Source organism: Mirounga leonina, unplaced genomic scaffold, assembly GCF_011800145.1.
Source record: "Mirounga leonina isolate KUSES-001 unplaced genomic scaffold, KU_Mleo_1.0 Mir_383, whole genome shotgun sequence".
Lineage (NCBI taxonomy): Eukaryota > Metazoa > Chordata > Mammalia > Carnivora > Phocidae > Mirounga > Mirounga leonina.
The window spans coordinates 8499-71380 of NW_023270723.1; the positions used below are offsets into that span (position 1 = coordinate 8499).

The 62882-nt window shown below is 45.3% G+C and overlaps 3 protein-coding genes across 3 annotated transcripts; 2 read left to right on the top strand and 1 right to left on the bottom strand.

Moving 5' to 3' along the window:
• The first annotated feature begins 6132 nt into the window (after positions 1 to 6132).
• Positions 6133 to 7216, top strand: OTOS (otospiralin). The gene is made up of 3 exons (XM_034987161.1): positions 6133 to 6190; positions 6320 to 6352; positions 7032 to 7216. The coding sequence occupies exons 1-3, from the start codon at positions 6133 to 6135 to the stop codon at positions 7214 to 7216; spliced, it is 276 nt and encodes a 91-aa protein (XP_034843052.1).
• Positions 7217 to 12123: 4907 nt separating this feature from the next.
• COPS9 (COP9 signalosome subunit 9) lies at positions 12124 to 16918 on the top strand. The gene is made up of 3 exons (XM_034987163.1): positions 12124 to 12233; positions 14002 to 14074; positions 16537 to 16918. Exons 1-3 carry the CDS (start codon positions 12171 to 12173, stop codon positions 16572 to 16574), a joined length of 174 nt encoding a protein of 57 aa, XP_034843054.1. The 5' UTR covers positions 12124 to 12170; the 3' UTR covers positions 16575 to 16918.
• A 19024-nt stretch (positions 16919 to 35942) lies between these two features.
• LOC117998413 (olfactory receptor 12-like) lies at positions 35943 to 37359 on the bottom strand. Its single transcript, XM_034987162.1, has one exon. It carries the CDS (start codon positions 36914 to 36916, stop codon positions 35966 to 35968), a length of 951 nt encoding a protein of 316 aa, XP_034843053.1. The 5' UTR covers positions 36917 to 37359; the 3' UTR covers positions 35943 to 35965.
• Positions 37360 to 62882: the final 25523 nt, after the last annotated feature.

Below are 62882 nucleotides of genomic sequence, written 5' to 3' on the forward strand. Positions count from 1 at the left end.
GGAGACTCGGGTGTGCTGAGCCAGGAGCCCCGCGGACCGGGGGAGTTCAGGGCTGCAGCCCACTGCCCGTCCGTGTCAGGCTAGAACCTACAGCTCCAGGAGGAAGCATCTCAGAAAACCCAGAGCCAGGCAGGGACGCACAGGATGGCCAGACTTAGCAAATAAAAATACAGGCCACCCCGTTAGATGAAAGGTCAAACAGTCAATGAATACTTTTTTAGTACGGGGTCGTCCACCCTAGAATCGGGTCCCCTGCTGCTCAGCCTCACACCAGCCCCGGGCCAGGGTCTCCTGGGCTCAGGAGAAGCCCTCTCACAGACCAAACTAGGACCTGGGGTTCTCACAGATCAGCTAAAGGAAAAGATGAGTTTTCAAAAGACTCGAATGGGCCTTACACGTGTTAGCTTTCAATTTTACACTGTACCTTCTTTGACCCTCTATCCATCTTTGGGCCAACCCGCCTTCCCGCGGGCCGCACGGATTCCAGCGGGGATGGCGCCCCCTGGAGCTGACTGCCGGACGCACCGGCCGTGATCCCTGGTTTGTGTTTCGAAGGCAGGGCCCCACTGGGGGTTGTTAGGACGTTGGTCCCAATCTCAGCATCATCCGGCCACATCTTACTTACACTAGTCTCTGACAATGTTCATCTGGAGTGGACCTTTCCAAGGCAACTTCGTTTTCATCCACAAAACTCTCTTCACGTGAGTTCATTAGATTTTGTGATGTTTGAATCTTTTTCTTTAAAATGACAAGAACAGTCAGGAACTGTGGATTTGGAAACAAAATTCGTGAGCGTGAGAGGCGTCCCCTCACCTTGCAGGTGCTTCTTGAGGGGACGGGGATCGGGCAGTGGCTTGGAGAACAGCGCACGCAGCTCTGAGCTGGCCCAGACGCCCAGGGACAGATGAGTGAGCGGCTTGATGCTAACTGGGTGACCCAGGCGGGGCACCGACCTGCCGTGTGTTCAGCCCATCAGCCCTGTCACCAAACCCTACCCACGGGACACCGAGAGTGCTCCAGGCCCCAGACACCCGGGCACGCTCCAGGAGTCACCAGCTGGAATGCATAGCTAAGCAGGAGGGCAGTGTCACTGACTAGGGCCGGGGACATGGGACAGAGAAACTGACCGTGCACTGGGAACGGCAGAGGTTCCAGAGGGGGGCAAAGTTCCTAGGCTCAGGGAGGGGCAGAGAGGGAGGCCCCAGAGCTGAAGCTGTGCACACACTCCAGGGGCCCAAATGTGGACTGGCCAGAAGGGACCCTGGGGGCAAGCCTGCGGCCAGGGCTGAGGGTCCCAGGACGGACCAGCTGAGCTGTGGGGAAACTTCCAGAAGCAAATTGAGGCCGCGGATGGGAGCTGAGTTGATGGTGGCTGTGGGAAGGGTCAGGGAAGAGGAACATCCGCAAGGCACGGGCAGGGGGACCCAAGTGTGCGAGGACCTCTGGCTTTAGGACTTCATAATGAACAAGGCTCTGGTTTGTGTTGGGACAGCTGGAAGAGCTGTGACCCAAGGCATCCTGCCCGCCCTTCCAGGACATCTGAGGTGGGCTGGGGACTCGCCCTCAGGGGCCCACGCCTGGGGGTTGGCCGCTCTCAGTGACCTCGGAGAGAGGCCACGCTGGTGTTCCTGAGTCAGACGGCAGAGGGCGCCCCAAGGCCTCCTAACAGGAGCCTCTGCGGCCCTGGCTGGGCAGGATGCACCCTAGGCTCCACCTGGTTCAGGTGAGGACAGAGGACAGGCAGAAGGCTCCCAAGCCAGCCACCTGGCTTGCTCCCCACCAACACTGCTGGCAGAGGCCACAGCGCCCCTTAGCCGAGTTAGCCTGGAGGTAGATCTTGTCCACTGTGTCCACCAAGGCCCATCTTGTGCAAGCAGAGCTTCTCACTACAGGCAGGTGGGACCTTTGGAGGCCTCTGATGCATCCACAGGGAGAATCCTGTGCAGGGCAAGGGCAGGGGCTGGGTGAGCAGGGGGCCCGGGCTGCACCTGGCCCTGGTATAATAGCATCCTGCCTTTGGAGACTAGGGGCTGAAATCCCAGCTACTGAGCAGCTCTGCAGGTGGTTCTGATGTGCAGTCAGCATTAAGAACCTCTGCTTTAAACAGTGGCTCCCACAGCCTGGCCCTGAACCTGCTTAGCACCCTTGGTAACATGGCAGATGTGCAGAGTCCCAGGCCTGGCCCCGAGCTGTGAGGCAGGACTCTGAGAGGTGGGGCCCAGCCAGCTGCTAACGTGTGCCCTACAGGCGATTCTGACAGTCCCAGGTCGAGAACCTGCTCATGCCTCGAGACCCTAAATGTGCTCTGGGGGCCAGCAGCATGGGCATCTCTCGGGAGCTTGTTAGGAATGCAGATTCCCGGGCTCTCCCCCAACCTGCTGAATCAGCACCTGCATTTAACAGGATCCCTGGGCGATGTGTATGTCATGTGAGGACCGTTGCTCTAGGGATCCCACCGAGCAACAGCAATATGCCAATACGAGGCTGGCTGTGCAGAGCCCCAGTGAGCGGCACCACTGGGGGAGGGCTGCCGGGGGGGGGAGGGGCCCTTGTCCACGGGCAGAGGAGTTGGCCTCCAAGGTGGGGCCCTCCAGGTGGGGTTCTCCAGGTGGGGCCCTCCAGGTGGGGTTCTCCAGGTGGGGTTCTCCAGGTGGGGTCCTCCAGGTGGGGCCCTCCAGGTGGGGTTCTCCAGGTGGAGTCCTCCAGGTGGAGTCCTCCAGGTGGGGCCCTCCAAGTGGGGCCCTCCAGGTGGGGCCCTCCAGATGGGATCCTCCAGGTGGGGCCTTCCAGGTGGGGTTCTCCAGGTGGAGTCCTCCAGGTGGGGCCCTCCAGGTGGGATCCTCCAGGTGGGGCCCTCCAGGTGGGGTTCTCCAGGTGGGTCCAGGGAAGGTCTGTGTATAGGCCAGCAAGGGAGAGTGGCTTGAAGTACTCGGGAAGAGAGAAAAGGTGTGGGGGTGGACATGGGGGTGGCAATGTGGTTGTGGAGGACCTGAGTGGTTGACCCAGGACAGTGGATCAGGATGCTAAGTAACACAGAGTTTTGGTGGTGGTTTTCAAAGTTTCCCCCCTTCATAAAAGTAATAAATTAAGGAAAATATGTATATCCAGTAAGAAGAAAGAAAACACACCCATAGCTCTGCCACCTAACACCATCCCTGCTCATTACTTGTAGATTTTTTCTAGGTAGTTTTTTTTTTTTTTCTGGATGTTATTTATTTATTTGAGAGAGAGAGCACAGAGGGAGAGGAAGAGAGCACAGAGGGAGAGGGAGAAGCAGGCTCCCTGCTGAGCAGAGAGCCCTACACGGGACTCAGTCCCAGGACCCTTAGGATCATGACCTCAGCCGAAGGCAGATGTTTAGTCTACGTAGGTATTTTTTTATTATTAAGAAAATCGTTATTAAGATACAGTACATGTGATTTTATTTCCTTTTTTCTAACATTATAGGAATGATTAATTGCACATCATCTTCGGACACGGAGCTGTAGGTGATGGACAATGAGCCATTGCCCTCTGGTGTGGAGATGGTCCGTCCAGCAGGTCCTCAGTGCCGTCCATGCGCTGTCCAGTTCTGCAAGGCTGCCGCCGAACACGGTGGTCTCAGCCGCCACAGACACGCGGGCCACGTGGAGGGGAGGGTGTTTCCCACTGGACGTTCATGTCCTCAGCCCCCCACGCTGTATCAGGTCCAGCTCTACAATAGCCCCGGGTCCCCCAGCACTCCCAGCGGCTGTGTTGGGCAGAATGCTGGAGCCAGAAGTGGGCCCAGGGGGTGCGGTTTAGGATGGACTCAGGAATTGGGTCTCCGGCCTGCCGTGCAGTCCATGGAGCCAAGGGGCTGCAGAAGGCCAGGCTCCAGGTGACCAGGCGGCTGATGCCACAGACCACTCAGTGGAAATAAACAGTAAGGGCTGTGGGATTTGTTGGTAGTTTCTAAGTGTGCCGGAAAATGAAGAAAATTATGAGTGCAGAGCTTAAAATTCCCAGCTCAGGGAGCAGATAAAGAACCAGAAATCTGTGTTGTGCAGAAGAGGATCAACGAGGAGGCCCCACTGCCCTCCTGGGTGGCCCTCAGCGGGAGTTCCCGGGACAGTTCCCGGCACCCTCATGGATGAGAGGACCTCGCTGCCCCCACACCTCTGTGCAGCGTGTTTCATGCTGAGCACCCACTTCCTCCTGGGGGCCCCGAATCGACAGCAGGCAGGGGTGCCCCGGGCCCAGCCCCCGATAAAAACCCTGGACGCTGCGTCTCTCCCGGGCTCCCCTGAAGACAGCACCTCACATGTCGTCACGCCTGGTGGTGGCCTGTGTAACTCCAGGGGGAGGGGCCCCAGAAGCTCAGCCCTGGTCCCCCGACTTCTCCCTTCCTGTGCGTTGCACCATTTCTCTGTTGTGAATCCCAGCTGGGGGCACGGCCTCTGCTGAGTCTGGGGGGGCCCTAGTGAGTCACCGGGCCGGGTGGTCCCGGGGACCCTGATACAACTGCCCTAAAAGAATTCGTTATCTATTGCAGGCACGGAGTCCAGATTTCTGAAAATAAAACCCAAGGTCTAATCTGGTGGGTGGTTGCATCACAAGGCAATTTGAGTTTCTGGGTTCTTTAGCCATTTTTTATGAAGGGTAGGGTATTGTTGGGCAAGAAGGGGTCTCGTCACTTTGATGGGGACATGTGGGGAGATTCTGAAGAAGGTGGGGACCTGAGCCCCTAAATTCTCCAGGAAGCGCCCTTCCTCCCCCTCTGGTGGGATAGTCTCCCTTCCTGGAGAACCTGTAGTCCCCCCAGAGTAGTTGTCTGTGGGGGGCTGCTGATTCTCCTCGGGACCCGGCCCCCACCCGTGACTCTGTTTCCAGGTCTGTGACCAGACCTTGAGGCGCAGCTGTGACTGAGAAGGTGAGGCATGCAGTGTGCCCTGGGAGGCCCCACATATGACCACTGGTGTCACCCGAAACCCAGGGAACATATTGGGGTGGCTCAGGTGGAGATGGTACTAAGTGCTGGCCTGGGCCCACTTGGCAGAGACTCTGGATTCGCAGAGTAACGAGGAGTGGCTCTAACCATTTGTGTTTGTGCAAAACTTGCCCATGCACGAGGCTGAGACGCCAGCCTTTTTGGTCCCTGGTCCAGGCAGGTGCCCAAAGGCTTGGGGAGATCAGGTATGTGTTGTTTGACCTGCTCTCCGCCACTCGGCACAGCACCGCAGCTGGGTTCAGTGGGTAGGGCCACGAGGCGTGGCTGCCATCTTCAGCTGCAGCCCTGAGGTTTAATCAGAGCTGACCCACAGAGCCCCTAAGGTGTCGTCCATGGCGTCCCTGCGGCTGGGACGGCTGCCTTCCCGACGACACACTTAATCACTGCACACAAGCAGGGAAGCTCTGGTCTGCAGGTGTGCGGTGGGGCTGGGTACCCACACTTGCTGCATGGCCTCTGCCCAACGGTGTCCTGTCCCCAGGGGTGCTGATCCGTGGCTGCTTGTGGCTCCCCGAGGGCCCCCCAGAGGCAGCTCTGCAATTACCTTGTTCCTGGAAGGGGGCATCTCCGCCCCAATGTCAGACTTAGAATGTCTTTCTCTCCCGGTGCAGAGGAATTTGTGTTTATTTTGAGCACTGGGGTTGAATTCAGTCCTAAAAATCCCAGTCGTGGCCTGTGCAGAGGTGTTTTCCTCCCAGTTTGCTCCTTGGATCAGATTCCCACAAGTGGACGTTCAAGGTCCTGCTGCCGGCAAGAAGCCCTCAGTCCTCAGGCTGGGGATAAAATATTCAGTTTGACGGCTGGGAAGGTGACGTCCGCCTCCTTGCTCCCAGCCTTTTATAAAGAGGAGCCTGCAGGCTGGCAGCAGAGGCCCATCCCGGCTGCACGGGCTGAGCACCCGGAGTGGGAGGCAACCTCCAGAGGGGCAGACGCAGGGTCGCCGCCTCCAATTAGGAACGGCCAGCTGACAGGTGAAACGGAAACTGCTATGAAAACCCTGGGAGCTTGTCTGGTTACCAGAGCTGTTTTCCAGGGAGTTGCCGGGGGTGGGGGTGGTGGGAAGAGGCTGGGGCCCTGATGGGGGGCTCGTCCCACCCCCTGGGTCCCTCCTGCTGCAGGTGGACCGGAGCTTCGTCAGCTGGTGGAGGGCCTGCCTGGGGGAGATGAAGGCCTGCTTGGTGCGAGGGCTGGCCCTCTGCGTCCTGCTGGGACCTCTGGTGGGTGAGTGGCGCTCTGTCCCTCCTGCTGTCTCCCTGGCCGCTTAGGCAGCTGGTGTGCGGGGCTGTGTGTGTGTGGGGGGGCCTGCCCTGAGGGGCTCTCCGGAGTGACTGCCCTCCTCTTCCTCTGCAGGAGCCAAGCCAGTGCAGGAGGAGGAGGAGGGAGGTACTGTATTGCCCTCTTGTTCTTTTCTTGTGTGTGTTTGGGTGGCATGGGGTCGGAAGAGGGAGCCGGGTGGGAGCTGGCTTCTTATCCTGAGCAAATGAAGCAGGAACCCTGGGTCAGCTCAAGGACAAGCTATGCAAGCAGAGGGACACGACCCTCTTCCCTGGGCCCTGACCTCCAGCCACCTGGGGACACACAGGGCAAGAGGGACTCTCTGAGCCCCTGAGGCTTGGCATTCTCACCCTCAGCCTGGACTCACCCCACGGCCCTCCTACCCGAGTCCTACCTCAGTGTAGTGGCGTCTGGACTCGGGGCTGGGGGCTGTGGTCTCCTCTGAAATCCCACCAGGATGCCCCCACACCCTCCCTGCCCAGCGTCTCCATGACAGGGGCCAGATTTCCCCGTCCCTGGCCTCTCCCTCTCCCCGCCTCCTCTCCCTGAGCTGTTCCCCCAGACAGGAGTCCCGAGAGGGACATCACCCAGATGACAAGGCTCCGGGACACCTCCACGGAGGACCAGGGGTGTCCCAGGTCCCGGCTCCCAGCTGGGAGGGCCCCTTCACTGCCCGCAGCCGCTGTACTGCTAGGCACCATCCACCTGCCCGGCGGCATCACGGAGGGGCAGCTTCAGGGCAGGACTGGTGGGGACAGCGCCTGAGGCCGGCGGCTGTGTCTTTCAGACCCCTATGCAGAGCTGCCTGCCATGCCCTACTGGCCTTTCTCCACCTCTGACTTCTGGAACTACGTGCAGTACTTCCAGACCCTGGGGGCCTACCCCCAACTTGAGGATATGGCCCGCACCTTCTTCGCTCACTTCCCCCTGGGGACCACGCTGGGCTTCCATGTCCCCTACCAGCAGGACTGAGCACCAGCCTGGATCCCTAGCCTCATGCTCAATAAATTCCTGACTTAAGACACACAAATGCTTCTGGTTTTCTTTCAAGAAAGCCCCAGTCAGGCCACGTTTCCTTTCTTATTTGACAAATGAACCACAACTCTCACTCAGGACCTGCCGTACGTGTCACCCTCTTACCTAAGCTCACAGCCCCTCGGGGAGGGGGCTGCTGTAGGTGCCCCGGAGTGCAGGGGGGAAACTGAAGCAAACAGACACCAGGACACTGCCTGGCTTATTGACGGGACCCAGATCCAGGCAGCCACACCCCAAAGCCCCTGCCCTCAGCCACGGAGGCCAGCAGCAGCCGGACCCCCAGCGGCCACCCCTGGGCTGGGGGCGCTGCCCGTCCCTGCTCCCTGCAGTGTACTCCTGAGGGCCGTTCACACCAGCGCAGCAGGAACCTAGCCTGTGAGGAAGGGCCAGGGCCTGGGTGCTCTCTGTCTGTAAGGGGAGGGCCCCTGAAACCTGGGTGCCAGCACGGCAGGCTCAGGGCCTGTGGGGGGAATGGGGCTACCTCCCCTGGGTGCTCTGGAGGGAGGAAAGGCCCTGCAGGTCATGTGCACGGTGTCTCTGGGACCATCCTGTGGCACTGGGCCGGCTACTGCGCAGGCGGTGAGCCCCCCCCACAGGCAAGCGTACAAGCTTACAAGCCCCAGACCCTGCTGGTCACCTTCCACCAGATGAGAGGAAATTGCTCTAATGGGCTATAGCCAGCTTCTCTTTTGAAATAAAATAATGGGAAACACTGAGTATTTAAATATAGGTGGGGAGGAAACTCTCCTAGGCCAGGGCACAGCCACCCAGCCGGGTGCGGAGGGTGCTGGAGGGTGGGAGGTGCCCAGGACAGCAGGACGGCCTCCCGTGGTTGTCCCTCCCACTCCAGCCACGCTTCCTGCCACCACTGCTGGTGCCCCAGGGGACATTCTGCAGAGGAGGCCTGGCCAGTGGCTCTAGGAAAAGCCACTACCTTCTTCATCTCTTTCTTTCCCCACCTTGAGCTCGTGTGAATTTGGCTTCTCTAAACTAACCTCAACAGCACAAAAGTCTGGATTCACAGGATAGCCAGGCGAGAGGATGGGTCTTCAAGTTCCCACTGGGGACAGCTGGACTCGGCCAAACATACCAGACAACAGACACGCTTTACAGTGGGATTTCCATGTTGTTCACTAGCACGTCAATTCGAGTGTGTGCACGGTCACGTTCCCCTCGGACTGTCACGCTGCCCGTTAGGGCGCACATTAAAGAACCATGGCTATACCCCCCTCTCTGCAGGCTGCTGGGGAGGAGCAAGATCCAGGCTCGTTCTGGGGAGGAGCACGTGGTGCCCCGGCCAGACCCCTTCCTCGGGCTCGGGCATCAGCAGCCCACAGCTGCCCGGGGACACCCAGCTGCATTTACGTTCTTAAAAGGCCTCACTTCTGTCCTTCTCTTCTCAGAGGAAGAACCCCCCCCACCCCGGGGCCACCCTCAGCCAACCCCCTACCTGCTGAGCTCGCAGCCCCTGGGGCATTCCACTCCTGGTCAGGACTCAGACCTGGCTGCGGCCCTCCCTGCTCACCTCAGCACCCAACAGGCTCAGTTCTCCTCTGTGCACCCCCTCCTGACTCCCCCCGCCGCAGGCAGACCTCGTGGGGGGCCCTCCACTTCCTGCCCCGTGCCCTCAGCCCCTCACCCCCAGCGCTGCACCTCTGAGCTCCTCACGAGGAGCAAGCGCCGCCTATGGCCACTGCCTTCTCATTCCTGCCACGTGGCAGGGAATGGGGCTCCCGTGACTTGAGACCACTCAGAAGAGAAGCCTGTTGGTGGCCACAGAGTCGTGGCTTCTCTGGTCTGACTTTCGCTCGGGTACTTCAGGGTGATTCATGTCACCGTGACACCCCAGCCTCTCCTCCCCTCTCCCTAAGCCCTGCACTGCCCCCGTGGGTCACTGTCCCCCTCAGTCTGGGCTCATGCCCTGTCTTCCTGCCCTGACCCCCCACCTCTACTTTGCTCACAGCCCAGCCCCCAAGCCTACCTACTTCCACAAGTCTAGCTCAAGTATCTCATGCTCTCCCTCCCTCCCGCCTTTCCTTCCTTCTCCCTCCCTCCTATACCCTTCTGTCATTCACATTCTTGTAAAAAATTATGATAAAATACATATAACATAAATTTTATTTATTTATTTGACAGAGAGAGAGATAGCGAGAGCAGGAACACAAGCAGGGGGAATGGGAGAGCGAGAAGCAGGCTCCCTGCTGAGCAGGGAGCCCGATGTGGGGCTCGATCCCAGGATCCTGGGATCATGACCTGAGCTGAGGGCAGACGCTTAACGACTGAGCCACCCAGGCGCCCTACTGCTGTAACTATTTCTTTTTTCTTTTTTTTTTTTTAAGATTTTATTTATTTATTTGACAGAGACACAGCGAGAAAGGGAACACAAGCAGGGGGAGTGGGAGAAGGAGAAGCGGGCTCCCCGCTGAGCAGGGAGCCCGATGTGGGGCTCGATCCCAGGACCCTGGGATGATGACCCGAGCCCAAGGCAGCTGCTTAACCGACTGAGCCACCCAGGCGCCCCTGCTGTAACTATTTCTAAGTGGCACCAAGCACATTCACACTGTTGTGCAGCCGTCACCCCTAGAACTTTCTCATCTTCCCCAACTGAATCTCCTTCCCCATGAAACACAGACTCCCCATCGGTCCCCAGCCCCTGGCGCCCGCCCTTCTGCTGTCTCTGTGAATCTGACCACTGTAGGGACCCCGTGTCAGCGGGATTATACAGGATGTGTGTGACGGCTCATTTCACTCAGCATAAAGTCCTCACGCTTCATCCATGTTGTAGCATCTGTCAGAATTACCCTCCTTTTGCGGCTGGATAGTGTTCCCTTTTATGTACCTATAGAACACATCTCGCTCATCCATTCAGCTGTCCATTCACATGGCTGCTTCTACACTTTAGCTCTTGGGGATAACAGTGCTCTGAACACGGGGGTGCAAATATCTCACGAAGACCCCGCTTCCACTCCCTCTGGGTTTTTATATAGCACCTGTTCTAAGGGGTGTGAGGTGGTTTTGATTTGCATTTCCCCAATGCTTAGTGGTGTTGAGCATGTTTTCATGTGCCTCTTGGCCATTCGTATATCTACTCCAGAGAAAGGTGTATTCAAGTCACTGCGTTTGGATTGGGATTTGTTGTTGTTGAGTTTTAGGCGTTCTCTCTAAATTCTGGCTATTAACCCTTTAGGGAGTGTGTATATGTGTGTATATATAGATATGCATATATGCGTGTAATTTGCAAATACCTCCTCCCATTCTGTGGGTTGCCTTTTTACTCCGTGGACCGTTCACATTCTTTTTTGTAAAGTACAGTTGACCTACGCTACCCTATTAGTTTCCGGAGTACAACACAGTGATTTAACAATTGCACACAATCTGTCCCGGTACAAAGTTATTGCAGTGTCATCGGCTACAGTCCGCAGGCTGTACTCTTCATCCTCCAGACGATTTCATTATCTTTTTTTTTTTTTTAAGATTTTATTTATTTATTTGACAGAGAGAGACACAGCGAGAGAGGGAACACAAGCAGGGGGAGTGGGAGAGGGAGAAGCAGGCTTCCCGCCGAACAGGGAGCCCGATGCAGGGCTCGATCCCAGGACCCTGGGATCATGACCCGAGCCGAAGGCAGACGCTTAACAACTGAGCCACCCAGGCACCCCAACTGGGTTGTTTTCTAACTGTTGAGTTTGGAAAGCTCTTTATATATTCACTATATATATATAAATATAGTTGGAAGTGTGATTTGCAGTTTTTTTCTCCCAGTCTTGCAGCATGTCTTTTCATTGTCTTAGCAATGTCTCTGTGAAAGCAAAATTTAGAAACTTGTTGAGGTCCACTTTATCACTGCTTTTCTTTATTTGTGGTAAAATACACATTACAGGGACGCCTGGGTGCCTCAGCCAGGTAAGCATATGCCTTTGGCTCAGGTCATGATCCTTCTCTTTTTCCCTCTGCCCCTCCCCTGCTTGTGCTCTCTCTCTCTCAAGTAAATAAATAAAATCTTAAAAAAATACACATAACATAAAATATGCAATATACAGTTCAGGGACATTAGGTAAATTCACGATGTTGTGTGACCATCACTATTATCTATTTCTAGGATTTTTTTTTTTATCACCCCAAACAGAAACTCTGTCCCTATTAAGTAATACATCCCCCTCCCCAGCCCCCGGAAACCTCTCTTCTTTCTGTGTTTTGAATTGGCCTATTCTTGATGCCTCATATGTGTGCAATCATATAGTATTTGCCTCTTTGTGAATCGCTTATGGCCCCTGGCATAATTTTTTAAAAAGATTTATTCTCTCTTTTTTTTTTTAAGATTTTATTTATTTATTTGAGAGAGAGAATGAGAGACAGAGAGCACAAGAGGGAAGAGGGTCCGAGGGAGAAGCAGACCCCCCGCTGAGCAGGGAGCCCGATGCGGGACTCGATCCCAGGACCCTGGGATCATGACCTGAGCCGAAGGCAGACGCCCAACGACTGAGCCACCCAGGCGCCCCTATTTCATTATCTTTTTTCCGGAGACATTCACTTCAGAGCTGGAAGTCTGCGCCGCCTCGTCCCGCTCCCCTATATGGCCCGCGCCCCACCCCGCCGCTGCGGCTACCCCCAGGCTCTTGCTGCCCACGCACATTCCGTAACGGGCATCTCTTGGGCCCCCCTGCGTGCCAGGCCTTTCGGGCCGAAGTGTCTGTGGCCGCCGGGCACCCCCGAGTCCCTGCGCAGCTTCCCCGCAGCGCCGGCGGGCTGGCAGGCTGGCGGGAGACCGGGCCAGGGGAACCATAGAGTCGGAGGTCCTCCGGCGTCTAGACTCGCCACGGCCGAGCGCGCACCGGAAGAGGCGTCCGGCGGGCCGGAAGTGGGCCGGGAGGCGGGCGGCCCCGCAGGCGAGATGAAGCCGGCGGTCGACGAGATGTTCCCGGAGGGCGCCGGGCCGTACGTGGACCTGGACGAGGTGAGGCGGCGGCCGGGCGGGTCCGTGGCGCCCTCCAGCCGCGCGCCGGGGCCACCTCGGGGCCGGGACGTCGCCGCCGGGGAGCGCGACGGCCGCCGGGCTGGCTTGAGCCTGTGCCGGCGACGTGCGGAGCGGGGCGGGCTTTGCGCGGCCTGCGTGCTGCCAGGGGCCTGGAGTCCGTCTTCCGCGGGGGCGGCGCGGCTGAGCGAGGCCGGGGGCGGCCGCGGGCCCGGGGCTGGGCGGGGCGGAGGGCTCGGCCTCCGCGGCGACGTGCGGGGCCAGCGGGTGGCGTCGCGGCGTCGTCCCCCCGCGTCGTGGCCGCCGGGCGGTCTCGGCCCACGTCGGCGTTCCGAGCTGGCGGCTCCCAGCCCAGCCCCGGTGCCGGGCCTCCCGCCCTCTCCCGAAGCCTGGGGGCCAGACCTTGTGTCCGTGCTCCCGGGGGTCGGGGAGCGGCCGGGAGAGGCGGCCTGCAGAGGCCGCGTGCGCGAAGTTGGAGGCGCCCGACGGAAGCGCCGCCCCGGCTGTGCGCGGGCCCCGCGCAGGCTTCGGAGGGAGGGCCGCCGACGGCGCCGAGGGGACCGGCCGGGGAGGAGCGGAGTGTGAAGGGCGGGCGGGTCCTGCAGGTGCCCGAGCCCGGGGCGAGAGCAGCCGGCGGGGGGCGAAGCGTCAAGGGCCGGAGCCGTGCTGGGGCAGGCGGCCTCTGCACCCCGCCTCCGCGTTCTTCGGCGGTCCTCTGCCCGAGGGGCGCGGAGGGGGCGAAAGGCTTCCTGGCCGGCCCCTCTGGGGCTGGGCACTGGGTTTGGGGTGAGAGTGGGCTGCTGCTCGCAGGAGCCTTGGCGAGGGTCCGGGAGGAGGGAGCGCCTGCGACGGAAGTGGGGGCAGACCGGGCGCAGTCGCGAGCGCTGGCCTCTGCACGGCTTGCCGCGGTCGCGGGGAGGGGGGCGGCTTGAGAAGAGAGGGGCCCGGGCGGCCGCAGGGACCTGTGGGCGGAGGGCTCTGCTCCGACCACGCTGTGGGACTCTCACAGACACCCCAAATCTTTTTCTTTTTTTTAAAGATTGTGTTTGTTTATTTGAGAGAGAGAATGAGAGACAGCACGAGAGGGAAGCGGGTCAGAGGGAGAAGCAGAGCCCCCGCCGAGCAGGGAGCCCGGCGCGGGACTCGATCCCGGGACTCCGGGATCATGACCTGGAAGGCAGTCGCTCAACCGACTGAGCCACCCAGGCGCCCCCAGACGCCCCGAGTCTTGAACGCGTCGGACTGCCCGGCTTCGGGTGTCGCATAGTTTCACCGCCACCGAAAGCTGTGGCAGTGGGAGGTGCTGTGATGACACCCCCACAGAGCCCCGGGTCAGTCGGGCACTTTCGAGGAAAACGGCGTAATTCCCAGAAGAAGCAGGGGGCAGTCCAGAGTAGAGAAATCGTTGGCACAGTTTTGCACACGTTTGGGGCCCCTGTGGCAGCGTCTTACAGGGAATTGGAACCTCGCTCGGGGCTTACAGAGAAGTGGTGTTCAGGGCAGCAGCAGGATTCTGTTCAAAAAGCAGGAGGAATCAAGGCAGGTAAGACCCAAGGAGACCTTAGGAATAATTCCTTGGAACGCCGCCTCTCCCATCCGCTTCCTTTGCCTAAAACTAAATTTTGACCCCAACCTGGGCGCCTTTCCATCCCTCGCCTTCCTCTGCCGAGGAGTGGTGTGGGCCCTGTAAGGCGCTGTCCCCGTTCTCCCGGAAAGCAGCACTGACACCACGTCACCGTTCCCTTCCCAGGCCGGAGGCAGCACGGGGCTCCTGATGGACTTGGCAGCCAACGAGAAGGCAGTTCACGCAGACTTTTTTAATGGTAAGGATGCTGGGACCGGGATTCCAGTTTTAGTCTGAGTGTTTCTTTTGTGTGCTACACGGTGGAAGACTGTGGCGTGACTGACTGGGGCCATAGAACAGGAAAGCCAGATGCGTGCCATTCGCGTGCCATCCGCAGCGCGCAGGGCAGTTCGTACAAAACAACAGCACGGGCTGTTAACGCTGGCGGTCAGCCCTGTTTCACGAGACAGAATGGTGTAAAATGGCTCCCAGTCTTGCATTCCAGCAGTTGAGCTTGAGCTGTGGCCGTGCTTTTGTCCCACTGAACCTGTCGCAGGGGCTGGTCTGTTGCTCGTGGCCCGAGACAGGGGTGTGGAACCCCGCCGGGCTTTCTCATCTCTTCTGTCAGGAGGCGGCTGGTTTTCCTGCCTTTGCTGTGTGCTGCCGGGTTCTGGTCTCTTGGCTCCCTTCGCAGTGACAACCAGCTTTCCCCGCCCTTTTCTCTGAAAGCAGGACTCGTACTGGAGAGCTTTCGTGCTGCTTCCCAAGAACATGGATGGTAAGCAGGGAAAAACCAAGTTGTGCGACATCTTCCCACAGGCTACAGGGCTATTTCTCTTGCTGTCTTCTGATTTCCTGAGGCCTTGTTCCTATGGATTATATTCTTACTAAGCGTTCAAATCATGAGCGGGAATGCAAGACAGGTCTTGTTAGGAGACTCTGTCATCCTTCTCTCGTCCACAGTGCCTGCCACTACAAAGAATTGTCGCTAGTTGGTGGCAGCTGGGATGCTACAAGGCCACACTACCGGGTTTGATGTACCAGATCCCCCCTGGAGCCCGAGTCCATGTTATCTTATCTGGCATCTTTTCGGCAAGTTGTTGCCTAAAAAGAGAAGCCAGGCTGCTTAATTAGGTGCCTTCTTCCCAGGGAGGCTGGCCCCTCTACTGAGGCGACATCTGGGCTGCCACCGGCCTTGAGGATGGGGACAGCCTTTCCCTAAGGTCTCCAGAGCCGCCATGTGAAAGCCCTCACTCATGTGGGGTGACCTTGGGGGGCCCTCACCCCAGCAGGGCAGGGTGATATCTAACACCACCTAACCCGCTCCCACATGCGATGATCTTCAACGTCCCATGCATCCTCTGGATTTACAGACTGTTGGCCGTGTTCTAGTGTTTGAGTTCATGTGGTTTCTGAAAATAGGGCATCTGGGAGGGACCTGGGCTGCCCTGCCGAGGGAGTGTGAGCAACATGAGCAGTGGGGGGCCTTCCTCCCTCTGGGTCGGGGCTGGAAAGGGAAAGAACACAGAAGAGCGTGCTGCACTGGTCTGCCCACCGACAGAGTTCATGAGGGGCGTGCCGCCCCATCAGGTTGTGGCAGCCCCGCGGGTTCAGAAAGCCACTTGCTGTGAGAAAGCCCTGAGTGCTTTGGACAGAGTTTCTCCTGAGTCCTACTTGCTCACGGAGCAGAGCTTCTGATCTCTGGTCCCCTGGGCACTGGGGTTCAGACCATGAACAAGGCTTGCTCTCTTCACTCACTGTGTTTGATAAAGTAGGGGAGCGTTAGACAAGGCAGCACGCAGGGACAGCCATGGCGAGAGCCCTGGCAGAGGTGGGTGGCCTTGTTTCTAGGAGCACATCAGAGGGCAGTGTCTTGGGGGAGGGGGTGATACCTCAGGGGTTGGGGGGGTGTGAGGAGTTAGCTGGGGCTGGGGGCTGGGGGAGAAAGTGCACAGAGCTGTAGGACCACAGGCCAGCCCCAGCCCCGCTGCGGTGGGACCACCCACGTCAGTGCTGAGCAGAGGTGGTTGGGACACCGCCCTCCCTGACGGCCTGTGACAGCATGTGGAGACGCCCCCGGGGCCTTCCACTCACCTCCTTCCAGCTCACTGTTTATCCTGCACAGTTTGAACTCATGGGACTATGAATAGACCCTCAGTTTTCCTTTCCCCATCATGAGAGCAGGGCATGCCTGTGGTAGACGGTTTAGGAAAGCCATAGACAAATAAATAGAAGGGCACAGTGACCCTGACTGCCACCCATCCCAGTAAATAGCATGCTGTGAGTGTGTGGCCCTTCTTCCAGTGGGAAGGGCTCGGACTGTCTCAAGCATGACCACCGGTTGGACTCCCTTAAAGACAGCCATTCTTGCATGGCCCAGTTCTTCTAGCACCTTCCTCCCACCTGCCCTCTGCATTCTCGTGCTTGCATGGGGTCTTGTGCCTGCCAGCCTTCTGGCTGTGTCACCTCCACCTCCATGCATTTTCTTAAGATTGTCACCTAAATAGAAGATTAAAGTTGCCTTCTACACCACTCTGTCCCTTTGGACGATATGACCTCTGTTGGATAAAATCGAGTCTGTCGTGGGAAAAAGTCCTTTATTTAGATTGTTTACTGCTTTTTCTCTATTTTGAATGACTGTGTAATTCATATTTTGAAGTTATTTTCTCAGTTGTTTACCTTGTGTGCCCCATTAATATGTGGTTTTGTTCGTTTACGTAGATTTTGAAGATCTGTTTGATGATGATGATATCCAGTGAGACGCCGTCCAACGGTGCGTGTGGTCATGTGTGTTACGAGGTGGTGTGGCGGAGTTCCTCAGAGGACAATTTCAGATGGTCCTAAAGAACTCGTGGATGTTACTTGAAATTAGGAGATGGTTAACCAAGAAAGAGAAGGATGGTTTTAACTATCTGCATGAGGCCCGCTTATCTCTGAATGTGAACAATTTTTGTCCTTCAATTAAAAAGCAATGCCATCATTTGCAGGGTAATTTTAATTCTTGGATTTTCGAGCAAATATTACAATGCCTAAAAGCCTCTGTGCATACGTGTGGGTGCATGTGTGTGTTGACATAGTGAGTGAAACACGTTTGTCAGCTTACAAGTACACTGCTTTTTTTCCTGAACTCAGTATTGAGTAATCATGAGGCTCACAGCCTGCGAAGTGGTGTTCGTATTAGATCACTAAGCAGTGCTGCGTGTATAGGGGGCCCTCCTCGTGGCACTCTGTTAAGACCTTACTGTAGTGGGCAGGTGCTCATGGCACGTTTCCCCCACCACGTCGGGCCTGGCGTCACCTGTGTAAGCCCCAGAGCAGCTGCTGTCCCGAGACCTGAGGCTTGAAGACTCAGGACAGCTAGACAATGACCCTGACAGGTGCCCTCCTCTTGAGAAATGTGTATGTTGTGCCGTTCCAAAGGGAATGTAACATGGAAGGGAAAAAAGGTGTTTTTGTCTTTCTCCTTGGCCCAGCTCAGCAATAGGTAATGGCTGTAAAAATTAAGATTCCTATTTCGCGTCGATCTCAAAGCGCAGAGTGTTTCTTCAACCAGGAAACGCCCATGCCACAGGACTGCCGCAGTCCCCGTATTTTAGAGTTAAGCAGGGCACATGCCGACCTCCCCCGGGAGAACGCGCTGAACAGCATCACCCCTGATGGCCTGAAGACAGATGAAGTCCGAAACTGGAGGAGACCTCACCTCTGCTGTGTTCTTGGGAGTGGTGTGCGGGTTTCCAGGCCGTCATTCGGACAGTGCTCCTGCCCTGAGAGCATGACAGCCGAGGCCCTGGGAGGACTAGTGTGGCAAGCTTCCCTGGCCCGGAGTGAGAGCAGGGTCACAGCCTACCGTCCCTGCCAAGATGGGACAGACGTGCTCTGTGATGTCGGAAGCCCCTTCCTCTGAGGCTCGGCCCCAGGGCTGGGGCTTGGGGCTGCCTCTGTGTCAAAGACTCAGAGGGACAGGCTTCCCCGCAGGTGAGCTGCGTGCTGTCTGCGTTCTGAGAGCGACTTTCTCAGGTTTAGTTTAATTCACGTTTTTACGTGGGTTAAAGTGGGTTTAACCCACGTAAAAGTGTCCTAGTGGGTTCCCCAGAACAGGCCCCAGGTGTCTGTGGGGATCACCAGTATTGGGGTGAATTCTTTGGTGGTTACCCTACAGTCCTCGTCCATTGAGGTTTACAACAGAGTCCCGCGAGGCTTGTGCTGCACTGTGTTGGGGCCGGCCTTGGCTCAGCCCTGCAGTGACCCCGCAGCGACCCATGTGTCATGGGTCACCGAGGAGCTGTGGGCCCTACCCAGACACCTCGCTTCTTGGGCCTCCGTTCCTCATCGGCAGACAAGGCCCTCAGTCCCTGAGGTGCCCCCTGGTTCTTGGATCACGGTTTTTCAGCAGGAGGGAGTGACTGAGGTGAAGCAAGGAGAATGACGCACAGGAATTCGATGGCACAGTGGGCCCCAGTGAGGAGCTGGCGTGAGGACCCCACAGGGCTCTGTGTGGGCCTTAGAATTCCAGACTAGTCTGGTCCAGGCAGCTCTGTGGATGGTAATCACGTGTGTGTCGCACGCGGTGAGACCTGGTTAAACATTTGAGCTGTAGACCACCCTTTGCCTTCACAGAGTCTGCAGCTTCTTGGGACTGTGAGGCCCAGAGACGGAATTTGCATCCTTCCCCTCGCTCACCTCGCTGTGCCTTGGCCAGCCCCATCAGGGAGTGGCGAGTACATTAGGGGACACATAGCAGCTTCCGCTTACTTTTGTGCCTGTGCTGACTCCTTTGGCAAAACTCTTGCCGTTGTTAGTAGTGTATTTTTTATTGATAGTGACAAAAACACACTTATTCTTGCTTCTTATACCTAATTGCCTTGATCACAGGGACGTGTGTGCCCATCTCTGCCACATTGAGAAATGCTGTGTAAGTTACGCCACAGCTGACCCCAGGCCCGGCTGCCAGCCGAGTTGTGGGACGTGAGAAGGTGGGGCACAGCTGGGCTGGAATGGCTGCTGGCTCCTTGGAGAACTGGCTGAGGGTGAGGAAGACCTCTGGAAGCCTGGAGAAGACTCTTCAGTGAGGACGGGAGGGAGCTTTTGCACCAGCGCCCTTGAGAGGGAGCAGGGATTTGTTGGCAGGCTGGAAGGATGGGCGAGCAGAGGACAGCTGCCCTGGGCTCCGGGACCCTGGACAAGGCCACCTCCTGGGTTCCTCTGCCATGGGCTTCTTTGGCCAGGTAGAAACAGGGTTCTGACGGTGCTGGCTGTTCCTGTCCCGGTGTCCTCCCTCCTGGTGGTTGTGTCCCTGAGAAGGCCTCCAGTTGGTGCACCCACCCTTGGTCCCACCCCCTGGGACGACTCAAACCCCTGCAGTTGGGGAAGCACCTTTCTACAAAGGGGAAGGCGTCTAAGGGTTGGCCATCACCCCATGGCTGTAATGGGATCTTTGGAGAATATTCTGCTAACATTAACTGGGAATCCTTGGGATCTAAAGCTACTGGTTCTTGGATGTGAGGACGCTAACACGAGGGAGCCCTTTCCAGACCTTGTGACCAACCGTGTGGGTGTGGGGCTTGGGAAGCAACTGGACAGTAAGATTGTGTCCATGTCTCCCACTGTTGCAGGACTGCAGTCAGTGCCTCTGAAGGGACTGTCTCCTTTCCTGGCCCTCAGTGTCTCCTGGGCAGGGACAGCGTTTGCCCCACGCCAGACTTGGTCTTTATCAGGACTCTGGATACCGCCAGGGTGGGGGCAGGCCTCTGAGCTCCTGCACAAACACCAAACAGCTGGGCTAAGCGCGCTTCCAAAACAAGTCACATTTTTTAAAAAGCAGCATAAGTGATTTTAGAAATCTTACTGCTGTGAATTCTGCCTGGAGCCAGAATGAGAAAGTGCTGAGGAGAGGTGCTCAGATAAAAAGGCCCCTTGTTTCTCAAGAAGCTGAAGATGGACACTGAGGAGCAGTCACAGAAGCAAGGCCTCGGCCAAGGGCAAAGGTGACTGAAACCCCCCCCCGCCCCGTCACGCTCTGCTTTTGCTCCCTCCCAGGCACAGCCTCAAGGGGAATGAGCAGCTTGCCCACAAGCACCTCGAGGCCTTGTCTTCACCTCCTGCATCCAGCTCAGGTCAGCACGGGAGGTCAGCCACGCTGTGAGATCTGCAGGTGCCCATTGTGTTGTGTGAATCATCGTTACCCCTGACGAGTCAGAAAATGAGCTACTCATAGGTATGGCTCTGATGGCTTTTTTTTTTTTTTTTAAAGATTTATTTATTTATTTATTTGAGAGAGAGAGAATGAGAGAGAGCAAGCACATGAGAGTGGGGAGGGTCAGAGGGAGAAGCAGACTCCCTGCTGAGCAGGGAGCCCGATGCAGGACTCGATCCAGGGACTCCAGGATCATGACCTGAGCCGAAGGCAGTCGCCCAACCAACTGAGCCACCCAGGCGCCCTGGCTCTGATGGCTTTTTATCACTTGTGTAATTTTGGGGAGGGCATGTGATTCCCTGGGAATGGCAAGTGCCCTGCAGTCCAATACGATTATCCCTTGAGGAGGGGCGGCGGCAGGGATGTCCAGGCAGTCCCCTGACCTGAGGATGACTGTGCACTAGAGGGACAACTTATAACCAAGCAGTGGCTGCCACACAGTAGGTGCTCAATAAATGTCTGTTAGATGTAAATAAATGGCACCAGTTTGCATTCCCACCAACAGCACACGAGGGTTCCTTGTTCTCCACATCCTTGCCAGCACCTGTTGTTTCTTGTGTTGTTGATTCTAGCCATCCTGACAGGTGTGAGGTGGTATCTCATGGTTTTGATTTGCATTTCCCTGACGATCAGTGATGTTGAGCATCTTTCCACGTGTCTGTTGGCTATCTGGATGTCTTCTTTGGAGAAATGTCTGTTCACATCCTCTGTGCTGCTTTAATCAGATGATTTGGGGATTTCTGGTGTTGTACAAGTTCTTTATATATTTTGGATACTAACCCTTTATTAGATAATGTCATTTGTAAATAGCTTCTCCCATTCAGTAGGCTGCCCTTTTCATTTTGTTGACAGTTTCTTCCACTGTGCAAAAGCTTTTTATTTTGATGAAGTCCCAGTAGTTTATTTTTGCTTTTATTTCTCTTGCTTCAGGAGACACATCTAGAAAGAAGTTGCTATGTCCAATGTTGGAGAAATCACTGCTTGTCCTCCTACTAGGAGTTTTATGGTTTCCTGCCCCACATTTAGGTCTTTCATCCATTCTGGTTTTGTTTTTGTGTATGGTGTGAGAAGATGAGAAGGTGGCCCAGTGTCATTCTTTTGCATGTAGCTGTCCAGTTTTCCCAGCACCATTTGCTGAAGAGACTGTGTTTTCCCCATTGCATATTCTTTCCTGTTTGGTCCGAGATTAGTTGGCCAAATAAGCAAGGGTTTATTTCTGGGCTCTTTTCAGTTCCATTGATCAATGTGTCTATTTTGGTGCCAGTACCATATTGTTTTGATGACTACAGCTTTTTTTTAAAAATCTTATTTATTTATTTGAGGGAGAGAGAACACAAGCAGAGGGGAGCGGCAGAGGGAGAAGGAGAAGCAGACTCCCCACTGAGCAGGGAGCCCAATGCAGGACTCAATCCCAGGACCCTGGGATCATGACCTGAGCTGAAGGCAGACACTTAACTAATTGAGCCACCCAGGTGTCCCATGACTATAGTTTTGTAGCAGTGTTGAAATTTGGGATTGTGATGCCTCTGGCTTTGTTCTTTCTCAAGAAAGAACAGCTTTGGCTGTTCAGAGTCTTTTGTGGTTCCATACAAATTTTAGTAATATTTATTTTAGTTCTGTGAGAAATGATCCAGTAATTCCACTACTGGGTATTTACTTAAAGAAAATGAAAACACTAAGTTGAAAAGATAATATGTACCCCATGTTTATTGCAGCATTGTTTACGTTGTGCACCTGAAACTAATGTGACATCATGTGTCAACTACACTCAAAAAAAGAAAACAATAAATCTAAACAAATAATAGTGTATTTGATATGCAAGGGACTTTGAAAATAGCCAAGTCCTGGGGCCTGCTGGAGAGGGGAGAGAGGCAGCCTGGAAAGGTTCTGTGCCCCGGCCAGCATCCACACTGCAGCACCTCATGAGCCTCCAGCGCACCTCAGGGCGGGGGCATGGCTACAGGCACAGCCAGACATGGAGCGTGGGGAGAGGCTGGGAAACCTGCATTCCCATTGGTCTTCAAGTCACACCTGTCTAGAGGGAGGCTGCTCTGACAGACCCCTGACCCCCCAGAGTCCTGGTGGTGGGATGGGCCAGACCTCACCTGGACCAAACAGGCCCAGCCAAATGAAACTGCTGCCCCCTCGCCTCCAGAAATGTGCAGGCTATGCTGACCTTGCCTGGAAATGGGCAGAGGCTTCGAGGGTCCTGTGTGAGACTCTAGGCCTTGGATTCCTGGTGCTGGGGTGCATGCCTGCACTTTGCAGGGAGCTCCCCATTCCTGCTCTGGGGGTGACAGGCCACGTGGCAGCCCTCCCTGCTGCCCACCCCCACCCAGTTCATTAGATCATTAGACGGGGGTGGATCATGGCCCAGAGGCTGCCCAGAGAGAAGACAGACCCCATGGCCATTGGGGCCCCAGAGCTGAGCTGCAAGGCTGTGGACTCGGATGTCGGTGGGGCCAGTCCCAGCCGTGTGTGAGATGCGTGACAGAGGAAACCAGGCCTCAGGCAGGGGGGACAAGTAACTGAGCAGCCGTGCTGACAGAGCAGCATGGGTCTTCCAGGCCTGAGGATTTCCGGCCCTGCAGGCCCAAGACTCCAAGAGATGGGGTCCTCACGTCAGCCCCAGGTGACCTCCTAGACTTGGGGCCCCGGGGCCCCTTGGGATGAGACCATTGTGTGAACACATCCCAGTATGAGGGCTGCCTGCCACACAACCCATGGGGGACAGGGGACCTGAGCATGTGCTCCACATGCTGCCTGGTCAGGAGACAGGCAGATGGAGCACATGAGGCAGTGTCACCAGGCTCCCAGAGCTGCTCGTCCCCTGGGTGGTCCTGGGACAACTGCAGTCTCTCTGTGCCTGAGCCTGTGAAGGAGGGGTGCTGAGTGCACGTGACCCCAAGTTACACCCAGGACAGCCCCCTGCGCAGGTGGCAGTGCAAGCTACTAGTGCTGTGAGGACATTCGTGGGCCATAGGCATGCTGCGTTCTCTGTCCTTGGCTCCCCCCTCTTTCCTGAGTCCCTGAGTTCCTGTACTTGTAGTCACCGTCTGCCCACTGCACACAGGGATTCACCCCAGGTCCCGCAGCTCTCAGGAGGCACCAGACCCTGGTCCTCGGGCTCTGACTGTATTCTCTCTCCCCAGAGATCATAGACAAGGCCAGGAGACAGATGGTGAATTTGGAAGGAGCCGCAGGAACTGTACATCACAAAGGGCTGAAGTGCTAGTAATTTACCAATGTAGGGTACTTGTGCAAAATGGCAGATGAAGCCACGCATCAGACAATGATGGGCACGGGGAACCCAGAAGACAATTCACAGAACCAACAGCCAGTGGCAGTAAATAGTTAAAGGTACTCAAAGTGTCCCGAAGTGGCAAAATGTCAGTTAAGGCAACAAGACATCACTTTGCTCGCTAGAGGGGCAAACATTTAAAAAAATTTTTATTTTTACTTGAAGTATAGTTGACATGGGATATCAGTGTCGGGTGTACGACATAGTGATCAGACAGTTCTATCCATGACTCAGTGCTTGCCACGTGACTGTGGTCCCCATCTGTCCCCACACAATGTGACAACAGTATCATTGGCCACATTCCCGATGCTGCACTTTCCATCCCTGTGACTTACTATTTTATAACCGGAAGTTTGTGCCTCTTCATCCCCTCCCCTATTCTGTCCACCCCCATCCCGCCCCTCTGGAAACCACCAGTTTGTTCTCTGTAGGTCTGATTCTGCTTTTTGTTTGTTTATTCATTTATTTTTTTGGATTTCACATAAATAAGTGAAATCATATGGTAGTTGTCTTTCTCTGACTTGTTTCACTTAGCATGATACCCTCTAGCTTCATCCAGGCCATTGCAAATAGCAAGATCTCATTCTTTTGTATGGCTGAGTGATATTCCATTGTGTGTGTGTGTGTGTGTGTGTGTGTGTGTGTGTGTGTGTGAGACTGTGTATGAGGAAAAGGTGAGGTGTAGAGAGGTAGGTGCTCTTATTTGACACATTTATACCTGTTCATCTACTATATGGAATTTACCTTTTGTTGTGTGTGTGTGCAGATGTGTATTTTGAGGGAGGATATATATGCGGTGTGTGCCTGTCCATATACAGTTCAACACACCTCCTCCTATGCACCCACCTCAGCCCATGGCTGTGATGATACACCTGGTACATGCTCACATATGTGTGTGGGTGTGAGTATGTCACAGAAGGTGGAACTCACAGCCCCATGGGGCAGGACAGTAAGTGAAGAGCCTGTGAAAACTGTGAGGGCAGGTGCTGGGGCAGATGTAGGCCCCACTGTGTAGGGAGCCCTTGAGGTGAGCCCCGGATGGTGAGTAGGAGAGGGAGCATCAGGACAGAGGAGAGTGGCTCAGATATGTGCAGGGTCCAGAGGCAGGAGGGCAGGTGGCCAGTGGCGTGGCCATGGGGGTAGGGGCGGGGGTCCCCAGCAGCACTGGGGGTGCCGGGGTGGAGGGCAGCACTCAGATGGCTTTCTTCTTGTCTCCTGGATCTGCCCCAAGTTGGGGTCCCACTCCAGCTTCTTTGGCTCCATGGTTTTCAGCTAAAGCAGAGAAGGAAGTTCCAACCTTCAAGGTCAAGCACATTAAGTGATTTCATGGATGAGTCCCTGGAGCTTGGAGAAGTTATCGGCATCAGGGCCCGGCCGAGACCTGCAGATGGGTGGGAGTTGTCTGTGGAAAACGGTGTGCCAGGCTCTGCCAGGCATGGCGCCTGTGTCTTCATCCGGAGTCTGCCCTGCACAGCGGTGTTAGCTGCCCAGCGGGGACTTCGTCCATGCTGGGGCAGGACAGAGATGTTTGCACAATTGGAAAGTCACTTGTGGGTTGGGAGATCGAGGCTTCCTATTGGAAGGGACTTGCGTGGGACTCAGGATGATTGGTCCTAGCCGGCAGTCTTTGGATGGTTTTATTGGTTTTGTTCTGTTTGGTTTTTCTTTTTATTCTTTCAACTTTAAATTTTGTTTTGCTGAGACCTAATTTATCCTGTCACTAGGAGGGCAGAATTCTGTCCCCAACTGTGCCCAGCACAGTTAAGTAAATGTTGAAAGAACCTGCTGGAACTTTTGCTGAGACAGGAAAACCACCAAACCTGCTGTGAAAATATTTGGAACAGTTAGCTGTCTTAACAATCCCATAGGACGGCATTCACTGAAAGCCAACTCAGAACACAGCATTTTCTATCATTAAGTCCCCAGGATGTTCCAGAGAGGCAGGTCATGTGCTATTTGCATGAATAAACTGAGGCTCGGCAAGGTGACATGATGCCCAGACAGGCCCTCGGAGGACAGGAAGAGCAGGGCTTTGTCCTGGAGAAGTACAGCATGGCGACAGTGCTTGGGACATTCAGGTGTGGGTCTCGCTTCTACCCTCTGAGATGTGTGACCTGGGGAGAAACTTCCCTGCCTGTTTCCCATCTACACAAATGAGGGTTAGAGAGACACCTGGCTTGAGACTAATAATTTCTACTTGACAAAAGATGCCATTGAGGAATAATCAAGCTGCAGACTGAGAAATATTATGTACAATAACTGACAAAGAACTCATATTCGAAATATATAAGGAGCTTTTACAAATCAACAATAAAAACATGAACAACCTAATGAAACATGGGAACAGAACATTTATAAAAGGAGGTATGCAGATGACCAGTGGCCACCTGAAAAGATGCTCAACATCATCGATCAGGGTGATGGTGATGGGATGTGATCTCACACTTGCTTGAATGGCCAGAGTCTGAAATAACAACTGCAGATGTCAGAGGTCCTCAAGGTGAGTAGGAGAGGGAGAGGAGAGTGGCCTGGGTGTGTGCAGGGTTTGGGGGCAGGACCCTGCTGGTGGGCATGTCAGGTCTGCCACCTTGGGCAGTGGCTTGGAAGTGCCTTAGAAAGCTAAGTGTGCATCTCCCCTAGAGACCATTGGTCTGCAAGCTGCACCTTCAGGCATTTGCCCAAGAGAGATGAGTACATGTGTGCACCAAAAGGAAGAAAGAGACTTGTTCAAGAGTATTTAGCAGCCTTATCACCATGGCCACCAACTGGACCCTGACCCAAGTGTGCTCAGCAGTGAGAACGGATGCAGGTGGACAGCAGCATGGTGCTGAGAGGAAGCAGCCAGACACAGAGGAATCCGTAATTAGGACTCCGTTCATATGAAGTCCTGGGGCAGCACAGCTCATCCACGGGGATGCAGGTTAGATGATGGAGGGGGTGGGGTGGGATTGACTGGGAATGACGGGTGACATTTCTGTGGGGATGGAATTTTCTTTCTTGTCTGCAGGTGGTAGTTACATGGTTGCATTTAATTATCAGTACCCGTCAAACTGAACACTTAGGTCTGTGCAGTTGATTATACATCAGTTGCCCGTCAGTAATGTTTTTAAAGGGCAGTGTATTAGTCTGCTCGGGCAGCCATGACAAAGCACCTCAAGCGTGTGGCGGCTTCAACAACAGAAACTTATTTTCTCAGTCTGGAGGCAGGACGTCCAAGATCAAGGTGTTGCCAGGGCTGGTTTCTGCTGAGACTGCTCTCCTTGGCGTGCAGATGGTGGTCTCCTCGTATCCTCACGTGGCCTCGTCCCCATGAGTGCCTGGTGTCTCCTCCTCCTCCTGTAAGAACATCAGGCCTATGGGCCTGGGGACCCACTCTTAGACCTCCTTTAACTTCAGCTGTATCCTCAAAGGCCTTGTTTCCAAACACAGTCACATAAGGGTGTTGGGCTTCAACCTGTGAACTTTGGGGAGGATCAATTCAGTTCATAACAAAGAGAGTTTTTAAAAAGGAAAAGGTGGAGCCCCACCCATGCTAAATAAGAGGGAGTTGTCATCATCACAGCTTGCTTTGGAAGGCCGTGCTGTTTTGAGTCCATTCTTAGGAATGTTAACAAGGAACACGTGTGGGTCCTAGTTGTCTGGCATGGAATCACCATGGCAGGAAGGAACACTTTATTAATTAAGGAATTCGCCTCTGCCTGTGCTTCTGTCCCAAGAGTTGCTTGCTAACCAAGGGTATTGCCGTCAATTGCAGATCAGAGGAAAGATGGTCATCCAACCAAATCTGGGTCTGGTCGCTTTTTCCTCTCACCCCTAGAAGCAAAATGCAAGGAACTTGTTGAATCCTAGAACTGTGTTCTATGGAGAGATGTGGACATTTAAGGAAAGAGAAAGAAAACAAATAGATTTATAATTTTGCCCTGTTCCAGATGTCTGTATTCAGAACCTAAAGAAGAAAAGAAGCTGCCCTTGTTCTAGTCAGCAGGCAGAAAACCAAGAATTTTCAAGAGGTTATTTCCTTGTAAGCAACTTTTTTGCCATGTAGTTTACATACAGTTCAATGCACCCATTTTAAGAGTATAGGTGATTTTTTTTAAAGATTTTTTATTTATTTATTTAACAGAGATAGCATAAGTAGGCAGAGTGGCAGACAGAGGGAGTGGGAGAAGCAGGCTGTCCGCCGAGCAGGGAGCCCGATGCAGGGCTCGATCCCAGCACCCTGGGATCATGACCTGAGCCGAAGGCAGCCACTTACTGACTGAGCCACCCAGGTGCCCCAAGAGTATAGGTGATGTTTTGGCGAATGTATGTATCCATGTAACTCTTGTCACATTCAAGATACAGGACTTTTCATTATCCCCAAACCCAAAACATCCCCTCCTACTCCTCTAGTCAAACCCCCCCACCTGCAACGTCTGACCTGCTTTCTGTAAATACAGCAAAGTTGTGCAATTCTAGCATCTCATACAAATACATTCATACTCTTTTGCATCTAGTATATGTTTCTGAGATGATATTTTCAAGACTCATCCATGCTGATATGTGTATCAGCAGTTCATTCCTTATTGCTGAATACTCTGCCATTGTAGGGATCCACCGTAACTTTTTAGCCACTCATCTGCAACAGACATTTTTATTGTTTTCAGTTTTTTGATACTGTGAATAAAGTTGGAATTGGCATTATGTACAAGTCTTTTTGCAGATATGTGTCCATTTCTCTTGGTTAAATATTTAATTTATTTAATACAAATAAGAGGAGTAGATACACAGGGAGTAGAACTGCAGGGTCATATTGGAAACGTATGTTTGGCTTTACAGGAATCTGGTAAACGCTTTTCCAAGGTGGTTGTATAAGTGTACATCTCCAGTGGTGATATAAAGTTCCAGTGATTCCACAGACTCTCCAGCACTTAACATTGTCAGAATTTTACATATAGCCATGCAAGTGAATGTGTAATAGTAACTATCACATTGTGGTCTTGATTTCTGTTTCCCTTATGACTCATGATGGTGAGTATTGGCCATCTGTATATCTTCTTTGGTATAGTATCTATTAGAATGTTTGTCTCCCTGTTTTTGGAGGGTGCTTGTTATCATTGATTTTTGAGAGTTCTTTTTTAAAAAGATTTTATTTATTTATTTGACAGAGAGAGAGTGAGCACACAAGCAGGGGGAGTGGGAGAGGGAGAAGCAGGCTCCCCACGGAGCAGGGAGCCCGATGTGGGGCTCCATCCCAGGACCCTGGGATCATGACCTGAGCTGAAGGCAGACGCTTAACTGAGCCACCTAGGCGCCCCATTTTTGAGAGTTCTTTATATAGTTTGCATACAAGTCTACAAGTCCTTTGCCACACCCACCTCCCTATCTGCAACCCTCAGTTTGTTTCTTGGAGTCAAGTGTCTCTCATGGTTTGTCTTCCTCTCTTATTTCTTCCCATTCAGTTTTCCCTCTGTTCCCCTATTGTCCTCTGCACTATTCCTTACATTCCACATATGAGTGAAACCATATGATAATTGTCTTTCTCCAATTGACTTAATTCACTTAGCATAATACCCTCCAGTTCCATCCATGTCGATGTAAATGGTAGGTATTCATCCTTTCTGATGGCTGAGTAATATTCCATTGTATATATGAACCACATCTTCTTTATCCATTCATCTGTTGAAGGACATCTCAGCTCCTTCTACAGTTTGGCTACTGTGGACATTGCTGCTATGCACATTGGGGTGCAGGTGCCCCTTCTTTTTACTACATCTGTATTTTTGGGGTAAGTACCTAGTAGTGCAGTTGATGGGTTGTAGGGTAGCTCTATTTTTAACTTTTTGAGGAACCTCCATACTGTTTTCCAGCGTAGCTGTACCAACTTGCATTCCCACCAACAGTGTAAGAGGGTTCCCCTTTCTCCACATCCTTGCCAACATTTGTTATTTCCTGTCTTGTTCATTTTAGCCATTCTAACTGGTGTGAGATGATATCTCATTGTGATTTTGATTTGTATTTCCCTGATGCCAAGTGATGTGGAGCATTTTCTCATGTGTCTGTTGGCCATTTGTATGTCTTCTTTTGAGAAATGTCTGTTCATGTCTTCTGCCCATTTCTTGACTGGATTCTTTGTCTTTGGGTGTTGAGTTTGGTAAGTTCTTTATAGATCTTGGATACCACCCTTTATCTGTAATGTCATTTGCAAATATCTTCTCCCATTCCGTGGGTTGACTGTTTCCTTTGCTGTGCAGAAGCTTTTTATCTTGATGAAGTCCCAATAGTTCATTTTCGATTTTGTTTCCCTTGCCTTCAGAGATGTGTCTTGCAAGAAGTTGGTGCGGCTGAGGTCAAAGAGGTTACTGCCTGTGTTCTCCTCTAGGATTTTGATGGATTCCTGTCTCACATTTAGGTCTTTCATCCATTTTGAGTTTATCTTTGTTTATGGTGTAAGAGAATGGCCCAGTTTCATTCTTCTGCATGTGGCTGTCCAATTTTCCCAGCACCACTTATTGACGAGACTGTCTTTTTTTCCATTGGATATTCTTTTCTGCTTTGTCAAAGATTAGTTGACCATAGAGTTGAGAGTCCCTTTCTGGGGTCTCTATTCTGTTCCCATTGATCTATGTGTCTGTTTTTGTGCCAGTACTATGCTGTCTTGATGATTACAACTCTGTAAGATAGCTTGAGGTCAGGCGTTGTGATGCCTCTAGTTTTGGTTTTCTTTTTCAACCTTCCTCTGGCAATTCAGGGTCTTTTGTGGTTCCATACAAATTTTAGGATTGTTTGTTCCAGCTCTGTGAAAAATGTCGATGGTATTTTGAAAGGGATTCCATTGAATGTGTAGATTGCTCTGGGTAGCACAGATGTTTTAATGATACTTTTTCTTCCAATCCATGAGCATGGAATGTCTTTCCATTTTTTTGTGTCTTCCTCAGTTTCTTTCATAAGTGTTCTGTAGTTTTTCGAGTACAGATCCTTTACCTCTTTGGTTAGGTTTATTCCTAGGTATCTTGTGGTTTTTGGTGCAATTATAAATGGGATCAATTCCTTAATTTCTTTCTTCAGCATTATTGTTAGTGTATAGAAATGCAACTGGGGCGCCTGGGTGGCTCAGTCATTAAGCGTCTGCCTTCGGCTCAGGTCATGGTCCCGGGGCCCTGGGATCGAGTCCCACATCGGGCTCCCTGCTTGGCGGGAAGCCTGCTTCTCCCTCTCCCACTCCCCCTGCTTGTGTTCCTGCTCTCGCTATCTCTCTCTCTGTCAAATAAATAAATAAAATCTTAAGAAAAAAAAAAAAGAAATGCAACTGATTTCTGTGCATTGATTTTATATCCTGCCATGTTGCTGAATTGCTGTATGAGTTCTAGCAGTTTTTGGGGTGGAGTCTTTTAGGTTTTCCACATAAAGTAGCATGTCATCTGTGAAGAGTGAGAGTTTGACTTCTTTGCTAATTTGAATGCCTTTTATTTCTTTTTGTTTTCTGGTTGCTGAGGCTAGGACTTCTAGTACTATGTTGATCAGTAGTGGTCTATAAATTTTAGAATTAGCTCATCAGTATCTTTAAAAAGTCTATTGGGGTTTTGATCAGGTTTACACTGAATCTTTAGATCAAATGTGGGTGAATGGATATCTTAACAGTATAGAACATTCCAATTCATGAACACAGTTTATCTCTTCATTTATTTAGACTTTCTGTAATTTTTTAAATCAGTCTTTATAATTTTATACAAATTATCTTCCACTTATTTTGTTAGATTTATACTGAAATATTCCATTTCTATGATGCTATTGTAAATGGTACTTTTAAAATTTCAAAATCCAACTGTTTATTGCTAATCTATAGAAATAGTATTGATTTTGTATTCTGACTTTGTACCCTGAGACTTTGCTAAACCTATTTATTGTTCTAGAGGATACTTTGTAGATTCCTTGAAAGTTTCCATATAACTGGCGTTATCTACTAATGTTAAACAGGCCCCAGTGACCCAGAAACTTTAGTTTACTGGCATAGTTGCAACACAAATCCATGCTTATGATCATCAAAAGACATGCAAAAGATTGCTCATAGCAGTTTGAGTTGTGATAGCCTCCAAGTTGGAACAACTCAAATGTCCATCAACAGTAGAGAGGATACATAAGTTGTGTGTTTATGTAATAACATACTATGCCAGTAGTGGGGAAGAGTGAACCTCTGCAACATGCAACAGCAGGGAGGACTTTCACAGGCATGACACTGAGCCAAATAAGCCAGACAAAAGAGGACATCTATCTATGGCAGTGTGTATTCCATTTTTATAGTGTTCAAAAGCAGAAGAAACTGATTTATGTTATTAGAGATCAGAATGGTTGTCACCCTAGGAGCAGGGTATTAATTGGGAAGGGGTACAAATCGGCCCCTTTGGTTCTGAAAATGTTTCAATCTTGGCATGGGTGGTGGTTTCACGGGGATTTTCACATGGGAGAATCACTAAGCTGCACATGTAGTATTTTGTGTTATGGATGGGGGGTGGATGAGATTGAAGGGTCTCATTTGGAGACAGTAACCTCAGAGATCACTGAGTGGGCGGCAAATGGACCCTGGAGAGATGAGGGGCAAAAACAGCCCCCTGGGGGCACCAGCATTTAAATGACATGAAAGAGAGGGACCAACACATGTGTCTGGGTAGGAATTATCAAAAGTATTTGGAAAGAACAGGGATTGCCACGTGCCTCAGATATTGAAGGAGGAGGTGCTGTCAAAGAAGAAAGAGGTAGCAGTACCCAAATCCACTCAGGTCGTCGCTGATAAGGACCAGAAACTGTCCATTAGACTCGGTGGCACTGTCAGCAGTTAGATGTAGTGCTGGGTGCAGAGGCCTGATTGCAAAGGGATGCAGGATAGCACAAGTAGAGACAGTGAGTGCAGAGTCTGGGTTTAAAAAACGTTCATGGGGAGTGAGTGAGAGATATAAGCAGGCCCAGAGATGTCTGGGCTAAAGGGAAGGGTGAGAGATCTCTGGACAGGTTTGAAGCCTGAAGAGAAAGAGTCAGGAAAGAGAAAGGTCAAAATTAAATGAGAGAGAGAATGGTTGTTGGCAGAGAGTCCCTAAAGGAGCCCAGAGGAGTGGACGTGGTAGAATTCCAAACCCAGTATAGGGTTCAGCCTTGAGCAGGATGGGGACAATTCATCCTGGGAAGATGGAGGGAGTAAGTAAAGATGGGAGTGCCTGATGGCCCCATGTTTTTAGTGAAGATCACGATGAACCACTTTGCTGATGGTGAGGCAGTTTGGGTGACTCAGTTCAATTCAGCAAACATTCAGCATCTACCAGATGCCATGAGCAGGGGCTACAGAGACAGCTGAGATGTGATCTCTGTACTTGAGACAGGTGTACATGTATGCACATGCCACACACACACACACACACACACAGAGTTGCCATTCATGTAACATGGGAGATGCACTGGTAGAAGTATCCACAGTGGAGGGAAGTCATGCAAGAAGAGTACATAGATCTGTCCTGGACTTGATGCTGGGACTGTGCTGGGGAAGGGCAGTGGCAAACAAGATAGAGGTGTAGCCAGCAAGCTAGGAAGGAGGTTCACTCTAGGCACCATTGCAGGCTTGTTATAAGAGGAACACTGGCTTCCTGGGACAAGAGAGGGACCATGATTGCCCAGAGAGTGTTCCAACATGGCCAGACTTCTCTGGGCTTGGTCTTATAAGCCTCACCATAAGGCTCACCCCTCTCTGATAGATGCCCTTTCCAGGGGCTCGGATAAACTGCATGGTCAGAGGCTGGAGCAGCAGTGATTTGCTGAGAAGCCATGGTGGGCAGTGGGACCATGGAACAGGCCAAGGGGCTGAGAGCCAGAAATGTCAGGGCCTCTGCCTAGGGTCCATTTATCATTCAACCTGGTGTGCTCTTGATTGTGGGAGAGTTCTAGGTAAGAAAGGCACATTCCTTCTAATTTTGTTCTAATTTTTCATGTCGCTTTGGTTATTCTTATAGCTGGTTTCTACATAGAAATTTTAGAATCATTTGTCCAGCACTATAAAAAAAAATCATGTTAAAAGCAAGACAGCATTGGAGCACCTGGGTGACTCAGTTGGTTAAGTGTCTGACTCTTGGTTTCAGCTCAGTCATGATCTCAGGGTTGTGAGATCAAGCCCTGTGTTGGGCTCCATGCTCAGCGGGGAGATCTCCCTCTCCCCTCTGCCCCTCCCCCTGCTTGCACTCTCTCTCTCTCTTGCTCGCTCACTCTAAAATAAACAAAAGGAGTCAGAGAGCATAATGGCTATGTTGCATAATAAGAATCTTTATGTTAAAACTTCTCATCCATGAACATGGTATAGATTTCCATTTACTCAGTTCTTTTATATATTTCAATAACATTTAAAATTGTATTTCTAAATATATTGTACATTATTTGTTATATTTATTCATATATACTGAAGAGCTTATATTATGATATTTTACTTTTTAAATATTCAACAATACATTATAAAATAGCACAAGAATAGACAGCCCAATGGGACACAATAAGACTCGGAAATACACCAACATATATCGGGACACTTGGTTTATGACAAAGGTGACACTACATAGCAGTGGGGGAAAAACATATATATATATATATATTTTTTTTTTTTAAAAAGGTCGGTAGGATAACCATATAAAAAAAAGAAACAACCCCTATATCACAAAAACCATAAAAAAGTTATTTCCATGTGAATTATATATACTAACATAAAAGACTGGGGAAGAAAACTTCTACTAGGTAACATAGAGAAATATCTTTTTGGATCTAGTATGGGCAGTGATTCTTTAAACATGCTCAGAATGAAGTAATCATGAAAGAGATGACTGATAAACTAACTTTACTAAGTAAATTTAAGAACTTCTGTCAATAGAGAAATTTTTTTAATCAATAGAAGTGCAAATGTGGAAGCCACAAAGAAGGAGAAGATGTTTGCAAATCATATAACTGGTGAAGGGTTCATGTCCAGAATATAGACAAAATTTCTACAGCCAGTATGAAAAAGAAAAACAATACAGTAGAAAACTGAGAAAAACATATATACTTCCCCAAGAGGACATCCAAATTGTTGCTAAATATATGAAAATCTGATTAACCCATTGGCCATTGGAGAAATGAAAATGAAAGCCACAATGATATGTGGCTATCTACCCACCAGAATGACTAAAATTGATAAGACAGACAATATAGCGTCTGGTGATGATGTGCAGCAACAGGAACTCTCAGGCACTATTTTTGGGAACAAAGATTGCTGTAACATTTTTGGAAAACTTGAGTTATCCAAAAAGATAAAAATTCCACCTCTAAGTATGCCCAAAGGAATTAATTCACAGCAAAAGCAAAACAAAACGAAACAAAACAAAACAAAAAACAAACAAAAAAATTATATAAGTATTTCATAACAGCATTATTTTAAAAGACAATAACTGGAAACAACCCAAGGGTTCATCAACAGTAAGATGGACAAATTATGGTATTTTCATTTAATGAAATTTATATAGGAATGAAAATTAAAGAACTGCTACAATACACAATCATAAGGATTAATTTCACAAAGAGTATTAGCAAAAAAAAAAAAAAAAAAAAAGCCACAAAAGAAGAAAAATTGTGTGGTTCTATTCATAGGAAGTTCACAGCAGGCAAAACTAACCTGTGTGTTAGAGGGAGGATAGGTGTTAACCTTGCAGGTCACTGACTAGAAGGAGGCAGGGGTATTGTGGAAACTGGGTAGGTTTCTTTCTTGACCTGGGTGATGGTGATCTCCCCGAGTGGATATGATTTGATATTTTTTCTGTAGATGCATAAAAATTATATCTGTTTATACTTCATGTCTCCCATCCTGTGACTAGAAAGGTGGATGTCACAGCTGGATCTCTGGGTCATTTTTTCTACTAACAGTGTCTTCCATGCCCTTGGTGTCATGAAGCAAAGCCCAAGGGATCTCCTTCCCCTGAATGAAACCAATGCATTTGCCTCAGACCACCAACCTGGCTTCTCTGTGAGAGAGGCCCTATCGTCAGACCTGAACCACTCCAGCCAAGCCTATTCCTAATGACACCAAAACCACCATGGGGAATGGCTTAGCCATGTATTACATTATTATTTTAGACAGATCTCTCTGGCAATGGTATTGAGGATGGCAGCCCATTTATGAGAGGTAAATGCTCATGTCTGGCCAAGAGGAGACAGCAAGGCCCTGCCTCTGGAGGACAGGAGGGTGAAGGTACAGTGTTTAAGACATTTTTTTCTTCCAAGTTTGATCAAGATGCACAAACATCTGACTTCTCTCCCACTAAATCTCATGGATGGCCCAGAGAACCATGGTAAGTAATAGGCAGAAAACCCACCCCTGCCTTGATGCCGAGTGATTGCTCTGCCTAGTCTTCATGTGATTCAAGTCCCTGCTCCTTCTCTGAACATTTAGAGTTTTGGATGAAGAACATCCTTATTTGTCTATGCATTTCCCACTTAGTAAACGTCTGGTCCATTAAATGCTTTCAAGCAACATTGATTGAAAGAGTAAATGAATGAGTTTCTTAACATATCCAATTCCATCTGGAATTGGAAGAGGTTTGAGGAGGTCCTCATAGTTCAGTGTCTCTCTGAGGCTTCCATCCAGCCTGCAGAACACACTCTTTCCTCCACCACATCCTTCACATGGCTGTGTATTTCTGGCCCAGCCTCCACAGGGCCTCCTTCACATCCTTGTTTCGCAAACTGTAGATGAGGGGATTGAGCATTGGGATGACCAGCGTGTAGAAGACAGAGACCACCTTGCCCTGCTCCATGGATTCAATTGCTCCTGGCTGGGCATACATGACAAAGACAGTCCCAACAAAGAGAGTCACTGCAGCCATGTGGGAGCCACAGGTGGAGAAGACCTTGCGTCTCCCAGCTCCTGAGTGCATCCTCAGGATGGTCACTGTGATGTAGCCATAGGAGATGAGGACCACAAATGTCACACCTACAATGATGATCCCACAGATACCAAACAAGAGAAGTTCATTGATGGCCGTGTTGCCACAGGCGAGCTGAAGCAGGGGCGGAACATCACAGAAGAAGTGGTTGATATGATTGGAGCTGCAGAATGGGAGGCGGAATGTGAAGCTGGTCTGCACAACAGAGTTGAGGCAGCCTCCACAGTAGGTGCCCAGAACCAGGCGAGTGCAGGCAGAATGGCACATAGTGATGGGGTAGCGCAAGGGGCTGCAGATGGCCATGAAGCGATCATAGGCCATGACACCCAGGAGGAAGCCTTCAGTGGTGACCAGTAGAGAGAAAAAGAATAGCTGGGTGGCACAGCCTGCAAAGGTGATGACCTTGGATGGGGAAAAGAAGTTGACCAGGGCATTGGGGGTGATGACAGATGAGTAGCACAAATCCAGGAAGGAGAGGTTCTTGAGGAAGAAGTACATTGGGGAGTGCAGGTGGGCATCCAGGGTGATAACCATGATCATGGTGAGGTTCCCCAACACAGTCATCATGTACAGGGCCAGGAACACAGCAAAGAGCATGGCCTGGGTCCCCAGGCCACCCTCAAATCCCTCCAGCACAAAATCTTGAAAGTAGACCATGGAGAGGTTTCCATTTCTGTGGGGTGGCATAAGCCTCAGTCCTCACCAGGGAAATTACAGCTCCAGTATTGGCAGACTAAGTAGGTCAAGCTAAACTTCCTACTGAAGACTGTTAAGAAAAGATAAACAACAACAAAAACAAAATCTGATTGAAGGTATAAGAGAGTTAATGATTTAGTAAAAAATTACTAAACAAAACTCAAGATAAAAACAGAGGCCCAGGGGCTTTCATTACTGAGAGTTTCTTTTTCCCTTGAGACATAAGCCAATTTTGAAAAGGAGTCTGAGAGGCCAGGTGGCTAAGCAGTGAGGTTTTTCCTGTCTTGCAGAGCTAATGCTGACAGTGATTGGTTACTAGGAATCACCCAGGATGCACCATAAGAGTGATATAAATAAGGAGTAGGTAGGCAGCTCGGCTTCTGACCATTTCAATCACTGAAATTGTACTAAGATGTGATCTGAGTAATAGTGTCTCTGACACCTTGCAAAAATAAACATCTCAAGAGGAAGACACATTATTCTAGACCTCAGTATTATCCATAAAAGTTTTGTGTATATACTGCCAGACACACAATTCAAAAATTGAGGAATTCCTGCAATATGAATTAAAATAACAGAAATAATAGGAAAACCCAAAGAAGTTTCAGATTTTGGAGTTAACACACACACAAGTAATGAATCATTGAACATTATATCAAAAACTAGTACTATATGTTGGCTAATTGAATTTAAATTAAGAAAATTAAAGTTATGTTTAAAGGATAAAATATGAGACTAAGAATTTTAGCAGAAATGTGGAAGTGATAAAGAGAATAATATGTAACTTTTAAAAAATACAATGACTAAAATAAGAACTCAGTGAATGAATTTTACCAATTAGAAATAGCTAAAGAGAAAATCCGTGAACTAGAATACAGATCAGTAGAAAATATTCAGAGTGAAGCATTAAGAAAAAAAGGATAGAAAAATCAGAAATGAAGGTTAGAGACTGAAGACATAGAGACAAACATAGTATGAATTCCTAAAAAAAAGAGGAAGGAGATAAATAGGCTGAATCAGAACTTGAAGAGATAATGGCCAAGTATTATCTCAAACCAATGAAAGTTATTATTCTACAGATTCATTAACCCTACAAAATCAAAGCAGGATTTATACAAAGAATACCACAATTAGACATATCAATAAAAATATTTAGAACCAAAATAAAGAAAAGAATATTAAAAGCAGCCTGAGAAAGAAGACATAATCACTTCAAGGGCGCCTGGGTGGTGCAGTTAAGCTTCCAACTCTTGGTTTTGGCTCAGTCGTGATCTCAGGATTGTGAGATTGGGCCCCATGGCGGACATGCACTCAGCATGGAGTCTGCTTGAGACTCTTTCTTCCTCTCCCACTGCCCCTCCCCCCAAAATAAATAAATAAACCTTTTTTTTTTTTTTAAAGAAGACATAGTTGCTTCAAAGTATCAACTTTAGAAGTAAGACTGACAATTGGCTTACAAGATTAAAAATGATGGAAACCAAAGTAAAAGGAATTATATTTTCCTTTGTTCAAAGAAAACGATTACCAACTAGGATTCTACATCTACCCAAAATATCCTTCAAGAGTCAAAGTGAATTTAGCAATAATAGTTTAAGACTTCAATACTCCACTTGCAATAATGAATAGAACAACAAAACTAAATATCAGCAAGGAAATAATGAATTTGAACAATATTATAAACCAAATAGACCTAACAGGCATATGTAGAACACACTGTATCCAACAATAGGAGAATACATTCTTCTCCAGTGCACCATATGATAGACCATATGTTAGTTCACAAAGCAAGTCTCAATAAATTTTAGAAGATTTAAATTATACTAAGAATGTTCTCCAAACAAAATGAAATGAAATCACAAATCAACAACATAAGGCAATTTGGAAAACTTACAAATATGTGGAAGCTAAACAACACATTTTTAAATCACCAATGATAAAAGAAGAAATCATGATGGAAACTATAAAGTATTTTAAGATAAATGAAAATGGGAACACAACATACCAAAACTTAGGAGATGCAATGAAAGAAGGACTCTCAGAAATTTATAGCTATAAACACCAACATTAAAAAAGGATCTCAAATCAATAATTTAACTTTCCATCTTAGAAAAGAAAGTAGAAAAAGAACACAAAACTAAGCTCAAAGTAAATAGAAGGAATGAAATAAAGATTAGAGAAGAGATCAATGAATTAGAGAAGAGTAAAATAATGCAGAAAATCAATGACACTAAAAGTTGGTTCTTTGAAAAGTTTAACAAACTTGACAAACTTTTAGCTAGATTGACCAAGAAAAAAGAAGACTTAAATTTCTAAAATCAGGAATGAAAGCAGAGATGTGACTTCTGACCTTACAGAAATAAAAAGTATTGTAAGAACATATTAGAACAATTGGATGCCACATGTTAGCTAACCTAGAAGAAATGAACAAATTCCTGGAAACACACAAACTAACATAACTGACTCAGGGAGAAATAGAAAACTTAGAAGACGTATAGCAAACAGATTGAGTCAGTAGTCAAAAAACTTTCCAACAAAGAAAAGCTGAGGACCAGATCGTCTCACTGGTGACTTTTACCAAATTTTTAAAGAATTAACACCAGTACATCTCAAACTCTAAAAAAGAGGATACGAGAAAACACTTCTAATTCATTTCATAAGGTCTGTATTGTTTTAACACTAAACTGAGACAAAGATACTGCAAGAAAATGAAGCTACAGATAAATATCTCTTATGAATATAGATACAAAAATCCTTAACAAAATACTAGCAAGCTAAATTCAGAAGACCATTAAAGGGATTATACAGCATAACAAAGTGAGAATTATCCCAGGAATGCAAGGGTGGATCAATATACAAAAATCATTCAATATAATACACCACACAAATGGAATTAAGGGGAAAAAACACATGATCATCTCAGTAGATACAGAAAAACTACAAAACATTGCTGAAAGAAATGAAAGAAGACCTACATAAATGTAAAGGTATCCCACTTTCATGGACTGGAAGACTTAATAATGTCAAGATGCAGTATTCCCCAAATTTACGTACAGATTCAATGCAATCCTTTCAAATTTCCAATTGCCCCCCCCCCCCCTTTTTTTGGCAGAAATTGACCCTAAATAGCCGAAACAATATTTAAAAAGAACACAGTAGGAGAACTAACACTTCCTGATTTCAAAAACTTACTAAGAAGCAGAACAGTGTTGTGCTTGCACAAGGATAGACATAGACCAATGGAACAGAATTGAGAATCCAGAAATAAAATCACACATCTGCAATTTTCAATGAGGGGACCAGGGGCACCATTCAATAGTAAAAAATAATCTTGGGTGTTGGGAAAACTGAATATCCACATGCGAAAGAATGCATTAAAAGCTTTTACAACACGTATAAAAATTAACTCAAAATGGACAAAGACCTAAATGCAAGTGCTAAAACTATAAAAATATTAGAGTAGAAAGAGACATCAGTGTAAATTATTGGGACTTGGGATTAGTCAGCAGTTTCTTAAATATGACATCAAAGCGCAAACAACAAAATAGAAAAACTAAAAATAAAATAGACAAATTGAACTTCATCAAAATTAAAATCTTGTGCATCAAAGGACACTATCAAGAAGATGAAAACAAAACCCATATCATGGGAGAAAATATCAACAAATTATAAATCTAATAAAGGATCTAGAAATATACAGAACTCTTCCGACTCAGCAAGAAAAAGACGGACAAATTTTAAAATGGGCAAAGGACTTGCATGGACATTTCTCCAAAGAAAATATACAACTGGCCAATAAGTATAAGAGAATATGTTCAATGTCATTAGTCATTAGGGAAATGTGGATCCACTATGAGATACCACTTTGCTCATTAGAATGGCTACATTTTTTTTTTTAAAGACAGAGAAGAACAAGTGTTGGTGAGAATTTGGGAAAATTAGAACCCTTATACACTGCCGGTACAAATATAAGAGTGGTGCAGCCTCTGTAGAAAATAGTCTTGCCATTTCTCAGAAAGTTAGACATAGAGTTCTCATATGACCCACCATAATCCACATGTAGGTATTTGCCCAAGAGAATTGACAATATATGTTCACATAAAAGCCTGTACACAAATGTTCATAATAGCAATATTCCTAATCACCAAAAAGTGGATGCAGGCCAAATGTCCATCAAATGATGAATAGATAAATAAAATGTGAAATATTCATACAGTGGAACAATATTCAGCCATAAAAGAAAGTTCTTTTTTTTTTAGAGAGAGAGAGCGAGCAAGAGAGCGAGTGCACAAGCAAGTGGGGGGAAGGGCAGAGGAAGAGAAAGGGAGAGGGAGAATCTTAAGCAGGCTCCATGCCCAGCGTGGAGTCCAACACAGGGCTCGATCTCACAACCCTGAGGTCATGACCTGAGCCCAAATCAAGAGTCAGATGCTTAACTGACTGAGCCACCCAGGCGCCCCAAAATAAATAAAGTTCGAATACAAGATACAACATGGATGAGCCTTGAAAACAATATGCTAAATAAATGAAGCTTGACACAAAAGACTTCATGTTCTATAATTCCATTTATATAAAACGTGCAGAACAGGGACAGAAGGGCATTTGTTTTTGCCAAAATATGGTTGGGGAGGAGGGAAGGGAGAGTGCTGATAGGTACAGGGTTTCTTTGTGTGATGAAACTATTCTGGAACCAGAGAGGGGTTATGGTTGAACAACACTGTGGATATAATAAAAAATGAAACACCACACTTATTTGTAGTTTGAACTGGTAAAATTGTGACTTTTATATCATGTGAGAATTGTTCCTTAATTTAAAATGTTAAAAATAAAAAAATAATGAAGGTGAAAATAACAACTTTCACCAGCATTTTAAACTGAGAATTTAATTGAAACACATTAAATATGTTAAAAATCTGTGCGTCATGATAGTGGAAAAAAACCCTTCATTGGCTACCTTTGGAGGATGATGCTGAGGGAATCCACACAGTGACCTTCACAGTGATGAAATAATTGTTTAGGGGGATTTTCCCTATGTATAATAGTGCAACTAATAAATGAAGAATGAATGACAGAATTTGAATATTATCATCTTATAAACCCCTAGTGAAATAATGAATTTAGGTAAGATTACTAATGACCACTAATATTACAAAACAAGAGATTCAGCCAGGTGGACTTCTCAGTGGAAATACACACAACACTTATGAAATATTCCTGCCAAAAAATCAATCGTGAATCAGACTGAGACTCTAGACCTACCAGTTTACAGGAAATATAAGGAGCAAAAGAATATGCTAATCAACACTACAGGAATGTGATTAGCAAAATTTGTGCCGTGAGAAGCTTTGCAGGATAAACGACCTGTTTTCTTCAAGAAATAAGTTGGAAGTAATAATTTTGAAATGGAAATAGAGGGACAGACAGCCAGTGAATTAGAGACTTAGGAGACATCAACAAAACACAATGTATGGACCTCACTGAATCCCGTTTCAAAACAAAATGTAAAAGAAAAATGAGTCAATCAGGACAATTAAAACACTAAATGGAAATTTTATAATATTAAGAAGTAATTGTTAATTGTTTTATGAATAATAGTAACATTAAAGTTGTCTTTCTGTTAAAAGTCCTCACCATTTAGAGGGATTAGATATGATTGGCTCTAAGTTGATAATTATTGAAGTTGGTTGGTGCAAATAGGTAATCCATTACTACTCTAGTTTTGTATATGTGTGTTTGAGAACATCCATAATAAAAAGAGGCGTACATCTAAAAATAAAGTAAAACTAATCAGAGAGAATTTGTAGACACACACAGGAGAAAAGCAGAGGGTGACCTTCAGGTAGCAGGAGACTGACCCATGGCAGGTTAAAAATGCAGAGAGTAAAATACACCACAACAAAGATAGGTAATTTGGGAGGAAATAAGTAGAGTTAAAAGGGTTTCCCCATTGTTCAGAAAGTCAATAAAAATACTAATGTCAGTTGTGTTAAGTCAAAAATGCAAGTGTAATTTGTTTGCAACCACTAAAAAAAAGGCAAAAAGAGTAAACAAATGTAAAATTTCCAAGCTAATATAAAGAAAAAGTGGTACATGTTGTGATGCGCACTGGGTGTTATGAGTAACTAATGAATCTTTGAACACTACATCAAAAACTAATGATGCACTATACAGTGGCTAACTGAATATAATAATAAGAAAATCAATAAATGATTATTTTAAACAAAAAAGAAAAAATGGAATAATACTTTTTTCATGAATGTGAAAAAAGGGAGAAAAGAGAAAAATAAATAGGCAAGAGAGAAAAGCACCAAAGAACACCGTATGCATAAAGCCTAAATATGTCAGTATTATATGAAGGACTAAAGTGTATTGAATAACATAAATGGAATAAAGTTTCCAGTGAAAAGATGTGTACTAGTAGACAGGCTGAAGAAACAAAACTTAGCCATATGTTATATAAGAGATATAAAAAGCAAACAAAGTGTTGAAAATAAAAATGATGGAAACATACACAGCAAACTAACATTTCAGAAAAACAAAAAACAAAAAACCACCCAAACCACACAACACTAGAGTTGCTATACTAATCCCAAAGCAGACTTCAAGACGGAAGCACCAACTGACAAGAGGACACTTCATAGTGATGATGAAACATTTGGTTCACCCAGAAGACAGGCAACCATCTTTAATGTGTAAGCACCTGACCACAGAGCCTCAGTATAAACAAAGGAAAAATGGCACTTAAAAGAGAAAAATACAAATCCACAGTTATGTAAGAGATTTTAACGCCCTTTCTTGGAACTGATTAAACAATCATACAAAATGTCAAACTGGATATGGAATGTTTAGGCAGTAAAATTAGTGAACATAACTTAATGGAACACAGCATCCAACAGCAGGATGTACATTTTCTTTTCTTTTTTTTAAAAAAAGTTTTTATTTAAATTCCAATTAGTTAATATATGGTGTAATATTAGTTTCAGGTGTACAATATAGTGGTTCAACACTTCCATACATCACCCTGTACTCATCACAACAAGTATATTCCTTCGTCCCCATCACCTCACTCACCCATCCCCCCCAGCCCCTCTGGTACCATCAGTTTGTTCTCTATAGTTAGAATCTTTTCTGGTTTGCCTCTCTCCTTTTTCCCCCTATGTTTATTTGTTTTGTTTCTTAAATTCCACATATGAGTGAGATCATATTATATTTGTCTTTCTCTGACTGACTTATTTCACTTAGCATAATACCCTCTATATCCACCCATGTTGTTGCAAATGGCAAGACTTCATTCTTTTTATGGCTCAGTAATATTCCATGGTATGTATATATACCACATCTTCTTTATCCATTCATCAGAGGATGTACATGATTTTCAAGTTTACAAAGAACATACTCACACATGGACTATATTCTGGACACAGAGTAGCTTTCAACAAATTTCGAAGGACTGAAGGTGTATAAAATATATTTGTGTGCAATTTAAATTAAACCAAAAGTAAATCACAAATAGAACATTTAAAAATCCTCATGTATTTTTTAACTTAAAAAGTACTTCTAAGTAAGCCACAGGTCTAAACAATAATTTTGAAATTTAAAAATTGCATAAGATGAGTAACAAAAATAGTACCTTGGATACATCTAAGTCTGTGTTTAAAGGGAAATTTATAGGTTTAAATCCATATGTTAGAAAGAAGAAAAGCAGGATATCAGTATTCATCTGAAAATATTATAAAAAGATTAGTGAATGAAATCCCAAGAAAATACAAGGGAAGAAAATAATGAACAAAATTTATTAAATAGGAAACAGATATACACCAGAGAGATGTTATACCAAAAGGTGATTATTTGAGAAGATTGATCGAATGACAGGACTGCTGAGGGATGAAGGAGAAAAGGCAGAAATTACTGATGTCAGGAATGAAAGAAGGATATCACTGACATCCTAAAAACACAGAGTGGATCATGACAGAATGTTCTCATAATCTTGAAATGTTGATGAAATTGGCAAACTACTAGAAAGGTATCACCCACCACAACTGACCCCCAAGAAGTAGAAGATCTGACAGTTCCATAGTTACTGAGAAATGTAACATATACTTTAAAATCTTTTCATGAAAAAGATTCCAGGACCGGATGGCTTTACTTGTGAAAGTAAATAGTTCTACCAAATATGACCAAATCTATCAAAATACTTAATCTTACACAAAATCTTCAAAAGAATAGAAGAGGGACAATTTTCCATGCTATTTTATGAGGCATGCATAATCTTAATGCCAAAATCTGAAAAGGACATTATAATAAAGAAGTATGCAAGATCTATAAAGAACTTCTCAAACTCAACACCCAAAAAACAAATAATCAAGTCAGAAAATGGGCAGAAGACATGAAAAGACACTTCTCTGAAGAAGACATACAAATGGCTAACAGACACATGAAAAAAATGTTCATCATCATTAGCCATCAGGGAAATTCAAACCAAAACCACATTGAGATACCACCTTACACCAGTTAGAATGACAAAAATTGACAGGGAAAGAAACAACAAATGTTGGAGAGGTTGTGGAGAAAGGGGAACCCTCCTACATTGTTGGTGGGAATGAAAGTTGGTACAGCCACTTTGGAAAACTGTGTGGAGGTTCCTCAAAAAATTAAAAATAGAGCTACCCTATGACCCAGCAATTGCACTCCTGGGTATTTACCCCAAAGACACAGATGTAGTGAAAAGAAGGGCCATATGCACCCCAATGTTCATAGCAGCAATGTCTGCAATAGCCAAACTGTGGAAAGAGCCTAGATGCCCTTCAACAGATGAATGGATAAAGAAGATGTGGTCCATATATACAATGGAATACTACTCAGCCATCAGAAAGGATGAACACCCCACTTTTACATCAACATGGATGGGACTAGAGGAGATTATGCTAAGTGAAATAAGTCAAGCAGAGAAAGTCAATTATCATATGGTTTCACTTATTTGTGGAACATAAGGAATAGCATGGAGGACATTAGGAGAAGGAAGGGAAAAATGAAGGGGGGGGTGGAAATCGGAGGGAGAGATGAACCATGAGAGACTATGGACTCTGAGAAACAAACAGGGTTTTAGAGGAGAGGGGGGTGGGAGAATTGGTTAGCCCAGTGATGGGTATTAAGGAGGGCACATAGTGCATGGAGCACTGGGTGTTATACGAAAACAATGAATCATGGATCACCACATCAAAAACTAATGATGTAATGTATGGTGATTAAGATAACATAATAAAAAAAATCACAAAAAAACCCTAATATATTTTATGGTGACTAACATAACATAATAAAATTTAAAAAAAATTTTAAAAAGTATGCTATTCTCAGTCATAAGTATATGAGCAAATTTACTAAACAAAATCTAATTAAGTAATATATAAAAACTATAGTATGTCCACAACCAAGTTGTCTGTATTCAAGGGATGCAAGATTAATATTCAGAAATCAATGCACTTCACCACTGTAACAGAATAAAGAGGAAAATCATATAATCTCAATAGATGCAGAAAAAGCACTTGAAAAAAATCAATATCTGATTAGAAGAGGCCCTGATAAAGAGTAGCTATGAAAGGCTAATAGCACACATATTCACGGTGAAATATTGAAAACTTTCCATTGAAACAGGAGCAAGACAAGGTTGCTGCTCTGGCATTTCCATTCAACATTGTTCTGGGCATGCCAGTCAGCACAGAAAGGTGAGACAGAGAATAGTAATCATAAGGCTCAGAGAGAAAGAATAAAAAACTATCATTGATAACAGATGGTATTATTGTGTACATAGAAGACCTACGTTAAGCTACAGATAAATTATGAACATCACTATATGAATTTAGAAGACTTGCTAAATACAGCATCATATATAAAATTAATATTTCCATGGACCAATAGAAAACAGCTAGAAAATGACAATTTAAAAGTGATATCATTTCAGTAACCTGCAACTATCCATTACCAGATATATGTAAAACCTTTTTGCATAAAACTGATGAGAGAAACCAAAGTAGATTTAAGTAACATGGCAGGATGTGCCAGGTTCCCAAACTGGCATACTCAATATTGCATAAATGCCAATTCTCCCCACACTGAACTGACTCAGTGCAACCCCACTGATTTTTATTTGTGGAATCTAAAAAGCTGATCCTAAAATGTGTATTGAAATGTGCAAAACCAAGTGTGTCCAAGACATTCTTGAGACGAGAAACAGCGTGGGGGGATTTGCGCTACCAGATAGCGACTCATAAGTAGCAGTAATGAAACAATGTTGGCAGCAGAGGATAGACCATCTGCTGATGGAACAGAACACCAGAGCCTGGAAATCAACCCTGTGCTTATCCCGACACCCAATTTACCAAACAGGTGGGTAGCGCTATGGAAAAGTTGGAAAATCTGGGACAGTTGATAGTCATATGGTAAATAGTGAGATTTGGCTCTTACCTCATACTATACACAAAAAACAATCACAGGCTGAATGCAGAAAGGGTGATGGACATTAAGGAGGGCATGTGATGTGATGAGCACTGGGTGTTATACACAACTGATGAATTATTGAACCTACATCTGAAACTAATGATGTACTATATGTTGGCTAATTGAATTTAAATAAAAAAATAATTTTGAAGGCAAAATAGTGAAGATAATACAGAAGATCCTCATGGCCCCAGTGCAGGAAAGCACCTCCCAAATTGCCTAAGCAGGGAGCAAAAAGTACTAAGCATAAAGGAAATACCTTGTGGATGGAACTACATGAAAATTGAGACAGTTTTCAGAGTGTGTAAAGGCAAACCACAGCTTGGGAAGACATACTTGCAATATATGAAGGGAAAAATGACTTGTCTGCACAATATATAAATAATCCTTAGACAAACAAACAAAAAAAGAACTCAGTAGAAACACAGGCGAGAGACTGGTAGAAGTGACACATAGGGGAGAGGAGCCAAATGTGCACAACCCTGCTCATCATCAGGAGAAAACAAGTTCACACGTTAGTGAAGTACTGGTGCACACCCACTGAAATGTCTGCAATTAAGCAGACTGCAGTAACCAGTGGTGTCAAGGACAGGAGCAACTCAAAAAGAATGTAAATTAGGACAAGAAATCTTGCATTTTTTACTGGTGTTGAAGACACCTGGCCTTACCCGTGATTTCACTTTCCCTCTGGAAGGTGTTCACCCAACAGAAGTGCACACACGTGCACAAGGAGACCAGTATGAGACTGTTCTCTGCAGCGTTAATCACCATAACTGCAAAGGGGAAACCACACAAGTGGATTGTGGTGTATCTGCTGGTGGAGTACTAGACAATGGTAAATAGGAACAGACCACCAGTTCATGGAGCGACACTGAGCATGATGATGCTGGTCCGTGGACCACACTTTGAGAACAGCTGCTAATTCCATTACCGACTCATGTCTCTCACTCTCAGAGCCCGGGTTTCCAAACAGCAGTTGGTGGTCCCATCAGAACCCAAGTCATCCTGTTCAAAACTGCTCACTCATGTCCAGGTGGAGGATGTCATCACCACCAGCCACCCCAGACCCTGCCCATCCCCTCCGCTGCCCATCCTGGGCAGTGTCCTGCCCATCTCCATTCACCATCCCTGCCTCTGCCCCTCCTGTCAACTCCGGGCCCTTCTCAGCTCTCGTCTAAATGGCCGCCATGGTTTCATAATGAGCTTCAGCCTGTCCATTCCCTGCTTTGTTTCCCACACAGAGTCCCCTGTGTGGAGTCATCAAATCCTCCCTTCAGGTCATAGTGCTCCCTACTGCAAATGAGTGATAGCTTCTCCATCAGCTGAGGGAGCCTGGAGAGGAACCCCAGAAGGGTCTTGCTCTAGGCCTGCCAGGCGACCTCAGCTCCAGTTGGTGGCATCATGCTCCACAATCCTCCAATTCTCTCATTCTGCCCGGAATGCCTGTGTACCCCCATCCACCGCGTGGGTGTCACCAGCTCTCTCCTCTCCCCATGGGCTATCACCTCTCTGATGTGGCTGTTGCCTGCTTTGTGCCATCAGCAGCCTGGTCATGTCCCCTCTCACTGCCTGCTTCCCATGAAATTGCAGGTGTTTGTTTTCATGTCTGCATTCCTGCAGAGCCAAAAGATCCCCAGAGCTGGACTTGGTCTACTCTATTTCTGCATTCCCCCACACAGTGGGCATGTCCCTTAGAAGCATGTGCTCAGTAGTCTGGTGGTACTGATTTGAGCCTGAGAAATGCATTTAAGGTCATGAAGGAGCCTGGTGCTGTGATCCTCTGATTCTAATGAAAACCTGTCCCTTTAGTTGAAATGACCCTGAAGTCCAAGACAGGGCTGGCCAGGGCAGGAGTGTGGTCACCACTTCAGCTGCTGAGGCAAGCCCTGAGTGTGTACTGTATACCGTAGCCCTGATGCCTCCCTTACATACATGGTGTCCTTCAACCCCTGGAAGCCCGGAGGGGTGGCTGTCTTGACCTCACCTCTTTCAGGTGAGGGTCATGACTTGTTCAAGATCACACAGCCAGCACCTGCTCTCCCAGGGTCTCCCAAGCTCTGTGCTTGGGAGACCCACATCTGTGCTGATCATAATGAAGTGGGCACCAAGGACTCTCACCCCTCCTCATTCTACTCTGGCTTCCCATGCAATGAAGAGAGACTGGAGAGGGGGCAGGGGAGGAAGAGTCTGGTTGGGTGCCCCATGTTTGGGCTACAGGAAGCTCCTGGGTCTTGGTGGAAGCAGGGGATGGAATGGTCTCAGCTCACCTCAGCTTCCATGTCTTGTTGCATCAGCTGGGCAGCAGAGAGGCACCTGCACCTTGGGGTCACTCTGCTTGGGAAGATCTCTCCACCAGCACGGCTGGGACTTGGAACCTTGAATGGCCAATTAGGTGAGCTTGTTTGTTTTCTGGCCTCTGCAGTACACTGGGACTCTCAGTTCTCCTGGGTCCCCTGTCACCAACCTTTGTCTGATCCTCTCCTCACCTACAGGGCCAGGAACCAAAACCCAAAAGTCCCTTGGGGCCCCAGAGGGGTGAGCAGAAGAGGAGCATAGACTCTAAGAGCAGACCCAGTGGCCCTCTGTGAACTGTCCTCCCAGGGATGGCAGGTGTGAGCTCCTGGGCCCAGAGCTGTTCCATCAGTCCCTTCCCACCACCACCTTAGCTGTACCATTCTTCTGTGAGTTGAAATGATCTATCAGGAAAAACAATCCTCTCTGGGTCCCTCTCTGCTTTCTGTTGGTCCTCCCTGGAGCAGAGCCTGACCCATGAGTGAAGGAAAACCACCCTGAATACATTTCTGTTCCTGGAGGAGGATCAGGTGGAGGTTGCTTTTCAAAATTATGAAACCAAAATGTGTTTGAAAAATTCAAGCAATTATAAAGTGTTTGGCCCACAGTGAGGATGCCCCTCTATTTACCCCAGTCACTGTCCCAACTCTGTTGGAGGTCTGGCGTTTTCTCTTCCACACCTGTCGGGGGAGGAGGCTTGGGGGCGCTTGTGTATTTTACTTAATTTGTTTTTTTCTTTTTCTTTTTTTTTTTTTATTATGTTATGTTCATCTCCATACAGTACATCGTTAGTTTTTGATGTAGTGTTCCATGATTCATTGTTTTTGAATAACACCCAGTGCTCCATGCAATACGTACCCTCCTTAATACCCATCACCAGGCTAACCCATCTCCCCACCTCCCTCCCCTCTAAAACCCTCAGTTTGTTTCTCAGAGTCCATAGTCTCTCATGGTTCGTCTCCCCCTCCGATTTCCCCCCCTTCATTCTTCCCTTCCTTCTCCTAATGTCCTCCATGCTATTCCTTATGTTCCACAAATAAGTGAAACCATATGATAATTGACTTTCTCTGCTTGACTTATTTCACTTAGCATAATCTCCTCCAGTCCCATCCATGTTGATGTAAAAGTGGGGTATTCATCCTTTCTGATGGCTGAGTAATATTCCATTGTGTATATGGACCACATCTTTATCCATTCATCTGTTGAAGGGCATCTCGGCTCTTTCCACAGTTTGGCTATTGCAGACATTGCTGCTATGAACATTGGGGTGCATATGGCCCTTCTTTTCACTACATCTGTGTCTCTGGGGTAAATACCCAGGAGTGCAATTGCTGGGTCATAGGGTAGCTCTATTTTTAATTTATTGAGGACCCTCCACACTGTTTTCCAAAGTGGCTGTACCAATTGCCTTCCCACCAACAGTGTAAGAGGGTTCCCCTTTCTCCACAACCTCTCCAACATTTGTTGTTTCTTGCCTTGTCAATTTTTGTCATTCTAACTGGTGTAAGGTGGTATCTCAATGTGGTTTTGATTTGAATTTCCCTGATGGCTAATGATGATGAACATTTTTTTCATGTGTTTGTTAGCCATTTATATGTCTTCTTCAGAGAAGTGTCTTTTCATGTCTTCTGCCCATTTTCTGACTTGATTATTTGTTTTTTGGGTGTTGAGTTTGAGAAGTTCTTTATAGGTCTTGGAAATCAGCACTTTGTCTGTAGTGTCATTTGCAAATATCTTCTCCCATCCTGTGAGTTGCCTCTTTGTTTTTTGACTGTTTCCTTTGCTGTGCAGAAGCTTTAACAGTTAGGAAGACAATAGCTAGAATGGAGAAAATGATTAATGGCAACATAGAGTCTCTAAGGGCAGAAATGAGAGCTGATCTGGCAGAACTTAAAAATGCTATCAATGAGATCCAATCTAATCTAGATACTCTAATAGCTAGGGTAAATGAAGCAGAAGAACGAATTAGTGATCTAGAAGACAGACTGATAGAAAAAAAGGAACAGGAGGAGGCCTGGAACAAACAGCTTAAAATCCATGAAAACAGAATTAGAGAAATACGTGACACCATGAAACTTTCCAATGTCAGAATTATTGGGATCCCTGAGGGGGTAGAGGAGGAGCGAGGACTAGAAGATATATTTGAGCAAATCGTAGCTGAGAACTTCCCTAATCTGGGGAATGAAACAAGCAATCGTGTCCTAGAGGCAGAGAGGACCCCTCCCAAGATCAAGGAGAACAGACCAATGCCCCAGCATGATTTTTTCTTTTACGAAAATATGATCATACCCCACACCATGTCTGCATTATCTTTTTACCAAACACTGTGTAATCATCACCTTTCTAAGCCAGTGACATTCTCTTTCAGTATCTCCAGTGTTCCATTGTATGGGGGACCAGGACTTACTCATTTAACTACGTGAATGGCTATTTAGGATTTTACATTTTTAAAAATTTTATTCTGAAAAGAGCACTTAACATAAGATCTTTTGCTTAACAAATTTTTAAGGGCGCAATATATTGTTGTTTGTATGTACAGCATACAGCACATCTCTAAGGCTTATTCCTCTTGTTTGACTGAGATTTATGCCTATTAGTTAATAACTCCACCACCCCACCCCTAAGAACTGCATTCCACTGTTTGATTTTATGGATTTGACTATTTCAGATAACTCATCCACATGGAATCGTACAATTTTTGTCTTTCTGTGATTGGCTTATTTCACTCAGCATAATGTCCTCAAGGTCCACCCATGTTTTCACATGTAGCAAAACTTTCTTATTCTTAAAGGCCAAATTGTAAGTATTCCACTGTATGTATAAACCACGGTGTCTTTATCCCTTCATGTGTCCATGGTCAGTTGTGTCACTTCCACATCTTGGCTGCACTGAGCCTGGGAGAGCACACACCTCTTCCAGATTCTGATTTCAGTTCTTTCCATACATACCCAGAAATGGGATTCTGGTTCCTATCGTAGTTCCATTTTTGATTTGTTGAGAGACTTCTATACTTTTTCTACAGCAGCTGAACTATTTTGCATTCCCACCAACTGTGCATGTGTTCCTATTTCTCCACATCCTTGCCTGTGTGTTTTCCTTTTTTTTTTTTTTAAGATTTTATTTATTTATTTGTCAGAGATAGAGAAAGAGAGAGAGAGAGAGAGAGCACAAGCAGGGGGAGGAGCAGGCAGAGGGAGAAGGACAAGCAGACTCCCTACTGAATGGGAAGCCTGACACAGGGCTCGATCCTAGGATGCTGAGATCATGACCTGAGCTGAAGTCAGACATGTAACCAACTGAGCCACCCAGGTGCCCCTGTTGTTGTCTTTTTTTTTTTATAGCCAGCCATCCTGAAGTGGTACCCCTTGTGGTTTTGATTCACATTTCCCTGATGCTGAGTGACACTGAGCATTTTTGTTATATGCCTGTTAGCCATTTGTATATTTTCTTTGGAGAAATGTCTATTCAAGTCCTTAACCTGTTTTTAATTGGGTCATTAGGTTTTTTCTTTAAATTTTGAGTTGTAGGAATTGCTTACATGTGGAGATTAATCCCTTATCAGATATATGGTTTGCAAATATTTTCTCCTATTCCGTAGTTTGCTTTTTCATGCTATTGAATGTTACCTTTGCTGGACAGAAGCTTTTTAGTTTGATAGAGTTCCACTTGTTTATTTTCTGTTCTGTTGCATGTGCCAAGACAAATGCCATGAAGCTTCTCCTTGTGTTTTCTTTTAGGAATTTTACAGACTGGGTCCTATGTTTAAGACTTTAATCCATTTTGAGTTTATTTTTGTGTATGGTATAAAATAAGGGCCTAAATTCATTCTTTTGCATGGGGATATCTAATTTTCCCAGCATCATTTGTTGGAGAGACTGTTCTTTCCTTATTGTGTATTCTTGTACAAAATGTCAAAGACCAATTAAACATACATAAATGGATTTATATCCTGGCTATCTATTCTGTTCATTGATCTACATATCTGTCTATATGCTGGTATCACAGTGTTTTGATTATTTGATTATGATACATTTTGAAACAAGAAAGTGTGATACTTCCAGCTTTGTTTTTCTTTCTTCATTTTTCTTTTCTTTTAAGACTGATTTGGCTATTCATGGTCCTTTGTAGTTCCATATGAATTTTAAAATTGTTTTTTCTATTTTTGTAAAAAATACCATTGAGGTTCTTTTTGAAGTATAATGAACATACAGTGTTATGTTATTTTCAGGTGTATGATATAATGATTCAACAATTGTATACATCACTCAGTACTCATCACAATAAGTGTACTCCTAATCCCCATCACCTATTTCAGCCATCACCCCAACCTCCTCCCCTTTGTAACCATCAGTTTGTTCTCTATGGTTAAGAGTCTGGTTTTTTTCTTTTTCTATTTTTTCTTTGTTTGTTTGTTTCTTAAATTCCACATATGAGTGAAATCATATAGTATTTGTCTTTCTCTGACTGACTTATTTCACTTGCCATTATCTAGATCTATCGGTATTGTTACAAATGTCAAGATTTCTTTCTTTTTTTTTTTTTTTTTTTTGGACAGAGAGAGACACAACGAGAGAGGGAACACAAGCAGGGGGAGTGTGAGAGGGAAAAGCAGGCTTCCCGCCGAGCAGGGAGCCAGTGCGGGGCTCGATCCCAGGACCCTGGGATCATGACCTGAGCTGAAGGCAGACGCTTAACGACTGAGCCACCCAGGCACCCAAAGATTTCAATCTTTTTTATGGCTAAGCAGTATTCAGCCATATATATCTATACCACATCTTCTTTATCCATTCATCTATGGATGGACACTTGGGCTGCTTCCATATCTTGGCTATTGTAAATAATGCTGCAATAAACATAGGGGTGCATATATCTTTTTGAATTTGTATTTTCATTTGGGGGATAAATACCCAGTAGTGGAATTACTGGATCATTTGGCAATTCTATTTTTAATTTTTTGAGGAACCTCCATTTTGTTTTCCACAGTGGCTGCACCAATGCAACGACCATGGATGGACCTACAAAGTATAATGCTAAGTGAAATAAGTCAGACAGACAAAGACAGATACCATGTGATTCACTTATGTGTAGAATTTAAGAACCAAAACAAATGAACAGCTTTATAATATATTTTGAAATCTGAGGTCGTGATACCTTCAGGTTTGTTCTTCTTTTTCAAGTTTGCTTTGCCTATTTGAGGCCTTTTGTGGTTCCACACAAATATTAGGATTATTTATTTTAGTTCTGCTAAAAATGCTATTGGTATTTTGATAGGGATTGAATTAAATCTGTAGATTGCTTTGGGTAGTATGGACATTTTAACAATATTGCTTCTCCCAATCCATCTTTTTTTCATCTAGCTATGTCTCCTTTGACAAGGGAAACAAAAGCAAAATTAAACTATTGGGACTACAAAAAAGCTTTTGCACAGCAAAGGAAACCATCAACAAAGCAAAAAGATAACCCACTGAATGGGAGGAGATATTTGCAAATGATGTATCCAATAAGGGGTTAATAACCAAAATATATAAAGAACTTACACAACTCAACACCAAAAAGAAAGAAAGAAAGAAAAAGAGAGAGAGAGAAAGAAAGAAAGAAAGAAAGAAAGAAAGAAAGAAAGAAAGAAAGAAAGAAAGAAAGAAAGAAAGAAAGAAAGAAAAAGAAAAAGAAAAAAAAAGAATCCAATTTAAAAATGGGCAGAGGACATGAACAGACATTTCTCCAATGAAGAAATACAGATGGCCAACAGACACATGGAGAGATGTTCAACATCACTCATCATCAGAGAAATAAAAATTAAAACTACAATGAGATATCACCTCACACCTGTCAGAATGGCTAAAATCAACAACACAAGAAACAGCAAGTGTTGGTGAGGATGTGGAGCACAAGGAACTCTCACGCACTGTTGGTGGGAATGCAAACTGGTGCAGCCACTGTGGAAAACAGTATGGAGGTTCCTCAAAAAGTTAAATATAGAACCACTGTATGATCCAGTAATTCCACTACTGAGTATCTACCCCCCCAAAATGAAAATACTAATTTGAAAAGATGTATGCACCCCTATATTTATTGCAGCATTATTTACAATAGATAAGATCTGGAAACAACTGAAGTGTCTATCCACAGATGAATGGATAAAGAAGATGTGGTATAGGTATACAATGGAATATTACTCAGCCTTAAAAAAGAATGAGATCTTGCCACGAGATTTTGATAGGTATTGCATTGAATCTATAGATTGCTTTAGGTAGTGTGGACATTTTTAACAGTATTAAATCTTTAGTAAAAAACATGTTAATATCTCACTATTAATTTTTTCACTATAGAATGTGAGTAGATGTATTTGACCAAGTGAGAAGTTTGCTAGAAAGTTTCATATAAACATTGGTTTAACTGTGTCATCTAAGTTTTGGTATTCAGAGTTTTCAGTATCATTTAGTTTTACCTGCTTAGGCTTTCAGTATTATTTATTCTTTGACCTGTGAGTTACAAGGATGTGTCTTAAATTTCCAGATATTTAAGATTTTTTTCAGTTTTATTTTTTATTAACATCTATTTAATTACATTTATATCTTAGTTCCTTAGTAATAAATTATTTGACCAGATATGTGTGGATTTATTTCTGGGCTCTCTATTCTGTTTCATTGATCTATGTGTCTGTTTTTAGGCCAATATCATATTGTTTCAATTGCTAACATGTTGTAATATAGTTTGAAATCAAGAAATGTAATGCCTCCAGCCTTGTTCCTCTTTCTCAAAATTGCTATGGCTATTCAGAGTCTTTTGTTGGCTCCATACACATTTAAGAATTATTTTTCTGTTTCTGTGAAAAATGCCACTGGAATTTTATTAGGGATTGCATTGAATCTATAGATGGCTTTGGGTAGCATGGACACTTAAACAATATTAATTCTTCCAATCTATAAACACAGACTATTTTTTCCATTTATTTGTCTTCTTCAATTTATGTTATCAATGTATTATAGTTTTCAGTGTATGAATCTTTCACCTCCTTGCTTAAATTTATTCCTAAGTATTTTATTCTTTTGATGCAATTGTAAGTGGGGTTGTTTTCTTAATTTCTCTTCTGATAATCTGTTATTAGTGCATACAAACACAACTGATTTTTGTTTATTGATTTTGTGTCCTGCAACTTTACTAATTTATTCATTAGTTTTAACAGTTTTTGGTGGAGGCTTTAGGTTTTCAATGTACAAAATCATGTCATCTGCAAATAGTGACAGTTTCACTTCTTTTTTTTCCAATTTGGATGCCTTTTATTTATTTTGCTTGTCTAATTGCTCTGGCTAGGATTTCCAATACTATGTTGAATAAGAGTGGTAAGAGTGGACATCCTTGTCTTATTCCTGATCTTAAGGGAAAATTTTGCTTTCAGCTTTTCACCATTGAATATGAAGTTAGCTGTGGGTTTGTCATATATGGCCTTTATATGTTGGGGTGCATTACCCCTATAACCCAGTGTGTTGAGAGTTTTTATCATGAATCGATGTTGAACTTTGTCAAATACTTTTTCTGCATCTATTGAGATGGTCATATAATTTTTACCCTTTGTTTTGTTAATATTATGTATCACATTGATTTGCAGATGTTAAACCATCCTTGCATCCCTGGAATAAATCCTACTTGACTATGGAGCATGATCCTTTGAATGTATTTTTGAATTTGGTTTGCTAATATTTTCTTGAGGATTTTTGCATCTATGTTCATCAGGGATAATGGCCTATAATTTTATTTTTGTGTAGTGTTCTTGTCTGGTTTTGGTATCAAGGTAATGCTGAGCTTGTAAAATGATTTTGGAAGTGTTCCCTCTTCTATTTTTGGAACAGTTTGAGAAGGGTCGGTATTAATTCTTCTTTAAATTTTTGGTAGAATTCACTAAAAAGAATTATTTTTTTTTCTTGGTAAGTCTGACTAAGCTTGGTCCAGAGAGGAGTTCTCGTCCAACATGGTATCATAGGAGGCTCCCGAACTCACCTCCTTCCATGGATGCTTTGAATCTATAGCTATACATGGAACAAATCTCTTTGAAATAAATCCAGAAACTAGCTGAATGACTTCTACATATCAGATGAATGAGAAAATACACACAGTGAAATGGGCAGGAAAGACTGAGATGTACTCTCATCATAAGTCCCACTCCTGCAAAAACAACACAGATTTGCCAAGCTCACAATTCTTATTCTCCCTGAGAAGCAAAGTGTTTGTGCTCAACATCTAGCACTCCAACTTTTAAGAATTCCACATAAGGGATGGCTGGAAGTCTACATCCCTACACAGACCTTACAAGAGATGTTAAAGGGACTTCTTCAAGCTAAAATGAAAGGATGCTAATTAGTAACAGGAAAACACATGACAGTATAAATCTTACTGGTAATGTAAATACATTAGTTAATTTCAAAATACTCTGATGGTGTAATAGTAATAGGTAAATCACCTATAAATTTAGTTTGAAGGTTAAAAGACAAGTGTATTTAAAATAACTATAACTACAATAATTTCTTAATAGATACACAAGGTAAAAATGCAAATTATGCATCAAAAACATAAAAGGTAGGTGAAGGAAAGTAAAAATGAAAAGCTTTAGCATGCATACAAAGTTAACTTTATTATCAGCTTAAAATACAATGTTATAAATATAAGATGTTTAATGTAAGCCTCATTGTAACCACAAAACAAAAACCTATAGCAGCTACACAGAAGATAAAGGGAAAGGAATCTAACTATACCACAACAGAAAAATATCACATCACAAAGAAAGAGATGAAGAAAAGAACAAAGGAATTACAAAGTAGCCAGAAAATAACAAAATCACAATAACAAGTCTATACCTATAAATAATTACTTTAAATGTAAATTTACTAAATTCTCAAATCAAAAGACCGAGTGGATGAATGGATAAAAAAATATACAACATAACTATATGCTGCCCTCAAAAGACTCACTTCAGCTTTAAGGACACACACCGACCGAGAGTGAAGAGATGGAAAAATTAGTCCATATGAATGGAAACTGAAAGAAAACAGTTGTAGTTCTAATTCCAAAAAAATAGACTTTAAGCCAAAGACTGTAATAAGAGAAAGAAGGTCATTATGTAATAATAAAAAGGTCAATCCGATGAGAGGATATAGTATTTCAAAATATTTATGCATACAACATAGGAGCACCTAAATACATAAAACAAATATTAACAGATCTGAAGGAGAAATAGCCAGCAATACAATTAATAGTGGGGGATCTTGCTTTCAACAGATCATCCAGATGGAAAGCCAACAAGAAAACACTGGACTTAAACTACATGTCAGGCCTGACAGACTTAGACATTTATAGAACATTCTATCCAACAGCAGCAGAATAAATTCTTTTCAAGTGAACATGGAACATTCTCCAGGACAGATCACATGTTAGGACATAAAACACACCTTAATAAACTTAAGGAGATTGAAATCATGACAAGCATCTATTCTGACCATAGTGGTTTGAAACTAGAAAATATGGATGCCTTGGTGGCTCAGTCAGTTAAGCATCAGCCTTCAGCTCAGGTCATGATCTCAGGGTCCTGGGATCGAGTCCCATGTTGGGCTCCCTGCTCACCGGGGAGTCTGCTTCTCCCTCTGCCTCTCCCCTGCTCATGCTCTCTCTCTCTCAAATAAATGAGTAAAATTTTTGCACTGGGTGTTATAAGTAACCAATGAATCATTGAACACTACATCAAAAACTAATGATGTACTATGCAGTGGCTAGATGAACATAACAAAAAAAGAAACTAGAAAATAATTACAAGAAGAAATTAACTACATGAAAGAGTAATTCACAAATATGGAAATAAAACAACATGCTACTGAACAACATAGAACAAAAACTACTGAACAACATAGATCAAAAAAGAAATCATACACAAACAATGGATCATGGAACACTACATCAAAAACTAATGATGTACTCTATGGTGACTAACAACATAATAAAATTTAAAAAATAGAAATCAAAAGATAAATAAAAAATACACATTGAGACAAATGAAAATGGAAACACATCATATCAAAATATACAGGATGCAGCAAATGTAGTTCCAAGAGAGAATTTTATGGCAATAAACACCTACACTAAAAAAGAAAGATCTCAAATTAAAAAATCTAACTGTACATCTCAAAGAACTAGAAAAAGTACAAAGTAAGTCCAGAATTAGAATATTGTCTTATGTTACTGCTTTACAGATAATTTATGATGTTCTGTTTGATTTTCTCCTTTAAGCAAAGGCATACATTCCTTAATCTCCAAAATTTAGGATTTTTGGTTCCCTTTAATGAATATTTTAAAATTTCATTGTATATGACCAAAGAACCTGGTTAAAAAACATTGTTTTTTAAATTTTAATTTAGAGCCAAACTATGATCTATTTTTGAAACATTCTATGAACAAACAAACCCAACATATTTTTATTCAAGGGATCTAAGGTTTTTGTAAAAATACAAGAGAAGTTTGTTGACTGACCTCTTATTATATTTGTCTTTGCTTATATTTTGACTTCTAGATCTGTCAATTTCTTTAAGAATTTTCTCCTAACATTTCTAGAAGCTTTTACTTTGTGTATTTACTCCATTTTAATGTGTACACGTTTATGAGTTATATCATAATACGTAACTTTACCTATTTTCATTGCCTAATTAACTATCCTGTTTAAAACTTTTATCTTTAGGGGCACCTGGGTGGCTCAGTTGGTTAAGCGACTGCCTTCAGCTCAGGTCATGATCCTGGAGTCCTGGGATTGAGTCCCCGGATCAAGTCCAACATCGGGCTCCCTGCTTAGCAGGGAGTCTGCTTCTCTCTCTGACCAGCCCCCCTTCATGTGCTCTCTCTCTCAAATAAATAAATAAATAAATCTTAAAAAAAAAAAACCCTTTTATCTTTAAATTTGACCTTGTCAGCTATTAATAGTCCTGCTTTTTGTGTTCATTTAGTTGCTATCGCTTTGCTCATAACATTATTTTCAACAGTTCTTTATCATTTTAATTATGTTTTTTTACCTTAGTATATGGCTGGATTTTATTTTATTCAAACCTTACAGTTTCTCTCTTTTGATAGAGAATTCAGTACATTTACATTTTGTGTGATGACTTTACATCCTTCTCAATATTATTAATAACACATTGGAATAATCTATGGCAATGAAAAGTGAATGATCTATTGCTATAAGCAGCAGCATATATGAATATCACAAATGTAATAATGAATAAAGGAAGGCAGATATAAAAGCATACCTAATATGTAATTCCACTTACATAAATTCAGAACAGACAAAAGTAATCTTTAGCATCAAAAGTTAAGACAGTGATTACCTTTGGAGATAAAAAGGAGTATTAGAGGGTTTCTGTATTGAATATTTTTGTTTCTCTTGGCTAGGTAGTGGTTTATATGGGTGTGTTCATTCTTTCAAAATTCATTGAGTTGTATACTTAGGTTTTTTCAGCTTTCTTTAAAAATGATATATATACTTCAAAATGTTTATTAAATTTTTCTGATCTATGAACACAAATGTTGTCTGCAAATTGAAGTTTTAATTCTTTTCCAAGTTCTATTTCTCTGGGCCTTTACTTTACATTTTTATTGAGTTTTTATGTCCATGTTCTTGTACCTCTAACACAATGTTAAGGAGTGAGACAAAGGCTATTGCATCATTGACCTGTTTGCTGTTTTAGAGGAAATACCTTTAACATTTTATTACTTAAGCATGAAATCTGCTGTAAGTTTTTAGATGTCCTTTTTGATGTTAAGGAAGTTTCTTTCTATTCCTAGTTTGCTAACGGTGTGTAAAAATAGGATGTTGAATTTCACCAAATGCTTGTATTATATGTATATTCTTCTTCATGAGTTAAGTTACATCAATTGATTTTTAAGTGTTTGACAAACTTTGTATTTCTGAAATATATGAGTTGGTTTTAATGAATTCTTTCTATTATCTATCTATCATCTATCTATCTATCTATCTATCTATCTATCTATCTATCATCTATCATCTATCTTTACCTACAGTTAGATTTTTAAAAAGTTTTTTGTTTGGGAAAACTTTCCATCTATCTATCTATATATTTTAAATTTTATTTTATTATGTTATGTTAATCACCATACATTATATCATTAGATTTGATGTATTGTTCCATGTTTCCTTGTTTGCATATAACACCCATTCTCCATTCAATATGTGCCCTCTTTAATACCCATCACCAGGCTAACCCATCCCCCCACACCCCTCCCCTCTAGAACCCTCAGTTTGTTTCTCAGAGTCCATAGTCTCTCATGGTTTGTCTCCCCCCTCCGATTCCCCCCCTTCATTTTTCCCTTCCTACTATCTTATTTTTGTTTTTTAACATATAATGTATTATTTGTTTCAGAGGTACAGGTCTATGATTCACCAGCTTATAAAATTCACAGTACTCACCATAGCACATACCCCCCCCCAATGTCTATCACCTAGCCACCCATCCCTCCCACCCCCCACCACTCCAGCAACCCTCAGTTTGTTTCCTGAGATTAATAATTCCTCATGTCAGTGAGATCATATGATACATGTCTTTCTCTGATGGACTTATTTCACTTAACATAATACCCTCTAGTTCCATCCACGTGTTGTAGCAAGGTTATGCTGCTCTTACAAAATGAATTCATCGGTGTTCCTTCTATTTCTATTTTCTGAAAAGCCATGACTATGCTTCTTTCTTATATGGAAAAATCACTGACGGAAATTTCTGTGTCTATAATTTTTCCATGTGGAAAATTTATAATTTCAGAGTCAATGTCTTTATATAAAATTATCATTCAGCTTTTAAATTTTATTTTTTGTTGGCTTTGGTAAGGTTGCATTGCTATAGGAATATTCATCGTTTGCACCTAAATTTTCAGTTGGCTTAAAGTTGTTGATAATATCCCTCGTCATCTTTTTAATATTTATGAGCTCTATGTGATTCCCCTTCTCATTCCCAATATTGGTTATTGATGGCTTTCTCTTTTATCTTCATCTGTCTTGCTGTGTGTATATCACTTTCATTAGCCTTTATAAAGAACAATTTTTAACTTGGTTGACCTTGATATTGAATGTTTATTTCTTAATTATTTTTTACTCTTATAATTATTTTTTCCTTTCTACTTTTTTTTT

Bases quoted from the DNA above. Each gene is read 5' to 3' on its own strand.
- LOC117998413 (XM_034987162.1), bottom strand. From the start codon at position 36,916: ATGCCACCCCACAGAAATGGAAACCTCTCCATGGTCTACTTTCAAGAT.
- OTOS (XM_034987161.1), top strand. From the start codon at position 6,133: ATGAAGGCCTGCTTGGTGCGAGGGCTGGCCCTCTGCGTCCTGCTGGGA. The intron at 6,191-6,319 runs GTGAGTGGCGCT...CTTCCTCTGCAG, and splicing joins CCTGCTGGGACCTCTGGTGG to GAGCCAAGCCAGTGCAGGAG. The intron at 6,353-7,031 runs GTACTGTATTGC...TGTGTCTTTCAG, and splicing joins GCAGGAGGAGGAGGAGGGAG to ACCCCTATGCAGAGCTGCCT.
- COPS9 (XM_034987163.1), top strand. From the start codon at position 12,171: ATGAAGCCGGCGGTCGACGAGATGTTCCCGGAGGGCGCCGGGCCGTAC. The intron at 12,234-14,001 runs GTGAGGCGGCGG...TTCCCTTCCCAG, and splicing joins CGTACGTGGACCTGGACGAG to GCCGGAGGCAGCACGGGGCT. The intron at 14,075-16,536 runs GTAAGGATGCTG...TCGTTTACGTAG, and splicing joins TCACGCAGACTTTTTTAATG to ATTTTGAAGATCTGTTTGAT.